The sequence below is a fragment of the Theropithecus gelada genome, chromosome 1, assembly GCF_003255815.1.
Source record: "Theropithecus gelada isolate Dixy chromosome 1, Tgel_1.0, whole genome shotgun sequence".
NCBI classification, from domain to species: domain Eukaryota; kingdom Metazoa; phylum Chordata; class Mammalia; order Primates; family Cercopithecidae; genus Theropithecus; species Theropithecus gelada.
The window spans coordinates 103,653,635-103,725,723 of record NC_037668.1 but is presented as its reverse complement, the minus strand read 5'-3'; the positions used below and the strand labels follow the sequence as shown (position 1 = coordinate 103,725,723).

Here is a 72,089-nt window from a genome sequence, read left to right as displayed (position 1 = left end):
AATTTAAGGTAAAACCTTTTCAAGGTCTCAGAGTAATTCTAGAGCTAAAGTGTTATTACACATCAGCAATAGATTCAGATAATACATGCCAAAACATCACTGACCTTGAAAGTATTACTTCTAACTACAAAAAGGGAAACCCGTTTTGTACCTCAAACCCTTATCTACTTTGTCTGGCAAGCCCTCTCAGTATAGGTGAATACTGCGATTCTAATAAGCCCACAATCTCAGACGTCCAAAGCACACTTAACTGAAGTTCAATGGCACAGGAAATCCTCAGTTCTCTGCATGGAGTTGGATGCCATTTTAAGACAAAATATAAATACTGTATCACCGCTTATAACTGTCACACTTCTTTAAAATAAACTTTCCAACATAAAATCATACATACATAATCATCTTTCTTTGAGCCATAGGATGCGATATAGTCTGCATGTTTCTCCAATAATAGGGTGTCTGGTGCATCTGACTTGATAATAACATCCTTCTGTGGAGTGCCCTTTCAAAATAAAAAAGCAGTAATCCATCAATGTTTACCTCTACAATGTTCTTCTGCCCCACAGCATAGATTCAACATACATCTCAATTTTCACTTCGTTTCATCTTGTAATAGGAAAATGTTCCATTTAAAAATTGTAACTAGGGAGGCTGAGGTAGAAGATCGCTTGAGGCCAGGAAATTAAGGCTGCAGTGAACTGAGGTTGTACCACTGCACTCCATCCTGGGCGACGGGAGACCCTGACTCAAAAACAAAACAAACAAACAAACAAAAATTCTATCTAACAAAAAAGAACTTAAGTCATTCGAGCTCCATCTTAGTCACGATTCAGGTAATTTTCAGGTCTCAGAGTAATTCTAGAGCTAAAGTATTAATAATCAACTTTAGATTCAGAATACATGCCAGCTCATCATTGACCCAAAAAATTACCACCAGCATTGCTTGTTGTTCACTTTTCATTCAAAAAGGTAAGTAAAAAATAAACACCATAGAATATCAAAGCTTATCATTTCGGGACAATTTACGGTTTACATGTGGCAGAGAGCATGTATACATATTTTTTTATCTAACTGGCCCTTAATTTGCAAGCGAATTTTTGCTATCAAATGCAGGTTTCAAAGCACCTTCTAAATACCCCAAAAGTTGTTCAAATGTATTAAATAAGTAGTTCTTTTAGCTCCATCTTCTCCACCTTTAATCCGAGTCTCTGTATTTGCAGAAGTCCCCATGTGATGTGGCTCTAGTTCTTTTCGTATCTTTATCTTCCTCATTGAGAGTACACAGTAGCCATAATAATAGGTCATGAAGATTACCGGAAGTGATTAAGTACCGAATTTTCCTCTGATCCCACTAAAAATCTTAAAGCGAGACCACATCACTAACGATTTTAAAGAAATTTTTGACATCCCCCCTCAAAAAAAAAAAAAAAAGCCACCAATCAGCCCCCGCTTTTTAGAGGGTTTAAGTAATCGGGCTGCTCAACTCTAACAGGCCCTCCCTACAGAAGGCCTGGATAAAATCAGAAGCGGCATTGCCCGCGAGGTCTGCAAAAAATGCTGAGTAATATTTCACACTCAAAAAATCTTCAAGGCCTGTGTCTTAATCATTCTCCAGCACCAGGAAACCAATCCTAAGGTGACCAGTGTGCTTAACCCTACTCAACCCTACCCTACCCTACCCTACCCTACCCTACCCTGTCTGCTACCAACCCAACAGGACAGCAGCGGTTGACTCACACTTACCATGTCTAACAGGGAAAAGAGAGAGCAGGGTCAGTTCCTGGGTATACTTAGGAGCCCGGCGCCTGCGCAGATGCGCCACTCAGGCCCCCATGGCGCTCCGATATAGCTGACCACACTTTCGCCTGCAAGGCAGAACAGTTCCACGGCTGCCGTAGGACCCCACTGATGGCTCATAGGTGTCTTCAGTGCCTGCGTTCAAAGTCTCGCGACCATATTCTTGTCCCAAAGTCCCTCCTATTTGTCCAGAAACAGTTTTAAATAATATTTAAATATTTGAGTTGCTTTTAAGAAATCATTTGTTCTAGTTGGACGTGGTGGCTCACGCCTGTAATCCCAGCACTTTGGGAAGCCGGACAGCAGGATTGCTTGAGCCTAGAAGTGTAACCACCCAATATTGGGGTTCACTCTGCCTGCTGCTGACGGAGAGCCCATTTATCAAGACAGGGGAATTGCAATGGAGAAAGAGTAATTCATGCAGAGCCGGCTGTGCAGGAGACTGGAGTTTTATTCTTACTCAGTCTTCCCTACTAGTCATCAGAGTTTTTAAAGATAATTTGGCGAGTAGGGGCTTGGGAAGTAGGGAGTGCTGATGGGTCAGGTTAAAGATGGACTCATAGTGGGTAGAAGTGAGTTTTTCTTGCTGTTTTCTGTTCCTGGGTAGGATGGCAGAACTGATTGGGCCAAATTACCAATCTGGGTGGTTTCAGCTGATCCATGGAAAGCAGGGTCTGCAAAATAGGTCAAGCACTTATCTTAGATTTTACAATAGTGATGTTATCCCCAGGACCAATTTGGGGAGATTCAGACACTTGGAGCCAGAGGCTGCAGGACCTCTAAACTGTAATTTCTAATCTTGTAGCTAATCTGTTAGTCCTGCAAAGGCAGACTGGTCCCCAGGCAAGCAAGCAGTTTTTTTGGGAAAGGGATATTATCAATTTTGTTTCAGAGTAAAACAATAAACTGAATTCCTTCCTAAGTTGGTTCAGCCTAGGCTCAGGAATGAACAAGGACAGCTTAAAAGTTAGAAGCAAAATGGAGTCGGTTAGGTCTGATTTCTTTCACTGCCATAGTTTCCTCAGCTATAATTTTGCAAAGGCAGTTTCAGGAGATCCAGACCAGCCCGGGCAATGTTGCAAGACCCCGGTCTCTACAATTAATAAAAATATGAGCCAGACTTGGTTGCCCAAGCCTGTGGTTTCAGCTACTGTGGAGGCTGAGGTGAGAGAATTACCTGAGCTCTGGAGTGGGGGGTGGAGGCTACAGTGAGCGGTGATCATGCCACTGCACTGCAGGGTGTGAGACAGAACAAGACCCTGTCTCAAAAAAATAAAAATAAATAATTTGTTCTTGAGGCCCTTTGCACTCTGAAAATCTGAAATGGCTGTTAATTAGTAGAGTGCCTGTTTGCACATAGTAAGTGTTCAATGAATCTTTTTAAAATGAATATTAATGAAATGTTCACATTTCCTTCCTGTTTGTCTTGTCCATCTCAAGGTCCAGCCCTATACCCGCCCCCCGCCACAAACACAGACCACCCTCCCCCCACCACCACGACCACCACAAACACTTCTTCAGAGAGTGCTAATAGTAAAAATATTGGAAGTTACTTTTTTTTTTTTAAATTGCATTTTAAGTTCTAAGGGTACATGTGCACACCGTGAAGGTTTGTTACATGGGGATACATGTGCCATGTTGCATTGCTGCACTCATTAACTCATCATTTACATTAGGTATTTCTCCTAATGCTATCCCTCCCCCTGCCCCCCACCCCATGACAGGCCCCAGTGTGTGATGTTCCCTGCCCTGTGTCCAAGTGTTCTCATTGTTCAATTCCCACCTATGAGTGAGAATATGTGGTGTTTGGTTTTCTATCCTTGTGATACGTTGCTCAGAATGATGGTTTACAGCTTCATCCATGCCCCTGCAAAGGACATGAACTCATCCTTTTTATGGCTGCATAGTATTCCATGGTGTATATGTGCCACATTTACTTAATCCAGTCTATCATTGGTGGACATTTGGGTTGGATCCAATTCTTTGCTATTGGGAATAGTGCCACAATAAACATATGTGTGCATGTGTCTTTATAGTAGCTTGATTTATAATCTATTGGGTATATGCCCTGTAATGGGATCACTGTGTCAAATGCCATTTCTAGTTCTAGATCCTTGAGGAATTGCCACACTGTCTTCCACAGTGGTTGAACTACTTTGCACTCCCACCAACAGTGTAAAAGTGTTCCTATTTCTCCACATCCTCTCCAGCATCTGTTGTTTCCTGACTTTTTAATGATTGGCATTCTAACTGGTGTCAGATGGTATCTCATTGTGGTTTTGATGTGCATTTCTCTAATGACCAGTGATGATGAGCATTTTTTCACGTGTCGGTTGGTTGCATAAATGTCTTCTTCTGAGAAGTGTCTGTACATATACTTTGCCCAATTTTTGATGGCATTTTTTTTTCTTGTAAATTTAAGTTCTTTGTAGATTCTGGATATTAGCCCTTTGTCAGATGGGTAGATTGCAAAAATTTTGTCCTATTCCGTAAGTTGCCTGTTCACTCTGATGGTAGTTTGTTTTTCTGTGCAGAAGCTCTTTAGTTTAATTAGATCCCATTTGTCTATTTTGGCTTTTGTTGCCATTGCTTTTGGTGTTTTAGTCATGAAGTCCTTGCCCATGCATATGTCCTGAATGGTATTGCCTAGGTTTTCTTCTAGTGTTTTTATGGGTTTAGGTCTAACATTTAAGTCTTTAATCCATCTTGAATTAATTTTTATGTAAGATATAAGGAAGATATCCAGTTTCAGCTTTCTACATATGGCTAGCCAGTTTTCCCAACACCATTTATTAAATAGGGAATCCTTTCCCCATGTCTTGTTTTTGTCAGGTTTGTCAAAGATCAGATGGTTGTAGATGTGTGGTGTTATTTCTGAAGCCTCTGTTCTGTTCCATTGGTCTGTATCTCTGTTTTGGTACTAGTACCATACTGTTTTGGTTACTGTAGGCTTGTAGTATAGTTTGAAGTCAGGTAGCGTGATGCCTCCAGCTTTGTTCTTTTGACTTAGGGTTGTCTTGGCAATGAGGGCTCTTTTTTAGTTCCATATGAACTTTACAGTATTTTTTTTTCCAATTCTGTGAAGAAAATCATTGGTAGCTTGATGGGGATGGCATTGAATCTATAAATTACCTTGGGCAGTATGGCCATTTTCACAATATTGATTCTTCCTATCCATGAGCATGGAATGTTCTTCTATTTGTTTGTGTCCTCTTTTATTTCGTTGAGCAGTCGTTGTAGTTCTCCTTGAAGAAGTCCTTCACATCCCTTGTAAGTTGGATTCCTAGGTATTTTATTCTCCTTGTAGCAATTGTGAATGGGATTTCACTCATGATTTGGCTCTCTGTATGTCTGTTATTGATGTATAGGAATGCTTGTGATTTTTGCACATTGATTTTGTATCCTGAGACTTTGCTGAAGTTGCTTATCAGTTTAGGGAGATTTTGGGCTGAGATGATGGGGTTTTCTAAATATACACTCATGTCATCTGCAAACAGGGACAATTTGACTTCCTCTTTTCCTAATTGAATACTCTTTATTTCTTTCTCTTGCCTGATTGCCCTGGCCAGAACTTCCAACACCATGTTGAATAGGAGTGGTGAGAGAGGGCATCCCTGTCTTGTGCCAGTTTTCAAAGGCAATGCTTCCAGCTTTTGCCCATTTAGTATGATATTGGCTGTGGGTTGGTCATAAATAGGTCTTATAATTTTGAGATGTGTTCCATCAATACCTAGTTTATTGACAGTTTTTAGCATGAAGGGCTGTTGAATTTTGTCAAAGGCCTTTTCTGCATCTATTGAGATAATCATGTGGTTTTTGTCTTTGGTTCTGTTTATATGCTGGATTACGTTTATTGATTTGCATATGTTGAACTAGCCTTGCATCCCAGGGATGAAGCCCACTTGATCATGGTGGATAAGCTTTTTGATGTGCTGCTGGATCTGGTTTGCCAGTATTTTATTGAGGATTTTTGCATCGATATTCATCAGGGATATTGGTCTAAAATTCTTTTTTGTTGTTGTTGTGTCTCTGCCAGGCTTTGGTATCAGGATGATTCTGGCCTCATAAAATGAGTTAAGGAGGATTCCTTCTTTTTGTATTGATTGGAATAGTTTCAGAAGGAATGATCCCAGCACTCTTTGTACCTCTGGAAGATGTCTATTAGGTCTGCTTGGTGCAGAGCTGAGTTCAAGTCCTGGATATCCTTGTTAACCTTCTGTCTCGTTGATCTGTCTAAATGTTGACAATGGGGTGTTAAAGTCTCCCATTTTTATAGTGTGGGAGTCTAAGTCTCTTTGTAGGTCTCTAAAGACTTGCTTTATGAATCTGGGTGTTCCTGTGTTGAGTGCATATATATTTAGGATAGTTAACTCTTCTTATTGAATTGATCCCTTTACCATTATGTAATGGCCTTCTTTGTCTCTCTTGATCTTTGTTGGTTTAAAGTCTGTTTTATCAGAGACTAGGATTGCAACCCCCCCCCACTTTTTTTCTTTCCATTTGCTTGGTAGATCTTCCTCCAGCCCTTTATTTTCAGCCTATGTGTGAGATGGATCTCCTGAATACAGCACACTGATGGGTTTTGACTGTATCCAATTTACCAGTCTGTGTCTTTTAATTGGGGCATTTAGCCCATTTACATTTAAGGTTAATATTGTTATGTGTGAATTTGATCCTGTCATTATGATGTTAGCTGGTTATTTTGCCCATTAGTTAATGCCACTTCTTCATACCATTGATGGTCTTTACAATTTGGCATGTTTTTGCAGTGGCTGGTACTGGTTGTTCCTTTCCATGTTTAGTGCTTCCTTCAGGAGCTCTTGTAAGGCAGGACTGGTGGTGACAGAATCTCTCAGCATTTGCTTTTCTGTAAAGGATTCTATTTCTACTTCACTTATGAAGCTTTTGGCTGGATATGAAATTCTGGGTTGAAAATTTTTAAGAATGTTGAATATTGGCTCCACTCTCTTCTGACTTGTAGTGTCTGCTGAGAGATCCTCTGTTAGTCTGATGGGCTTCCCTTTGTGGGTAACCTGACCTTTCCCTCTGGCTGTGCTTAACATTTTTTCCTTCATTTCAGGTGAATCTGACAATTATGTGTCTTGGGGTTTCTCTTCTTGAGGAATATATTTGTGGTGTTCTCTGTATTTTCTGAATTTGAATGTTGGCATGCCTGCTAGGTTGGGGAAGTTCTCCTGGATAATATCCTGAAGATTGTTTTCCAACTTGGTTCCCTTCTCCCCATCACTTTCAGGTACACCAATCAGACGTAGATTTGGTCTTTTCACCTAGTCCCATATTTCTTGGAGGCTTTGTTCATTTCTTTTTAATCTTTTTTCTCTAAACTTCTCTTCTCACTTTATTTCATTAATTTGATCTTCAATCACTGATACCCTTTCTTCCACTTGATCGAATAGGCTATTTAGGCTTGTGCATACGTCACGTAGTTCTCATGCCATGGTTTTCAGCTCCATTAGGTCATTTAAGGTCTTCTCTATACTGTTTATTTTGGTTAGTCATTCCTCTAATCTTTTTTCAAGGTTATTAGCTTCCTTTCGATGGGTTCAAACATCCTTTGTTAGCTCAGAGAAGTATGTTATTCCCGACCTTCTGAAGCCTACTTCTGTCAGCTTGTCAAAGTCATTCTCTGTCCAACTTTGTTCCCTTGCTGGCAAGGAGCTGTGATCCTTTGGAGAAGAGACACTCCAGTTTTTAGAATTTTCAGCTTTTCTGCTCTGGTTTCTCCCAATCTTTGTGGTTTTTATCTACCTTTGGTCTTTGATGTTGGTGACCTACAGATGGGGTTTTGGAATGGATGTCCTTTTTGTTGATGTTGATGCTATTCCTTTCTGTTTGTTAGTTTTCCTTCTAACAGGTCCCTCAGCTGCAGAATTGTTGGAGTTTGCTGGAGGTCCACTCCAGACCCTGTTTTCTTGGGTATTACCAGCAGAGGCTGCAGAACAGCAAACATTGCAGAACAGCAAATATTGCTGCCTGATCCTTCCTGGGGAAACTTTGTCCCAGACGGGTGCCTGCCTGTGTGAGGTGTCAGTCGGCCCCCACTGGGAGGTCTCTCCCAGTTAGGCAACGCGAGGGTCAGGGACCCACTTGAGGAGGCAGTCTGTCCGTTCTCAGAGCTCAAACTCCATGCTGGGAAAACCACTGCTCTCTTCAGAGCTGTCAGACAGGGATGTTTAAGTCTGCAGATGTTTCTGCTGCCTTTTGTTCAGCTATGCCCTGCCTCCAGAGATGGAGTCTACAAAGGCAATAGGTCTTGCTGAGCTGCGGTGGGCTTCACCCAGTTCGAGCTTTGCAGTCTGCTTTGTTTACCTACTCAAGCCTCAGCAATGGTGGATGCCCCTCCCCCTGCCAGGCTGCTGCTTTGCAGTTTGATCTCAGGCTGCTGCACTAGCAGTGAGCAAGGCTCCGTGGGCATGGGACCTGCTGAGCCAGGTGGAGGGTATAATCTCCTGGTATGCCATTTGCTAAGACCATTGGAAAAGCATAGTATTTGGGTGGAAGTGTCCCATTTACAGTCTGTCTCAGCTTCCCTTGGCTAGGAAATGGAAATCTCCTGACCCCTTGCACTTCCTTGGTGAGGCGATGCCCCATGCTACTTCAGCTCACCCACTGTGGGTTGCACCCACTGTTGAAGCAGTCCTAGTGAGATGAACCAGGTACCTCGGTTGGAAAGGCAGAAATCACTTATCTTCTGCATCGATCACGCTGGGAGCTGCAGACTGGAGTTATTCCTATTCAGCTATCTTGGAATGGCTGGAAGTTACTTTCAAAAAAGAAAGGCCTGTGTGCCTTTTATTAGCTTTCCACAGAATTAGGATTTGCTGTGTGTATTACAGCTATTTTGGTTTGTGCATTCTCGTCTTTTGCACTGAACAAGCATTTTTGAACACTCATTAGAAAATATTGGCACCTTGTCCTCTTAAAATTGACTGCTTTAAGTAAGGATTTGGAGAAGTATTCCTGACATACTGACATGTGTTGGCTATCAATAGTTGAGAGGGAGAAACAGTATTGAATGTACTATGATGATGGATTTCTTCATTTCTTCCTGTAATTCTGTTCATTTTTCCCATTTATAGTTTTGGATACTTTATTAAATGTGTGTAAGGTTGTTTTGCTTGTTTGTTTTTACTTTTTTCTTTTTTAGAGATGGGGTCTTTCTGTGTTGGCCAGGGTGGTCTCCAACACCTGGAGTCAAGCAGTCCTCCTGCCTTGGCCTCCCAAAGTATTGGGATTACAGGCCATTACCACACTGGCCTGCATGTAAATTTAAAATGATCTAGTTTTGTTGAGTTGAGCATTTTGTTTTGTTATTGTTCATTTGTAGGGAATTAAAAAAAAATAAAAAGGGAAAGGAAACAGGGTTTGCTCTGTCACTCAGGCTAGCAAGCAGTGGCTGGATCATAGCTCATTGTAACCTGGAACTCCTGGGCTCAAGTGATTCTCCCACGTCAGCCTCCTTAGTAGCTGGGACTACATCATGATGCACCACCATGCCTGGCCAATTTTTTTTTTTTTTTTTTAATGGGGTCTTGCTCTGTCACACAGGTTGGATCTCCACTCGCTGCAGGCTCAACTGCCTGGGCTCAAGAGATTCTCCCACCTCAGCCTCCAAGTAGCTGTGACCACAGGAGTGCACCACGACCCCCAGCTAATTTTTAAATTATTTACAGACACAAGGTCTCGCTATGTTGCCCAGGCTTCTCTTGAACTCCTGGGTTCAAGCGATCCTCCAACTTCAGCCTCCCAAAGTGCTGGGATTACAGGCAACAGACAGCTATTGTACAAGGCATACCCTTTTATCATTAAATGATGACCATATCTAGCCCTAATAAGATGTTTTATCTTGAAAAGTCTTTGTTAAATGTTAATTTCCACAGATTTCTTTTAGTTAATAGTTACCTCTAAGAGTTTTTTTTCAACTTTTTATCTTTAACCTTTCTGTGCCCTTATGTTTTAGTGTGTCTTGTAAATGAAATATGGCTGACTTTTTTGTCCATCATCAACCAGTAATCTCAGTTCATTTACATGTAATTATTTGTTTATTGTGCGCTTGTTCCTATTATCCAAATTTTTTCTTCCTATTTGTTCCACTTTTCCTATGGTTTTGTTTTGGTCTTTCTTGCCTTTAAGAAAAAAGTATCTTAATTTTTTCTTATTCTATTTTTTCTTTTCTTCTGGTTTAGAAGTTATGAATTCTAATAATTTAGTGGCTATTTTGAAATTTACCTTGCATAATTAAAAATGTGTATCGTTAATATCCTAACACTGTCTCCCAATAGTACAAGAACCTTAGGACATTTCCAATGTTTCAACCTCCTTGGACTTGTTCTCTAGTATTTTAGTTATGTTTTTTGTTAACTTCATAAATACTATCTTATCATCATCTAATATAGGCAATTTTTGTTTGTTTGTTTTAAGACAGAGTCTTACTCTGTCGCCCAGACTGGAGCGCAGTGGCACGATCTCGGCTCACTCAGGTGCAAGTTCCACCTCCCAGGTTCATGTCATTCTCCTGTCTCAGCCTCCAGAGTAGCTGGGACTACAGGCACATGCCACCACGCCTGGCTAATTTTTTTTTGTATTTTTAGTAGAAACGGGATTTCACCGTTTTAGCCAGGATGGTGTTGATCTCCTAACCTCTTAATCCGCCTGCCTCAGCCTCCCAAAGTGCTGGGATTACAGGCGTGAGCCACCGCGCACAGCCTAATATAGGCCAATTTTTTACCCACATAGTCACAATTCATTTAACTATTTCCTTTTGCATAGCACACTGTCCTTCTGGAGCGATCTTCTCTTCCTTTAATGATTTCACTTCACTAGATTTTCTGTTGGTAGAAAACTGTCAGTTTGTTTATCTGAAAATGGCTTTATTTCACACAGATGACTCTTCAAAGAATTTTGTGGGTTAAAGGTTCTATACTGGGTATGGTGGTTCACACCTGTAATCCCACCACTTTGGGAAGGAGGGCGGATCACTTGAGGTTAGGAGTTCAAGACCAGCCTGGCCAACATGGTGAAACCCTGTTTCTACTAAAAATACAAAAATTAGCCAGGCATGGTGGTGGGCGCCTGTAATCCCAGCTACCAGGGAGACTGAGGCAGGTGAATCGCTTGAACCCAGGAAGTAGAGGTTGCAGTGATCTGAGCTCACACCACTGCACTCCAGCCTGGGTGACAGAGTGAGACTCTGTCTCAAAACAAAAACAAAAACAAAACTTGAGACTGGGCAATTTATAAAAGAAATAAGTTCAATTGACTCACAGTTCTGCATGCCTAGGAGGCCTCAGGAAACTTACAATCATGGCAGAAGATGAAGGGGAAGTAGGCACTTTCTTCACAAGGCAGCAGGAGAGAGAAGAGTGTTGTGCAGGAGGAAATGTCAAACACATAAAATCATCAGATATCGTGAGAACTCACTATCAGGAGAACAACATGAAGAAAACCACCCCCTTAATCCAATCAGTTCCTACCAGGTCTCTCCCTGAACACCTGGATATTATAATTCAAGATGAGATTTGGGTGGGGACAGAAAGCCAAACCATTATCACAGCCCCCCTTGCCCATAAGGCAATGCTCATTTGTGTGGTCCCTGGTGCTAACCCAGACTTGGAGGAACTGCTTCTGGAGCAGAGCAGCTCACTTGATGTGATCTACTGAAAGTCAACCCTCCACACATGGGACTGTTAAATATATATATATTTAAAACATACATAAAAAGGAAAAAGATAAGATATCTGTTGATTTGTCAATCTAACTGTTACTTTGTGGGTAATTCTCTTTTGCTGCTTTTAAGATCTTTTCTTGGTCTTCTGTTTTGTGCAGTTTCATGAAGATGCCTCGAATTGTGGATTTACTTTTACCTCTTTTACCTGGTATTTGATGAACTTCCTGTATTTGAGAATGTATCACTCCTAAAAATTTTCTAACATGATCTGATACAATAACATGATCTGTTAGACACAGGTAAGGTGGATTGGTGGCCCATGTTTAGAGGGTGGGTCCTGCTCTGGTCCTCCTACAGCCACATACCTTTACATGCAGCAAGGAGTCCCTGGAATCAAGTGGACATGCCCACCCAGAATCAGCCTCTACACCACTAGATGGTATTTCAGGTCACCCTTCCCTGGATTTTTCTACCCAAATGGCCCCACAGACCACTTCCAAATTCAACTTGGGTATCTTCCCTGGGTTCTTGCCTTAAAGGGCAGATCATTTGCTGGCATGTGCACCACATGTCCCAAGGAGTTGCCAAGGCATTGATGTAACCAGGGTATGAAGGGAGCTTGGATGTCTAGGTTAGGATGTCCACATGCATAGGTACAAAACACACTGTGATGCAAGACCCTGAAGTGGCATAAGGAAAGGAACAGGCCAAGAGAGATCTTTTCCTAATTTTCTAGCACATGACTCTAAGTTCAAGCTGGCTAAATTTGAACCTGGCATTCTGGGTTGTCATCAAGGTATAATTATGAAAGCTGGAGGACAGAAAGATAGAGATAGATAGATAGATAGATAGATAGATAGATAGACAGACAGACAGACAGATAGATAGATTTTTGAGACATGGTCTCACTCTGTCCCCAGGCTGAGTACAGTGGCACGATCACCACTCAATGCATCCTGGACCTTTTGGGCCCAAGTGATCCTCCCACCTCAGCCTCTTAAGTAGCTGAGAATACAGGTGCATGCCAGCATGTCCAGCTAATTTTTTATTTTTTGTAGACACGGGTTTTACTATGTTGCTCAGGCTGATCTTGAACTCCTGGATGCAAGCAATCCTCTCTTCCTGGCCTCCCAAAGTGCTGGGATTACCGGCCTGAGTCACTGTGCCTTGCCAGAACTTTTTTTTTTTTTTTTTTTTTTTGAGATGAACTCTTGCTCTTGTCGCCCAGGCGGGACTGCAATGGCACTATCTTGGCTCACTGCAACCTCCCTCTCCCGGATTCAAGTGATTCTCCTGCCTCAGCCTCCTAAGTAGCTGGGATTACAGGTGCCCACCACCATGCCTGGCTAATTTTTGTTTTTTTAGTAGAGACAGGGTTTCACCATGTTGGCCAAGTTGATCTCGAACTCCTGACCTTCTGATTTGCCCACCTTGGCCTCCCAACCTGCTGGGATTACAGGCATGAGCCACCGCACCCAGCCCTTTTTTTAAAAAGACAGAGTCTTGCTCTGTTGCCTAAGCTGGAGTGCAGTGTTGTGATCACAGCTCACTGCATCCTCTACCTCACAGGCTCAAGTGATCCTCCCACCTCAGCCTCCCAAGTAGCTAGGACTACAGGTATGTGCCACCATGCCTAGCTAATTTGTGTGTGTGTTTTGTAGAGACAGGAGGTCTCAGTATGTTGCTCAGGCTGTTTTAGAATTCCTGGCCTCAAGCAATCCACCCACCTTGGCCTTCCAAAGTGTTGGGATTACATATGTGAGCCACCATGACCCGCCCAGAGCATATTTTATTTAACTGTGGATTAGGTTGGGTATTAACTTTTAACTGTTAAATGTATCTTATATGGTATGTGGGTGTGCACTTGTGATTTTGCTCCAGGCCCTGCAAATGTAAGGAGTGGGCTTTCTCTCTTTTAACATCTCCCTTTCTGGGACTTTAGTTGACATGTTAGACTTCCTTTTTTTTCTTTTTTTTTCTTTTTTTTTTTTTTTTTTGAGATGGAGTCTCTCTGTTGCCCAGGCTGGAATATAGTGGTGTGATCTCAGCTCACTGTAACCTCTACCTCATGGGTTCAAGTGATTCTCCTGCCTCAGTCTCCTGAATAGCTGGGATTACAGGCGTGTGCCACCACGCCTGGCTAATTTTTTGGTATTTTCAGTAGAGACAGGGTTTCACCATGTTGGCCAGGCTGGTCTCAAACTTCTGACCTGAAGTCATCCATCTACCTCAGCCTCCCAAAGTGATGGGATTACAGGAATGAGCCACTGAACTTGGCTGACATGTTACACTTTCTTGTTGCATCCTTCTCATTTCTTAACCTCTTGTATTTTTCACCTTTTTGTCTTTCTATGATGCATCCTGGGTAATTTATTCCAATCTATATGCTGGTGTTCTTTTCTTACTTAAAGTCCATGGGCTAGCAGCATCAAAATCACTCTGAGAGCTATTAGAAAGGCAGAGTCTGAGTCACATCCTAGACGTACCAAATCGCATTCTGCATTTTGGTAAGCTCCCCAAGGACTCCTATGCATGTTAAAACTTGACAAATACTATTTCAGATTCCAATTGATTATTTTTCAGATCTGCCTGTTTGTTTTGATAGATTTCTATTGTTTTCCATTGTGTGATTTTTCAAGTTTCTTTACATCTTTCACATTGAGTTATTTTACACAGTTTTCTCTTGTTATCTGCAGGGGTACTGGTACCAGGAACCCCTGGAGATATGAAACTCCAAGGATGCTCAAGTCCTTTCTATAAAACAGCATAGTATTTGAATATAACCTATGCACATCCTCCCATATACTTTAAATCATTTCTAGATTTCTTATAATATCTAATAAGATGCCTACATATCACTCTATTTGTGTGGATTTAAGGTAGTACTTGCATGTAGCAAATTCAAGTTTTGCTTTTTGGAACTTTGTGGAATTTTTTTTTCCCCTGAGTATTTCTCATCTGAGGTTGGTTGAATCCAGAGATAATGAACTCACAGAAACACAGTACGGCCAACTGTACTGTTTATCTGATCATTCTAATATCTGGAGTCTTGAGGTCTGTGTTAGTCTGTTCTCTCATTGATATAAAGAAATACCTTAGACTGGATAATTGATAAAGAAAATAGGTTTAATTGGCTCATGGTTCGGCAAGCTATATAGGAAGCACAGCTGGAAAGGCCTCAGAAAACTTACAATCATGGCAGAAGGTGAAGGGGAAGCAGGCAAGTCTTACATGGCCAGAGTAGGAGGAAAAGGTGCGGGGTAGAGGCATCACACAATTTTAAACAACCAGATCTCACGCGAAAACTCACTCATTATCACAAGGACAGTGTTCAGAGGGATGGCGTTAAACCATTAGAAACCATTCCCATGATCCAGTCACCTCCCACCAGCCACGTCTTCAACATTGGGATTACAGTTGAACATGAGATTTGGGTGGGGACACAGATCCAAACCATATCAAGGTCCTAAATGTGTTATTTTTAATTTTCAGTTGACTTTATTTCATGCTGATTGGTTCTTTATTTATTTTGAAGATTTTTCGTTGTCAGCTCATATTAGGGTCTAATTGGAAAGTGTTTTTGTTTTTCTGGAGAACATTTGCATTTGCTCTGACAAAAGCAACAGAGTGATAATCATCTAAATTTACATTATGTAAACATAAGCATTAAGTATTAAGCATGTGCTACATAGCTGGCCCTATAAGAAATGCTTCTACCCTGAAGGAGCCTAGTGGGAAAGATAGTTGGTAAATAATCTGTGTCAAATTCTCTGACAAAGGCAAGCTTAGTATGCTATGGAAAATGTGCCTGTAAATCAGATGGGAGAGAGTTGTGGTAGAGGGGAAAACAGAGGGACACAGGGATTGATAAGATATCCTGGGAAAGGCAATGCTTGATATAAGAATAATGTAAGCATTAGAGCCAAAAAGTAACATTATTCAGATTGTTAATAACTGCTGAAGGAATGAAAAATAAACCTCACTTCCTACTGTATAAATTCATTCAACTAATATGTATTGAATGCCTAGAATATGCTAATATTATTCTAAGTTCTGGGGGTACAGTGGTAAGCAAAATAGAAATATATGTAGGAAGCATACATTCTAACAATTCAGTTTTAAATTTTTTATTATTATTTTTGAGACAGGATCTCACTCTGTTCTCCAGGCTGGAATGCAGTGATGGGATCAGGACTCTCTGCAGACTCATCCTCCCGGGCTCAAGAGATCATCCTCGGTCTCCAGAGAACTGGGACCAAAGGTGTGCATCAACATACCGTGCATCAACAACAGCCCAGTTATTTTTATTTATTATTTTTTTTTAAGAAGTAGGGTCTTCCTGTGTTGCCCAGGCTGGTCTTAAACTCCTGGGCCCAAGCAATCCTCCATCCTCCCGCCTCAGCCTCCCAAAGTGCTGGAATTACAAATGTGAGCCACCGCCCCCAGCCCAATTCCTGAACTACATTTGAAAATTGTATTCCTAGGTATTTATCCTATGAATATACCTCCTTGGTTGTGAAGTGACTTATGTGCAAGAATAACCACAGGAGCGGTCTTTGTAATAGTAGAAGATTTAAAAAATTTAATTGGCCGGGCCCAGTGGCTCACACCTGTAATCCCAGCACTTTGGGAGGCTGAGGCAGGCAGATTACCTGAGGTCAGGAGTTTGAGACCAGTCTGGCCAACATGGCGAAACCCCGTCTCCACTAAAAAAAAACAAAAATTAGCTGGGCGTGGTGGCACACGCCTATAATCCCAGCTACTTGAGAGGCTCAGACAGGAGAATCGCTTGAACCCAGGAGGTAGAGGTTGCAGTGAGCTGAGATCCGAGATCACACCACTGTACTCCAGCCTAGGTGACAAAGCAAGACTGCATTTCAAAAATCAAACAAACAAACAAACAAAGTTAATTGACCATCAAAAGGTTAAATAAACTATGGTATATTCATTATACAGCTATTAAAGAGAATGAAGAAACTCTACATATATGGAAAGGTCTTTAAAATATACCAAGTGAAAACAGACATAAAATGAAAGCAACAAACCATACAGTACGCTATTTATGTGGGAAACAAAGGAAAAAAAATATATCTGTGAATGCACAGAATTACGAAAAGCAGCTGCCTAACAGGAAAATATTCAGTGAAAAGTAAATTCTGTCTACCACCCAATCCTTTAAGAAAGGATTACTTTTCACTGAATATTCTATTACATTTATTCAAATAAAAATGATCCCCCTCCAAAGAAATGTAGTAGCTATGCTATAATAAAGAATTGTATTCTTTCTTTCTGATATTGAATAATTAACACTGTATTAGTCCATTTTCACACAGCTATAAAGAAATACCTGCAACTGGGTAATATATAAAGGAAAGAGGCTTAATTGACTCACAGTTCCACGACTGGGGAGTCCTCAGGAGACTTTCAATGATGCTGGAAGATGAAGGGGAAAGAAGACCTTCTTCACATGGTGTCAGGAAAGAGGAGAGAGCGAAGGGGTAAGAGCCCCTTATAAAACTGTCAGATCTTGTGAGAACTCACTATCATGAGACTACTATGGGGGAAATCACCCCCAGGATTACAATTCAAGATGAGATTTGGGTGGGGACACAGAGCCAAACCTTATCAAACACCATTTAGCTTTGGCCATGTACACAGAATTTCTGTGCTACTCTGATGCTTGCTCAAGGGCTCTGCTATAAACTAGAAGCCAAATTTGTGTTTTCAAGAAAGGGCAGTCTTAGAGCCTCATGGAAAGAACCAGGTGCTTTGGACTACTGATAAATTCTTCAAAAAATAGATTCATGGGTACAGGCTTCTGAGCAGATATAGCTTAGACAACTTTCAAGCCATAGCAGTGAACTGAGTCTGCATTTCTAGGACTCTCTTCTGGAAACAGACTGATTCATAAAAGCAGTCCACCAACCCAATTTCCAGCAGAATAATTACACAGGACTGAATGAACTGATGAGAGAAATTTAATCATGGTTATTAATTTATTGGAATATTGTTGATGTAGTGTTCTATTTTTATGGTATATGAGGAAGCCCTTTAAAATTCTTCATAAGCTATTGATTTCAATTTCGTGTACTCCGCTTTTGTAAACTAAAATTTTCTTTTTTTTTTTTTTGCAACAGGGTCTTGCTCTGTCACCCAGGTTAGGGTGTAGTGGTGTGAACATGGATCATTGCAGCCTTGACTTCCTAGGTCCAAGGGATCTTCCTGACTCAGCCCCCTATGTAGCTGGGACCACAGGTGTGCATCTCCACATCTAGTTAATTTTCTAATTTTTTGTAGAGATGAGGTCTCAGTATCTTGCCCAGGCTAGTCTTGAACTCCTAGACTCAAGCAATCCTCCCACCTTAGCCTCCCAAAGTGCTGGGATTACAGGCATAAACCACTGTGCCCAGCCCTGACATTTTTAAATGGCATGTGATTCTAAGGCCTCAGAATTCAGGAATGTGCTGAATCTCCTTTTATTTCATAGCAATATTCAAAAGGAATCTGACCTCCTTTTTACCAGGATAATTGATTAGGTCATGAGGGCCATACCTAGAGTGTCCTTTTTGAAAATAATTCTAATTTAATCAGTTATGATAAGCCTGTTATTAGAAAACAAGTTGACTATATGTAGAATCAATGCCTACAAAGCTGTCTCAATAACACTGGCAAAGTGCCTGGCTTAAATGTTTGTCTTGTCAGTGGTAAGGAAGAGCAATGCTCAGCAGGTCAGGAACCCTAGCAAATTTTGAAGATGTTAAGGAGAGAGATTCACCCAAGTTCTTAGGTACTACAGGAGAAATCTAGTGGAGAGTTTCTTGGATTTGGTTCCCCAGCCTTGGGATGTCAAGCTATGGAGGCTTTTAAAAGTTCAATTTGAGGTTTCTGATGAAAAATTTCAGACAGAAGTTAATCCTGTGGCCTTAGTAATTTGTTCAGTACTGTATGGTTCTGGATTTTCAAAGTAAATTTGAGGAGATCTACGTGACTAATGAACACTCTTGCTGTACCTAGGCAAATAATCCAGATAAACCTAATGAAATTTGCTTTTTACTGATCAGGAATACTTGTGGCAAATTCATTTTGATGAAAAGGAAGAGACTGTTAAGAAACACTGTCAAAGCCTTGAAAAAGGATACAATAAATTATTGGGTATCCCTTTAGTGGTGTGCTAGGTATTATCTAATGGATCCTCTGCATATTATCTGATGGGCTATGTACCATTGTCTTTTTATTGGATAGACTGTTATACAATTGTAAATGTAGATGTTAAATTGTAAAAAAAATGGAAAGTAATGCAACTGAACCTGAACTACAACTAATTTCTGCTCTGTAAAAAAGATGGTCCCATTAGGTTTTATTGCCCTATACCAGTGGTCCCCAACCTTTTTGGCACCAGGGACTGGTTTTGTGGAAGATAATTTTTCCACAGACTCAGAAGGTGGGGGGGGGGGGGGGGGGGGGAGATGGTTTGGGGATAAAAATGTTCTCAATCATTAGGCATTAGATTCTCATAGAAGCACGAAACCTAGATCCCTCACGTGTGCAGTTCACAATAGGGTTCATGCTCCTATGAGAATCTAATGTTGCCACTGATTTGACAGGAGGTGGAGCTCAGGCAGTAATGCTCACTCGCCTAACACTCACCTCCTGCTGTGCAGCACAGTTCCTAATGGCCCAGAGACTGCTACTGGTTTGTGGTCTGGGAGTTGGGGACCCCTGCCCTATAGGATATGGTTAATCTACTAGCAAATTCTTTTTTTTTTAGACGGAGTTTTGCTCTTGTTGCCCAGGCTGGAGTGCAATGGCACAATCTCAGCTCACCACAACCTCCGCCTCCCAGGTTCAAGTGATTCTCCTGTCTCAGCCTCCCGAGTAGCCGGGATTGCAGGCATGCACCACCATGCCCAGCTAATTTTGTATTTTTAGTAGAGACAGGGTTTCTCCATGTTGGTCAGGCTGGTCTTGAACTCCCCATCTCAGGTGATCCGCCCACCTCAGCCTCCCAAAGTGCTGGAATTACAGGCATGAGCCACTGCACCCAGCCTAGCAAATTCTTTTAAGCATTTATTACTGCCTATTATCTGCTCTTCAAATTCTCCCTTATACCAGTTTTAACTTCGTACTAGTTCCCTTATCCATTGAGTTAAATATAGTCTTTCACATATTAAGAAAAAACACTGTTGCCAGTGGAATTTAATCTTTAATCTCCAAAGACCCTTTGTACTATTTGATAATGTATTCAAATTAATGGCTGTAATTCTAGAAGTCATATCAATGACGATTTTTTTTTTTTATCCAGAGGAGTCACTGAATAATTCTTCTCCCTCTGTGCAAATTGATGACTCTGGTAGATTCCTTAAACATTCATTAAAATTTGGTAAAACTACCAGATCACATGTAAAACTATGCTTTCTCTAGGAACCATCAATTCACTAATGGAGGCAGCTAACAGTCACGTTTGTAGTCCATGACTGTACCTACCCTCCTTCTTGTAATGGCCCTACTCAGCAAGCTTATAAATGTGGTGGTCAATCCAAAATAGAAATATGCTACAGTGAAGTCTGATTCTATCGTGGGATCAAAGAAGCAGAGACAGTTAGGCTATAGAGCAACAATGAATAAAATATGACAGAAGTGGAGAGTTAGCAAAAGACTACATATATTTCATGGATTCCTGAGGACTGACTATTCTGGTTTTAGTCTCTTCCTGAGACTGACTCCATTTCTGCCTTTCAGATCTATGAGTCATTTCCACATACTTAAAATACATATTTGCTTAAAGTAGCTTAAATTCATTTGTTACTTGTGACTAAAAAGGCTTAAATGGTACAAAATTACGTAAGTGCTTAATCTTTGTTAGCAAGGATACTGTAATCTCATCATAATGCTTTGGAGTACATTTATATCTTGTGTAGAAACCTTTTCTTTTTCCTCCCTCCCTCCCTCTCTCCCTTCCTTCCTTCCTTTTTTGATGGAGTTTCACTCTTGTTGCCCAGGCTAGAGTGCAATGGCATGATCTCAGCTCACTGCAACCTCGGCCTCCCAGGTTCAAGTGATTCTTCTGCCTCAGCCTCCTAAGTAGCTGGAAGTACAGGTGCCCACCACCATGCCCAGCTAATTTTTTGTATTTTTAGTAGAGACGGGGTTTCACTATGTTGGTCAGGCTGGTCTCAAACTCCTGACCTTGTGCTCCACCCACCTCAGCCTCCCAAAGTGCTGGCATTACAGGCATGAGCCATCGCATCTGGCCCTTTTTTTCTTTTTAGACAGGGTCTCACTCTGTCACCCAGGATAAAGTATAAATGGTGCCATCACAGTTCACTGAAGCCTCAAATTCCTGGCCTCAGTGATCCTCCCACCTCAGCCTCCCAAAATGTTGGGATTATAGGCACGAGCCACTACGCCCAGCCCATGTCTAGAAGCTTTATGTTTAGAAATGGTTGCGCCTCTGTATTGCAAATTCAAATGTGCATTTGAAATATATACATTCTATTTAATTTCTCATTTCTACATAATAGCAATTAAGAATTCTCTAAATTTCCTTACCAATCTCAAGTTGTATCATTTAAATAAAATTTCATCATTGAGCATGAAGGAAATGTCATTTAAATATTTTATATTTGTAAAAGATTAGATTTTTATTTTGGTAATTCAGTGTGGTATAAGAAATGTTTGGTCTTTGTCCCCAGTTCCTGGCACAGAACTCCTAAAACCCTTGGAATTTCTTGAGTGCTTGGAGTATCTTCTGTTATTCCTTAGAAACCTTTTCAATCATACCTGAATTTGGCATATGAGATGATTTAGGGTGGGGCTCCTAGATAATCTCAGGAAGAATCTGGTCACCAGAAGGACTAAGTCATTAGAGGGTAATGTTATGGACTGAATTGTGTCCTTCCAAAATTTCTGTGTTGAAACTTCACACATTTGTATGAAGTACAAATGTGATTGTACTTGAAGATAGGATCTTTTAGGGAGTTAATTAACGTCGCGAGCTTAGGGCTCTAATCTCACAGGGCTAGTGTCCTTAGAAGAGGAGAAAAAGACACAGGAGCTCCCCCTAACCCAACCCTTCATGATGCACAGAGAAGAGGATATGTAAGGACACAGAAGGTGGTAGTCTATAAGACAGGAAGAGAGGCCTCACTAGAAACAACCCAAATGGCACCTTGATCTTGAAATTCTAGCTTCCAGAACTGTGAGAAAATAAATTTATTTAAGACACCAAGTCTCTAGTTTTGTTATGACAGCCCTAGGAGACTAATACAGTTGGGAACTTCCAGCTTTCACCTTGGACCTCTAGGGAGAAGTGAAGGACTGGAGATTGAGCTCGATGGAAACTATTGAATGAGAGTTGGGGAGCTTCCAAGTTGAGGAATACAGAGACATGCAGGGAAGGTAATAAGTTGGAAGAAGGCATGGAAGCTCTGCATCTCCCCTCTCCCTCCATACCTTTCCGTATGTACCTCTTCATTAATTGTTCCTAGTTGTACCCTTTATGATATAAACAGGTAAATGTAAGTAAAGTGTTTTCCTGAGTTCTGTGAGCTATTCTGGCAAATTATCAAACCTGAGGGCAGGGTCATGGGAATACTTGAATTTCCAGCCATGTTGGACAGAGTATGGGTAGCTTGGGGACTCAGGACTTGTGACTGGCCTCTGAAGTGAGGGCAGTTTTATGGGATTGAGCCTAATTCAGCTGCATAGTGTCAGAACAGAATTAAAATGTAGGACACGGTTGATGTCAGAGAAATGGAGAATGAGATATGATGTCAGAAAGCACTCCATTTAGTATAACTTTAATAATACCAGTTTAGCAGTATTTGATATTGAGAATTAAAAACAAATATTAAATTCAGAGATTTGAGTTCTTATATTATTTCATATTTATATTTTCTGAGGTCTTTAAAAATATAATTAATAAAAAATGAACAGGTAACTTTATTCAATTCAAAATTAGAACTTCACTTTTTTTCATCATAGTAAATACACAAAATATAGACTATTACATGAAGTAATGAAATTTCCTGGAAAAAATACAGAAAGGTATGATAATAAGCACTGAACAATTTTATTAAGTTCTTTGCCAAAATGCAAACATATGAAATGAGATTGTGTACAATAGACCAAAGGCTACCTAGAGACCAACAGTCATATAAAAATAATTTAAGGCAAGCTTCATTGATTTATTTTAAATAAGGTAAGTGAAATATGGGTTCATAATTAAGATTTTCAAGAAAGTTCTTGTAGCTGTAAATTAGGAGAATATGAATGTCAAAATTTTAACTGTTTCTGTGCCAAACTGAAAGCAAATGCTTTCCAAACTGCAGTAAAAAGAACTTTAATAATATCATTAAGTCTGCAAAGTCACTGACAAGTTGATAGTATTCAAATACCAAAAAATTTTCTAAATGTAAATTTTGTAACATCTTGAATACTTTCTAAGCCCACTTTTCTGTCATTACAAAAATAAAATTCCAAGAAATTTCTGGGACATTAATCTTAAGAGATCAAAATAACAAAACATATGTACTTTTCTAAGTTAATGTAATTCAAGTAAAGTAGTACTAAAGAAAACACATCATTTTAATAAAAACCAAACCTGCTTAAGAGACATAACAGAGTTAAGCAAAAGTATAAACTACTAATAATAAGCAGTTGCTTAGATTTAATATAAGAGGATTTATTTTTATTTTCACTGGAAAAAATGTTAAAGCCCTTTCTCTTTTCTGGAGCTGAAACAGTGGATTATGTTCTAGTTATTCAATGTTTCTACAGTAATTTTTTTAATTTTTATACTTGCCAATGTGTTCACGGGCTATAATAAGTCTTTGAATTTGTGAAGTACCTTCATAAATCTGCAAAAAAATATAAGTGTAGGTTAAATATCTTTAGTACATACTTTGATTTATTCAACATTTTAGATAGTAGTATAAGCTGCATTGTAATATAAAACTGAATCAAAACACATATAGAGTCTGTAGCTATAGATTCCAAAATCTGATTTTGTGAAAGTCTGAAAATACGGAATTCTCTGAAGATTGGTTTATTATAAAAAGTCATGTATCAAAATTTTGGAGAAAAGTATTCAAAACATAGAAAAAAGAAAATATATTTACATTTCAGAAAATTTGGGAAAACTGAAGTTCATTATGGCCAAAATATTTGTCCAACTTTTCTGAACTGTACTTAGCTAGCTGTCTCCTTAAGTCTTTTATTCTTAAATTTTTTTTTCTCCCACTGCCTATGGAACAGAGTTGCTAAAGAAAAAGATGCTGGGAGGATTTCAAGAGTCAGACCTTATTTCCATTCTAAACTTCTAACTTTAGCCATTCATTAGTTCAGCTTCTCAGATGGCAGAGAAAATCTAAACGGTTGATGATAATAATAGTAATAATTATAATTAAAGGCTCTAGGAGAGGAAGAGTATCAACACATAAACCTGCCACTTTGGATAAGGCACAAATTCTGGACCTCAGGTTTTTCATGTCTACATGGAGAGGCCACACTATGTCTAACATTCCTTCTCACTCTAGCCTTCTGATTCGAACTCAATATTTCAAATGACCGGATGAGTCAAATAATTTGCTAGGTGTAGGGGGAGCAAGGGCAGAGACACCGAGGAGCAAGAATGTGATAATTATTAAGTAATTACTTAAGCCACATGTAGAGAACATGCACATTTATATTTCCTTTTACTAAATTCCTTCTAAGTTTTTTTGACTACTAATTTAATTTGGAATTCATCTACATCACTGTCTCCTCATGTTGGTTTTTGACTCCAAGTATAGTTACAATAAATTAAATAGTTGTCAGGCAAGATTCAAATCAAAATAATTAATTTTAAATGACATGCATACTTTTTGGAGAGAAAAGTTTGGGACACAATTAGCTAAGATGTTAAAACTCAAAGAAATCTAATCCAAACATAATATACATGTCTGCACCATTTGTTTTTTTAGCCTATTCTCTCTTCAGACTTATACTTAATCACAAATAACATTCTTCTTTCTATTAATTAATTCCAAAAACTGGCTCACAGCCATATATGACAGTCATTTATTGCTACTAGGGACATAAAATTTCTAAATAATCAGAAATCTACTTTGTCATTTATGAATATTCTCTCTCCCTTGCAAACCAAAAAAATCATCTTTAACCTTACCTGATAGATCTTGGCATCCCTCATTAGTTTTTCTACAGGATATTCTGTATTAAATCCATTGCCTCCAAATATCTGCACAGCATCAGTAGCTAACTGATTTGCAATATCTCCAGCAAATGCCTTTGCAATAGAAGCATAATAGGTATTTCGACGACCAGAATCAACCTCCCAAGCTGCTCTCTGGTAACTCATTCTAGCTAGTTCAACTTTCATTGCCATTTCAGCCAGCATAAATGATATCGCTTGGTGCTAGAATTAAAAAGAAAAAAGTTAAAGGATATTTATTGAGAAAAAGGTTTTTTCCTGGGGCTTTTTTATTTTTATAGTGACGAGGTCTTGCTATGTTGCCCAGGCTGGTCTGCAACTCCTAGCCTCAAGCAATCCTCCTACTTAGGCCTCCCAAAGTACTGAGATTATAGGTGTGAGTCACTGCGCCTGACCTTTCTTTTTTTTTTAAAAAAAAAACAAAAACAAAAACAAAAAAAAAAACCTTTTCATTAACTAATTTTAGGTTTATAGAAGTTACACCCAGCTTCCTCTAATGTTAACATATTACCAAACCATAGTGCCATGATTGAGAACAGGACATTAACACTGGTATAGTATTAACTAAACTATAAGCCTTACTCAAATCTGGTCAAGTTTTCTAACATTCTTTTTCTTTTCATCATTACACATTGAATTTAGTTATTTCTTTTGAAATACTGGTATAGTATTAACAACTAAACTATAAGCCTTAAATCTGGTCAAGTTTTCTACTAATGTTCTTTTTCCACCAGTATACATTGAATTTAGTTATTTCTTCTTATTCTTTCCCAGGCTATTACAATTCCTCAATCCTTTCTTACCTTTTATGTCTTTGCACTTCTGAAGAATGTTGATTGGTTATTTTATGTAAAATGTCCTTCAATTTCAGTTTGCCTATTTTTTTTTTTTTTTTTTGAGACAGGGTCTCACTTTGTCATCCAGGCTGGAATGCAATGGCATGATCTAAGATCACTGCAGCCTCAACGACCCTCCCGCCTCAGCCCCCAGAGTAGCTGGGACTTTTTAGCTGGCACTTTTTTTTTTTTTTCTTCCCAAGACTGAGTTTCACTCTGTCGCTCAGGCTGGAGTGAAGTGGTGCGATATCGGCACACTGCAACCTCCGACCCCCAGGTTCAAGCGATTTTCCTGCCTCAGCCTCCCGAGTAGCTGGGCATGTGCCACCACGCCCGGCTAATTTTTTTTTTTTTTTTTTGTATTTTTAGTAGAGACAGGGTTTCACCATGTTGGCCAGGCTGGTCTCAAACTCCTGATCACAGGTGATCCACCCGCCTCAGCCTCCCAAAGCGCTAGGATTACAGGCCTGAGCCACCACAACCGGCCTTTTTTTTTTTTTTTTTTTTTTTTAAATAGACACCTGGTCTCCCTATGTTGCCCACACTGTTCTCAAACTCCTGGGCTCAAGGGATCCACCCACTTCGGCCCCCCAAAATGCTAGGATTACAGGTGTGAGTCACCATGCCCGGCCTCTGCTAGGACTTTTTAAAAGAAATTTGCTGGCTGGGTGCGGTGGCTCACACCTGTAATCACAGCACTTTGAGAGGCTGAGGTGGGCGGATCACCTGAGGTTGGGAGTTTGAGATCAGCCTGATCAATATGGAGAAACCCCGTCTCTACTAAAAATACAAAATTAGCCAGGCATGGTGGCGCATGCCTGTAATACCAGCTACTCAGGAGGCTGAGGCAGAAGAATTGCTTAAACCTGGGAGGTGGAGGTTGTGGTGAGCCGAGATCACACCATTGCACTCCAGCTTGGGCAACAAAAGTGAAACTCCATCTCAAAAAAAAAAAAAAAAAAAAAGTTGCTACAGATAGAGCAAAATCATGTGGCATTGTATCAGATACCAAGACAGAGGAAAGGACAACTAAAAGATGCTTCTTAGACTCTACAGGCTCAGAATTGAATAGAAGACATAAAATAAATACTTTCAATAAGGGATAGTAAGTGCTCTATGAGTTAGTTATATGGTCAAGATACGTTATAGGATGGAAATATGTTCCCGTTTCCTGGCATACAACTCCTAAATTCCTTGGGATCTCCAAAGTGCTGTCTATTGTCTGATAGGTTCAGCATGGTGCTGGTCACTGCAAAGACGATGGCAGGATTAGAGGGTTAGGACCTTCAGCCCCACCCCCACAACCTCCAGGGAGGGGAGAGGGGCTAAAGGTCAAGTTAAATCATCAATGACCAATGGTTTAATTGATCATGACTATGTAATGAAGCCTCCATGAACACCCAAGAATGTGTCCAGAGTTGGTTCCTTCCAGTGGGTTCTTGGTCTCGCTGACTTCAAGAATGAAGCTGCAGACCTTCACGGTGAGTGTTACAGCTCTTAAAGATGGTGTGTCTGGAGTTTGTTCCTTCAGATGTGTCCAGAGTTTCTTTCTTCCAGTGGGTTCGTGGTCTTGCTGACTTCAAGAATGAAGCCGCGGACCTTCGTGGCAAGTGTTACAGCTCTTAAAGGTGGTGCAGACTCAAAGGGTAAGCAGCAGCAAGATTTATTGTGAAGAGTGAAAGAACAAAGCTTCCACAGCATGGAAGAGGACTGGAGCAGGTTGCCACTGCTGGCTGGGGTGGCCAGCTTTTATTCCCTTATTTGTCCCAGCCGACATCCTGCTGACTGGTCCATTTTACAGAGTGCTGACTGGTGAATTTATAATCCTTTACCTAGACACAGAGCGCTGATTGGTGCATTTTTACAGAGTGCTGATTGGTGTGTTTACAATCCTTTAGCTAGACACAGAGTGCTGACTGGGGCATTTACAATCCTTTAGCTAGACACAGAGCACTGATTGGTGCATTTTTATAGAGTGCTGATTGGTGTGTTTACAATCCTTTAGCTAGACACAGAGTGCTGATTGGTGCATTTTTACAGAGTGTTGATTGGTGTGTTTATAATCCTCTAGCTAGACAAAAAAGTCCTCTAAGTCTCCATTGGACCCAGGAAGTCCAGCTGGCTTCACCTCTCAAGAGGACATGGTTTGGAGAACTTCCAGAGGTTCCTATAGGGTGAGATTCCCAGGGAGGGCATGGAAGCCATATGCATCTTCCTTCATCTGTATCCTTTAAAATATCCTTCCTGGCTGAGTGTGGTAGCTCACACCTGTAATCCCAGCACTTTGGGGGGCCAAGGTGGGCAGATCACCTGAGGTCAGGAGTTTGAGACCAGCCTGGCCAACATGGTGAAACCCTGTCTCTACTAAAAATAAAAATAAAAAATTGGCCAGGCATGGTGGCAGGTGCCTGTAATGCCAGCTACTTGGGAGGCTGAGGCAGAAGAATCAATTGAACCCAGGAGGCAGAGACTGCAGTGAGCTGAGATCATGCCATTGCACTCTAGCCTGGGCAACAAGAGTGAGACTCTGTCTGAAAAAAAAATTAAAAATAAAATAAAATTAAAATAAAAAAATTAGATATCCTTCCTAATAAACTGGTAAATGTGTTTCCCTGAGTTCTGTGAGCTGCTTTAGCAAATTACTGGAATTCACAGACGGGGTCATGGGAACCCCAACTTGAAGCCAGTCAGCCAGAAGTTCTGGAGGCCAGGACTTGCAACTGGGGGAAAAGAAGGGGCAGTCTTGTGAGATTAAGCCTGTGGGATCTGATGCTATCTCTGGGTACATAGTGTTGGAACTAAGTCAGAGGATACCCAGCTAGTGTCTGTTGCTTGGTGTGTGTGGGATATCCTCCCACATCTTTGGTCATAGAAGTCTTCTTCTGTGTTGATCATTTTTGTGGTGTTGAGAACAGAAGAAAAACATGGTTTGAGAGAGTTTTTCCTGATACAAGTGACTACTTTGGTTCAAATCTTAGTTCCATAATTTATTAGATGGGCCTAATCATTTTGCATGCGATAAATGGAAATAACAGTACCTATTCCAGAGTATTATGAAGATTAGAGTTAATACATGTTAAGCACCCGGAATAGTGCCTGGAACAGGGAAATCATCTGATTATTAGTATTTAATAGAGTAGGTATTCAATCACTGTTTGTTTTATGAATAAAATAGAAGTTCACAGCATAAGACATCTAAGTGCTAGGAGTAGAAAGGTTTCTAAAAACATACATTTCCTGCTCATATGGAGCTTACATTCTAGTGAGACTGTGAGGGGAGACAATAAACAAATACTGATATGACAGAATGTTGGGTAGTGATAATAACTTTGAAAAAGAAGGGCAGGATCAGTGTTAGAGGTCATATTTTACATACCCTCATGTCATCTGGAAACAGGGACAATTTGACTTCCTCTTTTCCTAATTGAATACCCTTTATTTCTTTCTCCTGCCTGATTGCCCCGGTCAGAACTTCCAACACTATGTTGAATAGGAGTGGTGAGAGAGGGCATCCCTGTCTTGTGCCAGTTTTCAAAGGGAATGCTTCCAGTTTTTGCCCATTCAGTATGATTTTGGCTGTGGGTCTGTCATAAATAGCTCTTATTATTTTGAGATACATCACATCAATACCTAGTTTATTGAGAGTTTTTAGTATGAAGGGCTGTTGAATTTTTTCGAAGACCTTTTCGGTATCTATTGAGATAATCATGTGATTTTTGTCTTTGGTTCTGTTTATAGGATGGATTACCTTTATTGATTTGCGTATGTTGAACCAGCCTGCATCCCAGGGATGAAGCAAACTTGATCATGGTGGATAAGCTTTTTGATGTGCTGCTGGATTTGGTTTGCCAGTATTTTATTGAGGATTTTTGCATCGATGTTCATCAGGGATTGGTCTAAAATTCTTTTTTTTTTGTTGTGTCTCTGCCAGACTTTGCTATGAGGATGACGCTGGCCTCATAAAATGAGTGAGGGAGGATTCTCTCTTTTTCTGTTGATTGGAATAGTTTCAGAAGGAATGGTACCAGCTCCTCTTTGTACCTCTGGTAGAATTCGGCTGTGAATCCGTCTGGTCCTGGACTTTTTGTGGTTGGTAGGCTCTTAATTATTGCCTCAATTTCACAGCCGGTTATTTGTCTATTCAGGGATTCAACTTCTTCCTGGTTTCGTTTTGGGAGGGTGTATGTGTCCAGGAATTTATCAATTTCTTGTAGATTTTCTAGTTTATTTGCATAGAGGTGTTTGTGGTGTTCTCTGATGGTAGTTTGTATTTATGTGGGATTGGTGGTGATCTTTATCTTTTTTTATTGATTTTTGATTCTTCTCTATTTGATTCTTCTCTCTTTTCTTCTGTATTAGTCTTGCTAGCGGTCTATCAATTTTGCTGATCTTTAAAAAAACAGCTCTTGGATTCATTGATTTTTTGAAGGGTTTTTTGTGTCTCTATCTCCTTTAGTTCTGCTCTGATCTTAGTTATTTCTTGCCTTCTGCTAGTTTTTGAATGTGTCTGCTCTTGCTTCTCTAATTCTTTTAATTGTGATGTTAGAGTGTCAATTTTAGATCTTTCCTCCTTTCTCTTGTGGGCATTTAGTGCTATATATTTCCCTCTACACACTGCTTTAAATGTGTCCCAGAGATTCTGGTATGTTGTGTCTTTGTTCTCATTGGTTTCAAAGAACACCTTTATTTCTGCCTTCATTTCATTATGTACCCAGTAGTCATTCAGGAGCAGGTTGTTCAGTTTCCTTGTAGTTGAGCGGTTTTGAGTGAGTTTCTTAATCTTGAGTTCTAGTTTGCTTGCGCTGTGGTCTGAGAGACAGTTTGTTATAATTTCTGTTGTTTTACATTTGCTGAGGAGTGCTTTACTTCCAACTACGTGCTCAATTTTGGAATAAGTGTGATGTGGTGCTGAGAAGAATGTATATTCTGTTGATTTGGCATGGAGAGTTCTGTAGATGTCTATTACGTCCTCTTGTTGCAGAGCTGAGTTCAATTCCTGGATATCTTTGTTAACTTTCTGTCTTGTTGATCTAATGTTGACAATGGGGTGTTAAAATCTCCCATTATTATAGTGTGGGAGTCTAAGTCTCTTTGTAGGTCTCTAAGGACTTGCTTTATGAATCTGGGTGCTCCTGTATTGGGTGCATATATATTTAGGATAGTTAGCTCTTATTGAATTGATCCCCTTACCATTATGTAATGGCCTTGCCTCTTTTGATCTTTGTTGGTTTAAAGTCTGTTTTATCAGAGACTAGGATTGCAGCCTCTGCTTTTTTTGTTTGTTTTCCATTTGATTGGTAGATATTCCTCCATCCCTTTATTTTGAGCCTATGTGTGTCTCTGCACGTGAGATGGGTCTTCTGAATACAGCACACTGATGGTTCTTGACTCTTTATCCAATTTGCCAGTGTGTGTCTTTTAACTGGAATATTTATCCCATTTACATTTAAGGTTAATATTGTTATGTGTGAATTTGATCCCGTCATTATGATGTTAGTTGGTTATTTTGCCCACTAGTTGATGCAGTTTATTCCTAGCATCGATGGTCTTTAAAATTTGGCATGCTTTTGCAATGGCTGGTGCGTTTGTTCCTTTCCATGTTTAGTTCTCCCTTCAGGAGCTCTTGTAAGGCAGGCCTGGTGGTGACAAAATCTCTTAGCATTTGCTTGTCTGTAAAGAATTTTATTTCTCCTTCACTTATGAAGCTTAGTTTGGCTGGCTATGAAATTCTGGGTTGAAAAATTCTTTAAGAATGTTGACTACTGGCCCCCACTCTCTTCTAGCTTATAGGGTTTCTGCTGAGAGACCCACTGTTAGTCTGATGGGCTTCCCTTTGTGGGCAACCCGACCTTTCTCTCTGGCTGCACTTAACATTTTTTCCTTCATTTCAACTTTGGCGAATCTGACAATTATGTGTCTTGGGGCTGCTCTTCTCGAGGAGTATCTTTGTGACATTCTCTGAATTTTCTGAATTTGAATGTTGGCCTGCCTTGCTAGGTTGGGGAAGTTCTCCTGGATAATATCTTGAAGAGTGTTTTCCAACTTGGTTCCATTCTCCCCATCACTTTCAGGTACACCAACCAGACGTAGATTTGGTCTTTTTACATAGTCTTACATTTCTTGGAGGCTTTGTTCATTTCTTTTTACTCTTTTTCTCTAAACTTCTCTTCTTGCTTCATTTCATTCATTTGATCTTCAATCACTGATACCCTTTCTTTCACTTGATCAAATCGGCTACTGAAGCTTATGCATGCATCACGTACTTCTCGTGCCATGGTTTTCAGCTCCATCAGATCATTTAAGGTCTTTTCTACGTTGTTTATTCTAGTTAGCCATTCATCTAATCTTTTTTCAAGGTTTTTAGCTTCTTTGCGATGGGTTCGAACATCCTCCTTTAGCTTGGAGAAGTCTGTTATTACCGATTGTCTGAAGCTTTCTTCTCTCAATTCGTCTAAGTCATTCTCTGTCCAGCTTTGTTCTGTTGCTGGTGAGGAGCCGCGTTCCATTGGAGAAGAGGTGCTCTGATTTTTACTTTTCAGCTTTTCTGCTCTGGTTTCTCCCCATCTTTGGGCTTTTATCTAACTTTGGTCTTTGATGATGGTGACATACAGATGGGGTTTTGGTGTGGATGTCCTTTTTGTTTGTTAGTTTTCCTTCTAACAGTCAGGACCCTCAGTTGCAGGTCTGTTGGAGTTTGCTGGAGGTCCACTCCAGACCCTGTTTGCCTGGGTATCACCAGCGGAGGCTGCAGAACTGCAAATACTGCAGAACGGCAAATGTTGCTGCCTCATCATTCATGTGGAAGCTTCGTCTTGGAGGGGCACCCGGCTGTATGAGGTGTCAGTTGGCGGAGGTCTCTCCCAGTTGGGCTACTCGGGGGTCAGGGACCCACTTGAGGAGGCCATTTGTCTGTTCTCAGATCTCAAACTCCATGCTGGGAGGACCACTACTCTCTTCCAAGCTGTCAGACAGGGACATTAAAGTCTGCAGAAGTTTCTGCTGCCTTTTTTTCAGCTATGCCCTGCCCCCAGAGGGGAGTCGACAGAGACAGGCAGGCCTCCCAAAGCTGCAGTGGGCTCAACCCAGTTCACACTTCTTGGCCACTTTTTTACCTACTCAAGCCTCAGCAATGGCGGATTCCCCTTCCCCAGCCTTGCTGCCACCTTGCAGTTCGATCTCAGACTGCTGGGCTAGCAGTAAGCGAGGCTCTGTGGGTGTGGGACCCTCCGAGCTAGGTGTGGTGTATAATCTCCTGGTGTGTTATTTGCTAAGCCTGTTGGTACAGCACAGTATTAGGGTGGGAGTGTCCCGATTTTCCAGGTCCCGTCTGTTACAGTGTCCTTTAGCTAGGAAAGGGAATTCTCCAACCCCTTGTACTTCTCTTGCCCAGGAGGGTTAAAAAAATAACAAGAAAAAAAAGGTCTTTTGTTACTGTTGTTGTTTTGAGACAGGGTCTCACGCTGTTGCCCAGACTGGAATGTAGGGAGTTTCTCAATGTGTGGGATCAATGTACATGGCCTCTGTGATACAGGAGTCCCCAAGTCGAGAAATGAATGTAAAATAACAGCTCTTAGAATGGTGAAATCTCTGGAGTACCTAATAAAAGTGCCAAAAAAGTGCCAAAAAAGTACAAAAGCCAGTTTCTAATATGCTTCTATAATGCTCTGAGAAATACAGTACTTCCTGCAGATAAGTTGTTTACAAATAAAAAATAAAAGCAAAATAACTGACCATAAAAGAGTTAGGAGACACAATACACCTTGAAAGAGTAGCACCTTAAGAATTGAAGATAACAAAAAAATCTGAAATTGATTATAAATGAAGAATTTTTACATGATTAATGACAAAAAAGGAACAGGTGGTACCATGTTGAAAAGAAGGTATAATGGAAAAAAACAAATATAACATCTGGAAATGAAAAGTAGTCATTAATAAAAAAATCAATAGATAGATTAAATAGATTAGGCACAAGATAAGAGAACTAGAAAGCAGATCTGAAAAAATTACCTAGAATATAGTGCAGAAAGATAAATTACGAAACTAAGGTTAAGGGACACAGAGCAGTGCTAATACAAGTTTGTCCACAGTGCCGATTCACAAACTGTTACTGGTTGATGGTACAGAAGATGAGAATAAGCATTTAGAAACTTTTACAGCAATTTAATATTGTTGTGACATTCTTATATTTTACAAAAATAATGGTCCATATTAACTGGAAATTAAAACAAACTGGTCTTTCACGACAGATAGTTAGAGAACCACTGACAAATGGAGATAGGAATAGGAGGCTCATGAGGGGCCGAGGTGGAAGGATTGCTTGAGCTCAGGTGTTTGAGACCAGCCTGGGCAACACAGTGAGACCCCATCTCTACAAAAATAAAAAGATTAGGCAGGCATGATGGTGTGCCCCTATAGTTCCAGTTATTTAGGAGGCTGAAGTGAGAGGATTGCTTGATCCTGAGAAGCTGCAATGAGCCATGACTGTACCATTGCACTCACATTTGGGCAACCAAGACACTGTCTCAAAAAAAAACAACAACAAAACAAAACAAAACAAAACAAAAAACAGAGAAAGAAATAGGAGGTTCACTATACAACTCATAGTGAGTTGCAGGAGAGAATACAGATAATGGGGGGGCATCAATATTTGAAGGGATAAGACTTAAGAATTACCCTGGAAATTCATGGAAGACACAACTCTTTATAGTACTAAAATTATCTGACACTCGAGAAGAGATGGGAAGTAACAGAATTAAGAGTATAACATAGGACAGGTGTAGGGGTTCAGGCCTGTAATCCTAGCACTTTGGGAGGCCGAGGCAGGCAGATCACTTGAGGCCAGGAGTTCAACACCAGTCCGGCCAACATAAGGGAACCCTGTCTCTACTAAAAATACCAAAATTAGCTGGGTGTGGTGGTGTGTGTCTGTAGTCCCAGCAATTCGGGGGTTGAGGCAGTTGAGAATTAGAAAATGTATTTAAAATGCATAGCACAAGGCCGGGCCTGGTGGCTCATTCCTGTAATCCCAGCACTTTGGGAGGCTGAGGTGGGTGGATCGAGACCAGCCTGGTCAACATAGTGAAACCCCATCTCTACTAAAAATACAAAAATTAGCCAGGCATAGTGGTGCACACCTGTAGTTCCCGCTACTCGAGAGGCTGAGGCAGGAGAATTGCTTGAACTCGGGAGGCGGAGGTTGTGGTGAACTGATATTGTGCCACTGCACTCCAGCCTGAGCAACAGAGCGAGACTCCATCTCAAAACAAACAAACAAACAAACAAAACACATAGCACAGTGTCAGATACAGAAGTAACCAATAGTTAGTGGCACAATCTAAAAAGAAATTTGTCTTTGAAACTCATCTTGATAAAACCACATTATCTTCCTGCTATCAAAGTAGAAATTGATTAGTTTGTGGTTTAAAAATAATTTCTAAATATTAAATGATAATGAGTGTCTTTACATTTGAACAAAGCAAGCAGTATTAAAATTACCTCTATAAGTAACTTTCCAAAAGTTTTCCTTTCCAGGGCATACTTGGTAGCTTCATCCAAAGCTCTTTGTGCTAATCCAACAGCACCAGAAGATACCTAGCATTTTAACATATTACAAAGCAAAAGTTCATGTTATCTTTAAAACACATAATATCTACCTAAGTGTCTAAGTTAGGGAATGTACAAAGAGAAGGTGATGTACAGCAACAAGAAACTGGTGGGAAGCGGGGAATAGGCATGTAAGTTTATATTGTTTGTTAATTAAAGGTAGTAAGAGGCATTTGTTAGGCATAATATCATACTCTAGAAGAAAATCATTCCTTTTGTTTAACAAGAGAAACATTACTAGGGGAAATATTCTTAATGAGTGAAAACAGAAAGTGAGTACATATTAACAGGATGATCACATTTAGGGTGGACTGCCTCTCCAAATCTAGCACCAACTACAGTAATTTTGCAGTTGCTAAAATAATTTCTATAATGGATAGTAAGAAAAGTTGAAGAATTATTTAAAAAATTAAGAAAAGTAACAATATGGTCAGGCGCAGTGACTCCCACCTGTAATTCCAGCACTTTGGGAGGCCGAGGTCAAGAGATCGAGACCATCCTGGCCAATATGATGAAACCCTATCTCTACTAAAAATACAAAAATTAGCTGGGCAGTGTGGCAGGTGCCTATAGTCCCAGCTACTCATGAGGCTGAGGCAGGAGAATCTCTTGAACCCAGGACGCAAAGGTTGCAATGAGCTGAGATTGCACCACTGCACTCCAGCCTGGTTACAGAGTGTGACTCTGTCTCAAAAAAAAAAAAAAAAAAAAAAGAAAAGTAACAGTATTTCTCCTATACCCTTAAAAAAATAAGCAGATATTAAAAAGAGAAACACACTAAACATACAATTTTAAAGTAAAACTACTTATTTAATGTAATAAATAAAAGATCCTATAAGGATTGTCAACTTATATTACTTACTATAGGTCTGGTTTTATCAAAAGCTCCCATTGCAATTTTGAAACCAGCTCCGTCACCAATTAAAACATTTTCTTTAGGCACTTTCACATCTTCAAAGACAATTCCTCTAGTATCTGAACATCGCTGGCCCATGTTTAATTCCTAATAAGAAAATTGGTATATTTTAAGGAATTTTTTTTGAGCCAGTATCAATTTTTGCTTTAATCACTGTTTCATGACTTTCTGCAATTACCTAAAACAGGGATCAACAAAGTATAGTCTGCAATACCTGTTTTACAAAGAAAGCCTTATTGGAATATAGTCACACCTATTTGTTTACATATCATCTACAGTTACTTTCTTGCTACAATGGCAGAACTGAGTAGTTGTGACAGTGATACGGCCTGCAAAGCCTGAAATATTTATAATTTGGATCTTTACAAAAAAATTTGCCAACCATAATCTCAAACAACGTTTCACAAATTTTGAAACCAACACTAGTCTAAAGGTCTACAAGTACATCTTATCAACAAAGACAAATCTCATTTTATGTTTGAAAGCTCTCTATTTTACCATGTCAGAAAAAACATTTAGTAAACACAATCTGATTTGAGACCTTTAATCTTAATAGAGCTAGTAAAATAATCTACTGAATAAAAATTGTTTTCCTTTGACTCTTTGTTAAAATTAGGTTTACTGAGGTATAATTTACATGTAGAAAAGTCATCATTTTTATGTATACATTTCTAATAACTCTGACAAATGTATGTGTGTGTAACCACCACCATGCTCAAAATATAGAGTATTTTAGAACCCCAAAAAGTTACCTTGTTCTCCCTTTATAGTCAATTTCCTTATTCTACACCTATCCCCTGGCAACCACTGTGTGATTTTTCTCCATGTAGTTTTTCCTTTTCCAGAACGTCATTTAAGTGAAATAATAAAGTCTGCTTTCTGTGTCTGACTTTTCACTTAGTATAGTGCTTCTGAGATTCACCCATGTTGCTGCACAATCAATAATTCATTTATTTTACTGCTGAGTAGTATCCCACTGTATGGATGTACCATATATCCATTATCTTTTCACTAGTTGATGGATACCCCCGTCCTCATTTTTAGCAGTCATTAATAAAATTGCAATAAACATTTGTATATAGGTCCTATTTTCATTTCTCTTGGGTATTTATCTAAGAGCACTGGTTATGTGATAAGTGTATGTTTGACTTTATAAGAAACTACTAAACTAGCTACATTCCCTCAACTTTTTGTTTTAAAAATTTTCAAACCAATGGAGGAGTTGTAATAGGCATATAAGTACTTATATACCCTACACCTGTAATAGATTCACCAGTTGTTAACATTTTGATACATTTGCTTTATTTTTTCTCTTTCTCTTTGTATATAACTGTTAGTGTTATGCTGAATCATGAGAGGAAGTTGCAGACATAACTCTTAATAAGGAAAAAAATTTGATCTCATTTTTAATAAGCAGAATGAGAAACAGGAGCATTGGAAACAAAGAGCTATAAACTAATCCTTTAATTTGCTGGTTTTAATAGTCTGCTTCTGAGTTTGAAGAAATGATAACAATAGTTTGACCTAGAAAGAAACCAACATCCCTTTATTTTGTCTTTAAAAGTTGATAAACTAGAATCTTGGACCACCATTCAGATATAATGAGAAAACACCTTACCAGATTCATCCCAAACCCCACAACATTTAAAACCAAAATGCTTCCTGGGCTCATCTCAAACCATGTAATTTCTAAAACAGAAAACATTTGAAAACATTAGGTCTCACTCTGTCATCCAGGCTGTAGTGCAGCAACACGAGCATGGCTCACTGCAGCCTTGACTTCCTGGGCTTAGGTGATCCTGCCACTTCAGTCTTCCAAGTACCTGGGACTACAGGTGTATGTCACTACAACTGGCTAATTAATTTTTTTTTTTTTTTTTTTTTGTAGAGGTAAAGTCTCAATATGTTGCCTAGGCTGGTTCTGAACTCCTGGGTTCAAGCAGTTCTCCCAGATCAGCCTCCCAAAGTGCTAGGATTACAATCATGAACCACCAAACCTGGCCTGAAAACATCAAATTTCACAAATTTGTAAATATCCGTTTGTTTCAATAAAGATTTAAGGAGGCTTAAATATACACAACATAATTATCTATATCCCTCACTAGAAAGTAATTTACCTAAGGCCAGGGATTTTTGTCTATTTTGATCCATACTGTATCCCTAATAGCTAGAATACTGTATATAGTATGCACTACATAAATATTTATTGAAGTAGAGATTTTTTTTTTTTAAGTGAGAACATTAGGCAAAAAGAAAAAAAAAACTAGAAATAGCAAGATAAAATCAGGAGTGAGTTTACTACTAAAAAAAATATAAGCTGTTAGATCCTTTATACTTTCTAAAGATGGGCCATACATTTGGCCAAGTTTGCTAGCAACTACTCCTAAGACAGAAACATGATCTGTTACATAAATAAAAAACAATTTCTTGGGAAAAGCACAACAATTTTTAGTTCTTTTATTTTGTTACATACAACAGTATCATCAGTTTTGTCAGGTGCAGTCTACCTTTAATATCTGATTGAAAATATAGCACAATATAGTATCATAAACTACACTGAGTAAGGTCCTAGGATACCTTCATATTGATTTCAATTCTGCCTCTCACTTTGTGACCTTGGTTGGGTGCAGTGGCTCGTGCCTGTAATCCCAGCACTTTAGGGGGCCAAGGTGGGAGGATCACTTGAGCCCAGGAGTCTGAGACCAGGCTGGGCAACACAGCACAACCCTGTCTCTACAAAAAATACAAAAATTAGCCATGTGTGGTGGTGCATGCCAGTAATCCTAGCCACTCAGGAGGCTGAGATGGGATGATTGTCTGAGCCCAGGAGGCAGAGGTTGCAGTGAGCTGAGATCCTGCCACTGCACTCAAGCCTGGGCAACAGAGCAAGATGCTGTCTCAAAAAAAAAAAAAAAAAGAAAGAAAGAAAATTACTTTATTGACTTCATTTCTTTCCTTCTTTATAAAATTTATAATTTTAAACTCTGAGTTATAAAATTTTAAACTCTTTTCTCTTTAGTCTACTTTAAACGCCAAATTTATCTCCACATATTCAGAATACAAACCTTTTCAAATATGTTAAATTACCTTTTCTTATTTAAATAAGATTTTCTTGCCTTTCCACATTCAAGGCTATTTGCTATTTTCTACACTCTTTTCAGGCATAGACGTTTTTCTTAGTGTTATATGACCTAGTATAATCTCAATTATGTCACATTGTTTTTATCTGTAAAATGGGCATAATGCCATTTATCCTACCAAAAGGTTGCTGTGAGGATCCAATGGAGAAAAGTGTGGGAAAGTCCTTTGAAATATCCAAAATTCTTATTATTGGTCAGGTAATATAAATGGTAGCTTGATTTTACTTCATTATTCCTCACAGCTGTTATTAGCCTTCTCCACAGGTTAGTACTACTCTTTCAAAATGACTTGAAATGACTGCTCACAAAATCTTCAGTAGTATATAGACTATTTGATCTAATATCATCAAAACACAGCTTTATTTTTACTCCAACTTACTACAAACAAATGTTTTCATTAAAGGAAAGTTAAGTAATTTGCAATTTATAATTAAAATAATATTTGGGGCCCTAATCATTGATAAACACTTTACCTTTCTCCCAATCTGAATTCCTGGGGTATCTGCTTCCACAATGAATCCAGTAAAGGCTTTATTAGCAGGAGCTTTAGGATCTGGATCAGAACGTGCCAATAAAAAATACCTAAGAGATACACACAACCAATAATGGTGATAATATCAGCAAATAACACATGGTGACTGCTCTCTCAGTTAATCCTCTTAACAATCCCAATTATTATTACCTACATTTTACAAATGAGGAAATAAATAATCAGGTTTAAAAGAGCTATGGAAGAGATAGTATTTGAGGTCTATGTCTAATAACACAGTAGGCCCTCCCCCATTACATGGGGTTTCACTTTCTGTGGTTTCAGTTACCCGCAGTACAGTACATATAAGATATTTTGAAAGACAAAGGGGACATTTACATAACTCTTTTTTTTTTTTTTTTTTGGACAAGATCTCACTCTGTTGCCCAGGCTGGAGTACAGTGGCATGATCTTGGCTCACTGCAGCCTCGACCTCCCCAGCTCAGGTGATTCTTCCACCTCTTCTGAGTCACTGGTACTATGGGCACGTGCCACCATGCCCAGCTAATTTTATTTTTTGTAGGGATGAAGTTCCATTACCTTGCCCAGGCTGGTCTCAAACTCCTAGACTCAAGGGATCCTCCCACATGGGCCTTCTAAAGTGCTGTGATTACAGGTGTGAGCCACCATGCCTGGCCTAACATTTACATAACTTATTACAATATATTGTTATAGTTCTATTTCATTAGTAGTTGTTGTTAATCTCTTGCCGGGCCCACTTTATCAATTAAACTTTATCGTAAGTATATATGTGTAGAAATATAGTATATATAGGCTTTGGTACTTCTGAAGCTTCGGGTATCCACTAGGGGTCCTGGAATGTATCCTGCAAAGATAAGGAGCGACTACAGTATGCTATTTAACTTTGTTTTAGTAGTATGAGTTGTAAGTAAAAATCCCTGGTATAATAATAATGTAATATAACAAGACAGTCTGTGTATGTTGAAACTGGCACTTTTTCTCTCCCAAATCTAATTTTATTCTTTAAGGGGCATGCTATCTTGAAAAGGAGGACAAATAGAGCTGCCTGTGAAAAGGAATAATATAAAACAGAGACCCATATGTTCCAACTACTGTTTCTTTATGCAGCAAGTCAGTATTTTTGTTATAGCTGAGTTATTAGGAATATTTGCTGATTTTTTCCTACAGAAGAATTTCTCAGAAAGATTTTGAAGTGAAACATAAGAAAAAAAATGCAAATATCCAAGCATCTAATTCATGTTCCACATACCCTGGTACATGAAAAATTCTTTTAAAAAGGTATATTCTTCCCTTAACAACACAAACTTATTTTCTTTGCTTAAAACCAATACATTACCACTCATTCTATAGTTTTATTTAATATTAATAGTAACAAAATCATAAAAATTGCTATCTGGTTTCATATGTTACCTAATTTGCCTTACTATATGAACAATGAACAGTTGTAATCAGTTATTTCATTCAATTTTGTAAAGATGGGGTCTCGTTATGTTGCCCAAGCTGGTCTTGAACTCCTGGGCTCAAGCAATCTTCCTGCCTCAGCCTCCAAAAGTGCTGGGATTGCAGATGTGAGTCACTGCACCTGACTAATCCGTTTTTAAAATTACAAAAACTTCAAACTGCATTGTTCGATTTCTCGCAACTTGTTAAATTTTAAGTTTCTTCATTCTTTATTAGTTGCTGGTATTATCAGGAATTGCTTTAAGGTAAAGATATAGCACTCCATAATACTGAACATATTTAGGATGCTCATAAGGAATTGATTGATATGTTTAAACTAAATAACTTTTTAGTAGGTTCATTCTGAAAAAATGATGTTTTATTTGCTAGAAAACTGTACTATATGGCACACAAATATATTGAATCAGAATTTTTACAAAAAGAGACAGGCCATTTAGTACATTATTCTAATCAATAAAAAGTTATTCTAGAAACTCTCTATATACTTGTAGTGATGGGTAAATACAGTATTTCCCATGACAACTTAACAGCACTGCTGCTGGAAAACTTGTCCTTAGATTAAGCTAAATTCTACATTTTTCTTTTCTTTTTTATTATTATACTTTATGTTCTAGGGTACATGTGCACAACGTGCAGGTTTGTGACATATGTATACATGTGCCATGTTTGTGTGCTGCACCCATTAACTCGTCATTTACATTAGGTATATCTCCTAAGGCTATCCCTCCCCCTTCCCAATTCTACATTTTTCTAACTTTCACCCATCAATTCTAAGCTGGCATCCTGAAGTAAACACATAAGCCTGATCATCTTTCTGTGTAATAACATTTGAAAAACTTCAAGATTCTTCCAAAATAACCAAGGCTCTGCTTTTCAGAACATGTTTAGTAGGCTCCTCCCAATGTAAGACACTTACCTGCTTCTAGATTTAGTCAATTTTTTCAATATATGTTTAATGTGTTGCCCAGAACTGTCACCATTTTTTTTTCTCCTATTTGATGTTGTACTTCTATTACTTTGGCTTAAAATTACATTAGTTTTTTAAAGGCTCATACTATTGATTCCTATTGAACTTAAGAGTTACTTATTGAATTTTCCTCATCTTTTATCAACAAATAATCAAGTGTTTTTCTTTAATATTTTATATTTATACAAATTATGTTTGATCCTTTGCTGACCTCCATATTATTTTTTGACCATATATTAGAAATTTCCAGATTTTATTAAAGTCAAATTCTGCCTTCTCTAATGGATAACCTGTTTTAAGACTGCTTCTGTTTATTTCTGACAATTGCAGACAGGCACTATACCAAAGGTTTTCCTTTTTCCTTAGAGTCTTAGGATTCCAAGGAATGGCTGGTATAGGAGATGAGGAGTGGAGATAATAAGCCAAGTAGATACAGTGCTAGCCTTCCTAATCAGATTCAAACAGAGCATGCATTTGTATTTTATTTTACACATTAAACTTCTGAGAGTTAATTTGAAAAAACAGTGCAGGGGCTTAAAAATAGTTTTTGAAAATCACCTAACTGTTTATCATCTCCTATAGACCTTCCAGTTCCACAAACATACCTTAACTGTAGTGGTTTAAAAATATACAGAAAGAAGAAAGAGAGATTTGAAGATAAAACAATTAAGAAAAAATATACAAAGATGTTTTGAACAACATACCAACTAGCTTTTCCTCCATTGGTTATCCACATCTTCTGACCATTAATAATATACTCATCTCCTTTCTTTTCTGCTTTGGTCTTTATACCAGCTACATCAGAGCCTGCTCCAGGTTCTGTTACACAATAAGCCTTGAATATATAAAAACAAGAGAAATGAAATTAAATGTTAGTGATTAAATTCTGAATGTTTGGAAACATGATTGTTTTATTTTTTTAAGCTGTATTTTAAATATTTTTAAATATCTAAACTTAAAATGTTCTTAGAAAATCAAATAAACCACTCAAATGTCAAAACTTTTCTGTTTTGTTTGTAAGAGGCAGGGTCTCGCTCTGTTGCCCAGGCTGGAACACAGAGGCTCAATGCAGTTTCAGCTTCCTGGACTCAGGAAATTCTCCCACCTCAGCCTCCTGTGTATAATAGCTGGGACTGCAGGCACACACCACCATGCCTGGCTAATTTTAAATTTTTGGTAGAGATATAGTCTCACTATATTGCCTAGGCTGGTCTCAACTTCCTGGGCTCAAGCAATCCTCTGTGTCAGCCTCCCAAAGTGCTGGGACTACAGGCACAAGTCACAGTGCCTGGCCTAAAAACATTTAATATATAATTAAAATTAGGCAGAAGTATATCAACAAATCATATATTTAACAAAAAAGTGAAAATGTTAGATAGCTTTAAACAAGTTCATTAAATTCAATTTCACATGTATTCATTCATACAAACATTTATTGAGTATCTACTATGTACCACGATATAAACTAGGATATGGGGAAACCAGAGGTAAAGGACATTCAGTCCTAGAGATTTTCACAATGTAACAGTGGAGATAAATAACTATACTGCAACTCTATGTGTGAAAGTCACAGATAAGGGGCTTGAGAAACTAGCTTCCCAGAGGAGAGGATGTTTAAATTAAGTCTCAAAAAGGAAAATGGCTTCTTTGGGAGGAGGGATAAAGAGGAGGAATATGCATTCCAGGTACAAGTAATGGGATATGCTATGATACTAAGATAAGAAACAGAGTTACCCAGTGTTTGTAATGCTGAAAATACCAGAGCTCTACAGTATGTAAATTCTGTGCATGTAAGGGAATGGTAAGACATAAGTCTGGAAAGAAAGGAATGAAATGGTTGACAAGAATCTTTTATATCACATTAGAAATTTAAAATTTTACTGAGGGGAGCCTCTTAAGGCTCTTAAACAGAGGAATGACAAGACACAAGCAGTAATGGATAAAAGGGGGTGGTAGAAGGCAAGTGTTAGTGCAAGTTAATTCAAGAGTGGCAGGTACTGTGGATACTAAAGAAACAAGTTCCTTGCCCTTAAGGTACTTACAGTCCAAAGAAGAAAGAAATTGGGCCGAACATAGTGGCCCCTGCCTGTAATCCTAGCATTCTGTGAGGCTGAGATGGGAGGATCACTTGAGACCAGGAGTTGAAGACCAGCCTGATCAACATAGCGAGAACCCACGTCGATTTACTTTTTAAAAATATACAACAAAAAAGAAACTATAAACATTGTATTTTAATTCAAAATAGTAAGTGTATATAGGCGCATTGTAAATGATTACTTAGGGCCAGGCATGGTGGATCAGGCTTCAGGCTTGTAATTCCAGCACTTTGGGAAGCCGAGGCAGATGGATCACTTGAGGTCAGGAGTTCGAGACCAGCCTGGCCAACATGGTAAAACCCTGTCTCTACTAAAAATACAAAACCTTAGCTAGGCGTGGTGGCGGGTGCCTGGCTAATCCCAGCTTCTTGGGTGGCTGAGGAAGAAGAATTACTTGAACCTGGGAAGTGAGCCGAGATGGTGCCACTGCACTCCAGCTCCATTTCAGAAAAAAATAAATAAATAAATAAATAATAATAACTACACTCGGCTGGGCTTGGTGGCTCACACTTGTAATCCCAGCACTTTGGGAGGCCAAGGTGGGCAGATCATAAGGTCAGGAGATATAGACCATCCTGGCTAACACAGTGAAATCTCATCTCTACTAAAAATACAAAAAATTAGCCAGGCGTGGTGGCACGCACCTGTAGTCCCAGCTACTTGGGAGGCTGAGGCAGGAGAATCGCTTGAACCCAGGAGGCAGAGGTTGCAGTGAGCCAAGATTGCACCACTGCACTCCAACCTGGGGAACAGAGCAAGACTCCATCTCAAAAAGTAAATAAATAAAAATAACTTACTCAAACATCTGAAAGCCAATATAGCCAAGAGAAAACTACAGTGAAATCACTCTAACATTTATTGAACACCTATTATAGTATGAACTGGTAAAATTATTTAAAAAAATGACAGGTTCTGTGCTTCAGCATCACGTAATCTAAAATATTTGTCTAATGATAACAGATGCTCGCAAATGATGCTGCTTCAGAAGGTATTGATTCCCAGGCACCTGAGGTATAAAAACATGTCAGCTAGATGGCTTTTGACAGGGATTCTGTAGAAGGGATTCAGGTGTCACTCAAGTTAACTGAACTAGATTACTCCACTACCTGGAGATTTGATGATGTATTCAGCATCATAACAAAATAAAGAGTTGTCCATAAAAGATGCCCCTTTTAAGTACCAACATTTTGTTTTAAACAACTTTAAGGTATTTTTTTCCCTGAAATATGATATTAGACATCTTTCTGTTTCACAATACAGTGAAGTTTTTAAAGTTTGTGAAGTAAATGGGCCTGTTTTTTCCTATACAAAATGGCTTGTCACTACTGGTTCTTCGGAGTTGTTGTCTTCTTTTTCTTTTTCTTTTTTGTTTTTTATATATATATTTTTTATATATTGTTATATATAATATATAATTATACATAATATAGTATATTCCATAGTAATATACATATATAGTATATTATATAGTATATATACTACATATAGTATACATATTATACATACAATTTATACAATGTATAAATTATATATTGTGTATATGTATAATATAACATTATATATTTATAATTATATAATTACATATAACTACAATATATAAAATATGTAATTATATATAATATATAGTTTATTATATATTGTATATATAGTGTATTATATTATACATAGTATATCTTATACAAGATAAGATATTGTATTTATAACACTATATAATACTATATATTACATATACAATATATAGCATTAATATATAATGTATACTAATACTATATATTATAGTATTACTATATAACATATATTATACAATATGTTATATATTATACAATATATTATATAATGTATATTTTTTATATATAATATATAGTATATGTTATATATACTATATATTATATATATACTGGTGGCAGAGTCTCTCAACGTTGTCCAGGCTGGTCTTGAACTCCTGGCCACAAGCAGTCTTCCTGCCTTGGCTTCCCAAAGTGTTAGGATTACAGACATGAGCCACCATGCCTGGCCTGTTCTTGGCTTCTTATTTGAGCATTTTTTTAAAAAATTTTTTTCTGTATTATTTTTTACCATAACATTATTTTCTAAAGTAAAAACCCAAGGAGTTTAAACATTCAACAGTATAGAACAGTGAAATAATTTATAGCATATCCATTAGATAGCAAATTATGCAGTACTGTTACAGCATGTAAAAAGAAGGAAGGCATAAGAAAATGTTCACGTTGTTAAATAAAGTAGTACATAAAACTACATGTATATAATAGGGCGCTAACTGTTACAAACACAATTACATATCTAAAAATCTGGTAGGCACTACAATAAGGAAGTAATAATAATTAACTCCATATCTGAGGGATAACAGATACTTTTGTTCTGCTTTAAACATTTCTAAATTTCTATACTCAGTATTTTATAATCAGAAAAGTTATAAAATTTTAATTTTTTAAAAGTTTGCCTTTGGCATCCACGAGTTTTGGAATTCAACCAACTGTGGATCAAAACCCACAGATACGAAGGGCTAACTGTACATTTTGTATAAGGGACTTGGCAACCAAAAATATTGATGTGGAGTACAACAGGTCCTAAACTATTCCCTCATGGATATGGAGAGCTGACTATACTCTACAGGAGAACAATCTAGATGTTTCACACAGTTCTTATAGACAATAGTGAGAATGTTTAGCTAAACTCTCAATTGTTTAAAAATATTGCAGATTTCCTAGCAAATATGTACAAATGCCTTTATTAAACAGTTTGCTTGAAATTTAGGTATCTGAAATAAAAATCATTTATTTTCAAGTATTATTTTCTGTTAAGATGAATTCTCATTATTTGCTCAAAACGAATAAATCTACTGTATTTCAGTATAACAACCACACCTTAGATTGAAATATGTTTGAGTAAACAAGAAGTAAAAATTCTTAGGTAAACAACAGTTTAAGAATAGAGCCTATGTGTGTGTGTGCGTGTGTGTGTGTGTGTAACCTTTTTAAAAAAATCTAATTTAAAAATTTGTTGAGTTGTTTTCAGAGGTTTAAATAAACTCTACAACTATTCTTCCCAAGTCATTCAGTCATTCAACAAATACGTTGCTCTTTCTTCAGTTGCAGGTTCACATTAATTTTATTTATTTATTTATTTATTTAGAGACAGAGTCTCACTGTGTTGCCCAGGTTGGTCTTGAACTCCTGGGCTCAAGCAGTTCTGCCTTAGCCTCTCAAAGTGTTCAGATTACAGGTGTGAGCCACTATGCCCAGCCCACATTAACTGCTTTTTTTTTTTGAGACAGAGTCTCACTCTGTTGCCCAGGCTGGAGTGCAGTGTCACCATCTTTACTTAGCAACCTCTGCCTCCTGGGTTCAAGAGATTCTCATGCCTCAGCCTCCCGAGTAGCTGACAAGCGCCACCTCATCCAGCTAAGTTTTGTATTTTTAGTAGAGATGGGGTTTCTCCATTTTGGCTACGCTGGTCTCAAACTCCTGACCTCAGGTGATCCACCTGCCTCCCACTCTCAAAGTGCTGGGATTACAGGCGTGAGCCCCCACGACCAACCAACATTAATTTTTTACTAATTCAAAACACTACTAGTTCAAACACACATTGCCCTACATTCAATCTGAACTTCCTGACACAATGACTCAGTTCTTGAAGTGTAGAATGCTCCATTAAATAGATCTCTCTCTCCTGAAGTAAGGGATTATTATGACACTTTTTGACATCCCAAAGACATCACAAGTAGATCTCTCTTCTCCTGGAAATAAGCAAGGAAATTATGATGACACTTTTTTTTTTTTTTTTTTTGAGATAGTCTCACTCACTCTGTCGCCCAGGCAGCAGTGCAGTGGTGTGATCTCTGCTCACTGCAACCTCCATCTTCCAGGTTCAAGTGATTCTCATGCCTCAGCCTCCTGAGTAGCTGGGATTATAGGCAAGCACTGCCATGCCTGGTTAATTTTTGTATTTTCAGTAGAGACAGGGTTTCACCATGTTAGCCAGGCTGAACTCCTATCCTCAAGTAATCTGCCCCCCTCAGCCTCCCAAAGTGCTGGGATTACAGGTATGAGCCACAGCCCTCGGCCTGTTATGACAGTTTCTTGGCATCCTCGAAACATCATTGCAATAATACGTCGCTAACATTTGTTTCAATGGTATATCTCCCAGTATATACATATAGACTGAAAAGGAGAAATAGCACCTTTGTTCCCTTAAGTGTGAAATAAAGTAGCAGCTACACATACTCACACACATCAACGGCTCCTCAGTCATTCTCCCCAAATACTTCTTCTTTTGTTGCTCATTTCCAGCAATAATAATAGGCATTTCCTACCGAAAAAAATTGACATTAAAAAATCAAGTCATTTTTATTGGATATGTAAATTCAGAGACGTTATAATTCAAAATGAAAAAAGAACTACTTTTCACCTAAGAGGTAAGTCCAAAGAACTGGCCTATACCTTGCCTCTAAGTTAGAATGAGGAAATAAATATGCTAATCTAAGTATTTTAATAAAATTAGGTTATATGTAGGACCTGTGGCATTATAATCTGTGAAAATCTACTACACTAAAATGCACAAATAAAAAATTATATTTAGAATATATGACACGGTATATATGATCAGGCCTAAGAACTACTTGTTAGGCTGGATGCAATGGCTCACGCCTGTAATCACAGCACTTTGGGAGGCCAAGGCGGGTGAATTATGAGATCAAGAGATGGAGACCATTCTGACCAACATGGTGACACCCCATCTCTACTAGAATTACAAAAAAAAAAAAAAAAAAAATTGCCAGGCATGGTGGTGGGCGCCTGTAGTCCCAGCTACTCAAGAGGCTGAGACAGGAGAATGGCGTGAACCCGGGAGGTGGAGCTTCCAGTGAGCCAAGATCGCGCCACTGCACTCCAGCCTGGGCAACACAGCGAGACTCTGTCTCAAACAAAACAAAACAAAACAAAACAAAACAAAACAAAACAAAACAAGGGGAGGTTCCAAGATGGTCAAATAGGAACAGCTCCAGTCTACAGCTCTCAGTGTGAGTGATGCAGAAGATGGGTGATTTCTGGATTTCCAACTGAGGTACTGGGTTCATCTCACTGGGGCTTGTCGGACAGTGGGTATAGCCCATGGACTGTGAGCCAAAGCAGGGTGAGGTATTACCTCAACCAGGAAGTGCAAAGGGTCAGGGAATTCCCTTTCCTAGCCAAGGGAAGCCGTGACAGACTGAACCTGGAAAATTGGGTCACTCTCACCCTAATACTGTTCTTTCTCAAAGGTCTTAGCTAACAGCATGCCAGGAGATTATATCCCGAACCTGGCTTGGAGGGTCCCATGCCCACGGAGCCTTGCTAACTGCTAGCACAGCAGTCTGAGATCAAACTGCAATGCAGCAGCGAGGCTGGGGGAGGGGCGCCCGCCATTGCTGAGGCTTGAGTAGGTAAACAAAGAGGCCGGGAAAGGGAAGCTGGATCTCAGTGGAACCCGTCGCAGTTCAAGAAGGCCTGCCTGCCTCTGTAGACTCCACCTCTGGGGGCAGGGCATAGCTGAACAAAAGGCAGCAGAAATTTCTGCAGACTTAAACGTCCTTGTCTGACAGCTTTCAACAGAATAGTGGTCCTACCAGCATGGATTTTGAGATCTGAGAACTGACTGACTGCCTCCTCAAGTGGGTCCCTGACCCCCAAGTAGCCCAACTGGAAGGCACCTCCCAGTAGGGGCCGACTGACACCTCATATGGCTGGGTGCCCCTCTGAGATGAAGCTTCCAGAGGAATGATCAGGCAGCAACATTTGCCGTTCTACAATATTTGTGGTTCTGCAGCCTCCGCTGGTGATACCGAGGCAAACAGGGTCTGGAGTGGACTTCCAGCAAATTCCAACAGACCTGCAGCTGAGGGTCCAGACCAATAGAAGGAAAGCTAACAAACAGAGAGGACATCCACACCAAAACCCCATCTGTATGTCACCATCATCAAAGACCAAAGTTAGATAAAAGCCCAAAGATGGGGAGAAACCAGAGCAGAAAAGCTGAAAACTCTAAAACTCAGAGTGCCTCTTCTCCTCCAAAGGAATGCAGCTCCTCACCAAAAACGGAACAAAGCTAGATGGAGAATTACTTTGACAAGTTGAGAGAAGAAGGCTTCAGAAGATTGGTAATAACAAACTACTCTGAGCTAAAGAAGGATGTTTGAACCCATCACAAAGAAGCTAAAAATCTTGAAAAAAGATTAGATGAATGGTTAACTAGAATAAACAGCATAGAGAAGACTTTAAATGACCTGATGGAGTTGAAAACCATGGCATGAGAAGTACGTGATGCACACACAAGCTTCAGTAGCTGATTTGATCAAATGGAAGAAAAGGTATCAGTGATTGAAGATCAAATGAATGAAATGAAGTGAGAAGAGAAGTTTAGAGAAAAAGAGTAAAAAGAAACGAACAAAGCCTCCAAGAAATATGGGACTATGTGAAAAGACCAAATCTACATCTGATTGGTGTACCTGAAAGTGATGGGGAGAACAGAATGGAACCAAGTTGGAAAATACTCTTCAGGATATTATCCAGGAGAACGTCCCCAACCTAGCAAGGCAGGAAAACATTCAAATGCAGGAAATACAGAGAACACCACAAATATATTCCTCAAGAAGAGCAACTCTAAGACACATAATTGTCAGATTCACCAAGGTTGAAATGAAGGAAAAAATGTTAAGTGCAGCCAGAGAGAAAGGTCGGGTTACCCACAAAGGGAAGCCCATCAGACTAACAGTGGATCTCTCAGCAGAAACCCTACAAGCCAGAAGAGATTGGGGGCCAATATTCAACATTCTTAAAGAAAAGAATTTTCAACCCACAATTTCATATCCAGCCAAACTAAGCTTCATAAGTGAAGGAGAAATAAAATCCTTTACAGACAAGCAAATGCTGAGAGATTCTGTCACTACCAGGCCTGCCTTACAAGAGCTCCTTAAGGAAGCACTAAACACAAACCCTTCAAAAAATCAATGAATACAGGAGCTGATTTTTTGAAAAGATCAACAAAATTGATAGACTGCTAGTAAGACCAATAAAGAAGAAAAGAGAGAAGAATCAAATAGATGCAATAAAAAATGATGAAGGGGATATCACCACCGACCCTACAGAGATACAAACTACCATCGGAGAATACTATAAACACCTCTTCCCAAATAAACTAGAAAATCTAGAAGAAATGGATAAATTCCTGAACACATACACCCTCCCAAAACTAAACCAGGAAGAAGTTGAATCCCTGAATATACCAACAACAGGCTCTGAAATTGAGGCAATAATTAATAGCCTGCCAACCAAAAAAGTCCAGGACCAGATGGATTCACAGCCAAATTCTACCAGAGGTACAAAGAGGAGCTGGTACTATTCCTTCTGAAACTATTCCAATCAATACAAAAAGAGGAAACCCTCTCTAACTCATTTTATGAGGCCAGTATCATCCTGATAGTAAAGACTGGCAGAGACACAACAAAAAAACAGAATTTTAGACCAATACCCCTGATGAACATTGATGCAAAAATCCTCAAGAAAATACTGGCCAACCAAATCCAGCAGCACATCAAAAAGCTTATCCACCATGATTAAGTCGGCTTCATCCCTGGGATGCAAGGCTGGTTTAACATACACGAATCAATAAATGTAATCCATCCTATAAACAGAAAGACAAAAACCACATGATTATCTCAATAGATGCAGAAAAGGCCTTCAACAAAATTCAACAGCCCTTCATGCCAAAAAGTCTCGATAAATTAGGTATTGATGGAACGTATCTCAAAATAATAAGAGGTATTTATGACAAACCCACAGCCAATATCATACCGAATCGGCAAAAACTGGAAGCATTCCCTTTGAAAACTGGCACAAGACAGGGATGCCCTCTCTCACCACTCCTATTCAACACAGTGTTGGAAGTTCTGGCCAAAGCAATAAGGCAGGAGAAAGAAATAAAGGGTATTCAATTAGGAAAAGAGGAAGTCAAATTGTCCCTGTTTGCAGATGACATGGTTGTATATTTAGAAAACCCCATCATCTCAGCCCCAATCCCCTTAAGCTGATAAGCAACTTCAGCAAAGTCTCAGGATACAAAATCAATGTGCAAATGTCACAAGCATTCCTATACACCAATAACAGACAGAGAGCCAAATCATTAATGAACTCCCATTCCCAATTGCTAAAAAGAGAATAAAATACCTAGGAATCCAACTCACAAGGGATGTGAAGGACCTCTTCAAGGGAAACTAGAAACAACTGCTCAACGAAATAAAAGAGGACACAAAGAAATGTAAGAACATTCCATGCTTATGGATAGGAAGAATCAATATTGTGAAAATGGCCATACTGCCCAAGGTAATTTATAGATTCAATGCCATCCCCATCAAGCTACCAATGACTTTCTTCACAGAATTGAAAAAACTACTTTAAAGTTCATATGGAACCAAATAGAGCCCGCATTGCCAAGACAATCCTAAGCCAAAAGAACAAAACTGCAGGCATCACGCTACCTGACTTCAACCTATACTACAAGGCTACAGTAACCAAAACAGCATGGTACTGGTACCAAAACAGAGATATAGACCAATGGGACAGAATACAGCCCTCGGAAGTAATACCACACATCTACAACCATCTGATCTTTGACAAACCTGACATAAACAAGAAACAGGAAACCTGACAAAAGCAAGAAACCTGACAAAAACAGGAAACAACAGGTGCTGGAGAGGATGTGGAGAAATAGTAATACTTTTACACTGTTGGTGGGACTGTAAACAAGAAATGGGGGAAGGATTCCCTATTTAATAAATGATGTTGGGAAAACTGGGTAACCATATGTAGAAAGCTGAAATTGGATCCCTTCCTTACACCTTATACAAAAATTAATTCAAGATAGATTAAAGACTTTAATGTCAGACCTAAAACCATAAAAACCCCAGAAGAAAACCTAGGCGATACCATACAGGACATAGGCATGGGCAAGGACTTCATGACTAAAATACCAAAAGCAATGGCAACAAAAGCCAAAATTGACAAATGGGATCTAATTAAACTAAAGAGCTTCTGCACACCAAAAGAAACTATCATCAGAGTGAACAGGCAACCTACAGAATGGGAGAAAATTTTTGCAATCTACTCATCTGACAAAGGGCTAATATCCCGAATCTACAAAGAACTTAAACAAATTTACAAGAAAAAAAACAACGCCATCAAAAATTGGGCAAAGTATAAATACAGACACTTCTCAGAAGAAGATATTTATGCAGTCAACAGACACGTGAAAAAATGCTCATCATCACTGGTCGTTAGAGAAATGAAAATCAAAACCACAATGAGATACCATCTCACAGCAGTTAAAATGGCAATCATCAAAAAGTCAGGAAACAACAGGTGCTGGAGAGGATGTGGAGAAATAGGAACACTTTTACACTGTTGGTGGGACTGTAAACTAGTTCAACCATCGTGGAAGACAGTGTGGCGATTCTTCAAGGATCTAGAACTAGAAATACCATTTGACCCAGACATTCCATTTCTGGGTATATACCCAAAGGATTATAAATCATGCTACTATAAAGACACATGCACACATAGGTTTATCTCGACACTAATCACAATAGCAAAGACTTGGAACCAACCCAAATGTCCATCAATGATAGACTGGATTAAGAAAATGTGGCACATATACACCATGGAATACTATGCAGCCATAAAAAAGGATGAGTTCGTGTCCTTTGCAGGGACATGGATGAAGCTGGAAACCATCACTCTGAGCAAACTATCGCAAGGACAGAACACCAAACACTGCATGTTCTCACTTGTAGGTGGGAATTGAACAATGAGAACACTTGGACACAGGGTGGGGAACATCACACACCAGGGCCTGTCGTGGGGTGGTGGTAGGAGGGACGGATAGCATTAGGATATATACCTAACGTAAATGACGAGTTAATGGGTGCAGCACACAAACATGGCACATATATACATACATATGTAATAAAACTGCATGTTGTGCACATGTACCCTAGAACTTAAAGTATAATAATAATAAAAAAAAATTGCTTGCTAAATTTCAGTACTGCCAGTAGTGGCAGCAAGCCATCCCAATCCTGTTCCTGAAAGCTGAATTTAGCCCTTGGCTTTACCTAAGAATTGCCACTGACGCTGCAGCTAAAGTATACAGTTTCCCCAGAAGGACTGTCAGAAGTCCAAGTACTAGAGACAACAAGCAGAGTGATCAAGCCTTGAAATCAGAACTCCAGGCTTCAATGCTGAATCTTGTGCTCCTCTTTAAAGAAAACTGTGTTTACCCACTAACCTTACCTAGTAGTAACTGACTCTGCTTTTTTTCTTCTAAAAATCCAGCTTCTTCAGGAGTAACTATCTCATTAACAAGAGCTCACAGTTAGGTAGTTAATTTTCTAAGTCACTTACCCCCAAAGAATTTCCTTCAATAGCAGTCTGAACCCCTGTACATCCATAAGCCAATTCTTCACTTATTAAACAAGCATCAAAAGTTCCAAGTCCAAGACCTCCTACAGTATCAAAATGTTTTAACACATTATAATATGTAGTACATCACAATAGAAATAAAGGTAAACTATTTTAATTGCTTTCAGTATGACCAAAATTTGTTTTAAAAGGAAATTTGCAATATAATATCTACACGTGTTCTGGCTGGCACAAGAAGAAATTATACTTTTCTAAAGTAAGTTCTAAAATTTTCAAAAAATTATTTTACTATTTGTAATTTGAACCTATATTCCTGTTCTAACTTGATTGTGTTAAAACTCAATTCAACTCAAACTGGGTCTGAGGAAAAGAATGATAGTTCACAAAAAAAGACTCAATAAAATGTAATATAGAAGATAGGAATAAAATGCAACAAATTGATCAACTCTAGAAACAGAAGTTACTGAGGTTTAGGTGCAAATTAAGGTTGGAACCATTTAGAAGAAGGAAAAATGCATCTAAGTATAGAGTACAAGCTTCCAAAAGTGGGCAAACACTGTAGTCTGAGCAGGATGACAAAGCTAGAAAGTCATTTAATGGCAAGAAATATTTGAAAACAATGACTGAGTAGAGTTCCACAATTTTTCTTACTCATATGCATTCTAGTATTAAAAATATAAAAAAGCTCACCATAATTCTCTGGAATGTGCAGATTCATTAAACCAAGTTCCCAGGCTCTTCTAATTAGGGGGACCGGATACTAGAAGAAAAAGAAAAGAACTGAATTAAAATATATTTTGATATCCAAACAGTTTGATTACATAATCTTGTAAAAAATGTAAAAGATTTTTCCCTCTTTAAAATGTATACACCTACTTCACCAGTTTTATCATATTCTGCAGCCACTGGGATGATTTCCTCTCTGGCAAATTTACGAGCAGTAGCTTGAAATTCTTTCTGCTGTTCAGTGAACTCTAAGGGAAAGTTATTTAGAAAAGGTTAAAACTGGATAACAAGTTAAGGAAAAATGTCCCATGAAGTCAGTATGTAGAAATGTGTATTTACTGTGGGGACTTAAATCCTTGATTAATCAGAAAAGTCAGACTACAGTGCATTTTTTGACTAATCAAGAGTTCACTACACAATATAAATAAACCTATGTCAACACAAATGCTAAAGGAAATAGGTGAGATTTCTAACTTTTACAAATGAGTAACAGATATTAACCTGTAGAACTCAAGTGAGTTTTTCTTTTCCAATTGGTGATATAAAAAATGTTTAACTTATTATTAGTTCCTAAGCCAATTTATCAAATGTTTACTGACACTGAAGGGAAACTAATATGCAAGACATCTCCCTGATGACAAGAATCAATCTAACGAAATAAATGAAACACATTCAGTGACATAAAGCAATACAACTTATTTCAAAGTGTCATATAAGAATATCATCGTCGTGATTTTAATTTTACCTTTTTTTTTCTTTTTGAGACAGTCTCATTTTGTCACTCAGGCTGGAGTGCAGTGGTACAATTATGACTCACTGTAGCCTCGACCTCCTGGCCTCAAATGATCTTCCCAGCACAGCTTCTCAACCAGCTGGGACCACAGGCACATGCCACCATATCTGGCTAATTTTTATAATTTTTATAGAGACAGGGTTTTGCCATGTTGTCCAAGCTGGTCTGGAACTCCTAGGCTCAAGTGATTCTCCCATCTCGGCCTCCCAAAGTGCTGGGAGCCACCTCACCCTATCTATTTCATTTTTTCTTTTTATTTTTTTTTTCATAGAGACGGGGTCTCACTATGATGCCAGGCTGGTCTTGAACTCCTGGCCTCAAGCAATCCTCCTGCCTTGGTCTCCTAAAGTGCTGGGATTACAAGCATGAGACACCAAGCCTAGGCTTACTGCTCCTTTAAACTCAAAGTTTATAAATTAGCACAAAGCAACTGGTAAAAGTGGTAGAAAGGTTTTTCAAAAGATAATAACAAAATCCTGCTGCAATGCTAATAAACGGTGTCCAACAATTTGTTTACATAAAATAAGGGATTATTGTTTTAAAATTAATGAAATTAGTATGGTGGCTTGATTGAGGAGAGTAGCCAATTGCTAACTGCATCTTTTCAAATCCATGGTATCCTTGTGTTTTAATGTGGTTACATCTAACGTCAAAGATTAGGTAAAATTTAAAAGAGATAACAGGGTATTTCAAGCAAGAAAAATGAGAGCAAATGCACAAAAGAATGTTTAAGACTATAGTAATCATTGTATGGGGAGTGAGAAATAATACATAAAAATAGAATTTTGGTGCTGAATTGAAGAGCATAAGATCAAATCCTTTTATAGATAAACTAATGCAGAGTAAGGAAATTCTAATATCAGTCTTACAATGAATTAGCAGAAGTATAGCGTTTCAGTCCAGTGTTCTCTATATCACAGCTTTACTTCTAAGATTGGTGCCAGTTGATATCAATCTTGTAGGTAGAGAGAGGGTAGAGAAAGTCTGAGCATGGTGGCTCACACCTATAATCCCAGAATTTTGGGAGGCTGAGGAAGGCGAACCATTTGAGGCCAGGAGTTTGGGGTCAGCCTGGGTGACATAGTAAAATCCTGTCTCTACAAATCATTTAAAAATTTCAAAAATCAGCTGGGTGTGGTGACATGGACCTGTTGTCCTAACTGCTCAGGAGGCTGAGGCCGAAGAATCCATGGAGCCCCAGAAGTCAAGGTTGCAGTGAGCTATATCACTGCACTCCAACTTGGGTGACAGAGTGAAACCCTCTTTAAAAAAAAAAAAAGTAGAAATGACAAGGATGTATTATGTATTATTTATTGAGAAACTACTTTGATCCAGTCACTATGTGCTAGGGGCTTTAAATACAGCATATAACTTAATCTTCATAGAAATTCTGTGTTATAGATATTTTCATTTTACAGATAAAGAACCAGATGCAACTGGTTCAAGGAATAGACCCGTATTGAACTTCAAAATCTCCCTCCCAAACAATTATATCTATCTCATCCTGTCACTCAGTGAACCACCATAGATTTCTCCTGCAAGGCTCTTACCAGTGAGCGTCAAATTGTAAGTGACAAGCAATCATACCAAATTAATGCTAATTATCTCAGTAAGATCCACTGCCCTGGCTGGGCATGGTGGCTCATGCCCATATCCCACTTTGGGAGGCCAAGACGGGTGGATCACTTGAGGCCAGGAGTTCGAGACTAGCATTGCCAACATGGCGAAACATCATCTCTACTAATAATATAAAAATTAGCCAGGTGTGGTGGCCTACACCTGTAATCTCAGCTACTTGGGTGGCTGAGGTAAGAGAATCGCTTGAACCCAGGAGGCAGAGGTTGCAATAAGCCCAGATGGAGCCACTGCAATCCAGCCTGAGCGACAGAGGAAGACCATCCCAAACAGCTATCCTCATACTGCTTGAAAACTTTCATTTAGTCTTGGGTTACATAAAAAGAAAAAAGAAAAAGAAAAAAAAAAGAAAATTTTCATTCAGGCTGGGCAGAGTGGTTCATGCCTGCAATCCCAGAACTTTGGGAGGCAGAGGAGGGTGGATCACTTGTCATCAGGAGTTCGAGACCAGCCTGGCCAACATGGCACAAACCCCATCCCTACTAAAAATATAGAAATTAGCCAGGCAAGGTGACCCACACCTGTAGTCCCAGCTACTCAGGAGGTTAAGGCAGGAGAATCACTTGAACCTGGGAGGCAGAGGTTGCAGTGAGCCACTGCACAGCAGTGTGGGTGACAAAGTGAGACTCTGTCTCAAAAAAAAAAAAAAAAAAGGAAAGAAAGAAAAGAAAAGAAAATTTTCAGTCTTTGGCTAGAAGTCACAGAAAGAAAAAAATAAAACACAGCAAATTTTCATTTGGTCTGGGTGCAGTGGCTCATGCCTATAATCCCGGCACTTTGGAAGGCTGAAATAAGAGAACTGCTTGAGCCCAGGAGTTCAAGATCGGCCTGGGCAACATAATGAGTCAATGAAACCTCATCTTTTCTAAAAGAAAAAGAAAAAGAAAAACTTCATTAAATTCTGGTTAAAAAACGAAAAAAACCTTATAAAGAAAAGGGAAAAATCTTTAAAAACATAATAATAAAAACAAACAATAACTCTGGAGAGCTTTGAGATTGTCATTTGTACCTAGCTGTGAGTTATCTCAGCTGCCTTTAACTATTTTCTGAGACCAAATGAATTGAGTAAATGGTTTTTAACTAGAGAAAAAATAAAAATTTTGAAGAAGCACTTTAGATGGCCAAGAATGCCCAAGATAGATATTATTATTTCAAATTTTTTGACTGTGGTTTTCATTTTATAGAGGACAGAGGAAGAAAAATCATATTCCTTTTCCTTACAACAACTACATGGCTCCCTGGTGCCATGAGTGAGAACTTCACCTAATAGTACCAAAATTGCAATTTGGATATATTATAGCAAAAACAAGCTTTAGCTTATTACCAGGCACGTAGCATTGTAATCCAACAAGTGTTTTAAAATGTATTTGTGGCATTCAGATATGTAAGTTGAAGACTATTCATATATATCAGTAAATCTCATTGATTTTGGGCTAAACACTTAGAAAAAAAGGAAGGAATATAAATGTATATATGCTACTAACACAGATCTAATGTATAGTATAGTATACTGAGGAAGAAAATGAGATCAGGAAAAATGGGTGTGAGTTACTGTGAACGATCTGTGGATGGTGGACTGGTCCTACTCATTGAAAGACATTAATAAGTTTATTTACAAACATACTCCAAACAAATACATAGACAGAGCTTCATATGTGTAAGTTTAAAGTCAAAAGATAGAACAGAACATATACCAAAACTAAATCCTAATCCTGGTTCACGCTGTCGATCGGCTTTTGTATGCTGTGATCTCCAATGAAATCGAGAAATACTTCTCAGGACCTGTAAAGAACACTTTTATTAAAATAAATTTGATAAGTTAAACATTAATCAGATAAGAGACTACTCATAATTGTAAGTGAGTACAACAACTTGTTTGACCATACTCATAGTTTTTAAAGTCACTATTTAAATGCCTTCAATCATAATTTAAATAAGTCAATTACCAGTTATATAAACTCCTATGACAGAGGAGATGTTTTTAAAAAGTAATGAAAATACAGTCAGTGGTATTTACACTACTGAAGTGGAGGATTTAGGACAAACAACAGTCAAGGGTACTAGTAGACGTAGGACCACTATTCTGGGTATCTTATAAGCTCCTAGGACTTTGATGGTTGGAGAGTTGGGGTGGGGAGAACGATAGGTGGAAAGTGAACATACTGTGTTCAAGAGTTGCCTAGTCCATCAACTTTGATACCCTGTCCCTGTGAGCCTCCCATGCATGCCTCTGGGAACCTTCCCCTCAGAGGATCTCATTTTTTAGGATACCCCACTCTAACAAAACAAATTAGCATAAAACCATGTTCTGTATTTTCTGCTGTCTACAGGCATTCTTACAATGTTCTGAGCAAGGAGTCACCAAACTATGGCAGCCACATCATGCTGTCTATTGCTGCTTTCACAGCAGATCTAAGTAGTTACCACAGAGACCATATGGTTCACAAAGCCAAAAACATGTACTATCCGCTCCTTTTCAAAAAACGTTTGCCATCCCTGTTCTAAACTACTAATACATTTCTTGTCTTAGGATGTGAAATATACTCATATTTCTTCAAAGGAACATATAAAGAAACAAACAATCAAATATACATATATTATTGTTTTGCAACCCATTTTTATATTCATGACAGCTTAATGGATACAAAAGTAAAAATTTGCATTTATTAAAGCCACCAAACTGGGAACCACAATGATGTTCCCGTATAAAGGTGTCAGGACGGCCAAAATTACACAATTTTCACTGTAAAAGAGTTTAATTGAACTATCTGGCAATTTTAACAAGCTGAAATACTAAGAGAAAAGAGAAGCTGAAGAATATACTAAAGTTTCTACATTTAAATTCTTATGTTTTTCAAAATCCGTAAAAAGAAACTGTCTTTGTAGATGACAATTTCAACTTATACAGAGGATTTCCTACATGGAAGGTGACAATATAATTAAGAGTATCAAATATTTGTAACTGAAACAGCGCTTTCAAACTAACATAACTCATACTACAATTATAAAAAACACACACACACAGAGTATGAAAACTCGCATTTTCTTTGCAACTTCATTCATTTTATTTTGAAAGTGAAACGGTGCCAGGCGGGGTGGCTCATGCGTGTAATCCCAGCACTTTGGGAGGCTGAGGTGGGTGGATCACAAGGTCAGGGGTTTCAGACCAGTCTGACCAACATGGTGAAACCCCATTTCTACTAAAAATACAAAAGTAAGCCAGGTGTGGTGGTATGTAGTCCCAGCTACTCTGGAGGCTGAGGCAGGAGAATCACTTGAACCCAGGAGGCGGAGGTTGCAGTGAGCCTAAACTGCACCATTGCATTCCAGCCTGGGTGACAGAGCAAGACTCCGTCTCAAAAAAAAAAAAAGGGAAACAGTTTCTCTGGTCCTTATTGTCCAGCAGTCACAGACCAAATCTACTCTGATTTACAGTCACATTACACAGGTTAATTCACTGAATCCTAGGTCAAGTCTAGGATTAAGTTATTACTTTTATTCCATTTTCGCATGTGAAGAAACGAAGGCTCAGAAAGTCAACTAAATTAGGCAAAGTCACTCTACTATTAGTGCAACTAGGATTCTAACATTTACTATCAAGAGCCCATGCTATTAACCACCTTGCTATACTCATCTTTCTGTTAGTATCCTAATTGGTCACTAGGTTCCATAACAAAGGAAAACATTCCGCAAAAATCAGAACAATAAAACTGACTATCATAAATGCGTTTTTAAATCCCATGGACAAAAGTCAGAACTCAAACCAGGTTAAATGGTCTACTGAGAGACTTTTTTTTGACAGTCTCCCTCTGTCACCCAGGCTGGAATGCAGTGGGGAGATCTCTGCTCATTGCAAACTCAGTCTCCTGGGATTACAGGCGTATGCTACCATGCCCAGATAATTTTTCGTATTTTCAGTAAAGACAGGGTTTCCCTACCTTGGCCAGGCTGGTCTTGAACTTCTGGCCTTAAATGATCCACCCGCCTAGTCCTCCCAAGGTGCTAGGATTACAGGCGTGAGCCACCGCGTCCGGCCAACCGAGAGACTTTAAATAGGGAAAAAGTCACTTCACATGTGACTGTTCAGGAAAATATGTTACATAGAACAAAGTGCAAAGGTTGCTATTACCAGAATACAATGTCCATCAACCTGTTAATTACACAACAAAGTTAGCCAGTTAGAGAGGTGGTTTACAAATAGAAAACAGAAATAGGAAGGGATCTGGAGTTACAATTGCTGAATTTGAATCTAGGTTCCACAACTATATTTATGGCCGTAGACAGGTTACAAACTGCTTATAGCTTCCGTTCAAAACCGAAAAATGGTGCTAATCTCACTGCGTATTTTTGAACGATTAAAGTAAGATAATGTTTTGAAAGCCTAATGCTATACCAATATTGGTTTTATTACCTCGGGCTCTCTGTCTAGAACAATGAAATTCCAAATATCGAAATAGCACCACTAGAATTGAACACTTTTGTGCATTTCTTGGGAATATAAAAGTGTTAGTTTTATGGGTTAAAGAAGAGAAAAAGGGTATACGTTTTCTCTATCAGGTTTTTTTTTTAGATCCTTCCTTGGAAGGTTTAGAAATCTGCTTTTCTGGTGTTGGAGTTAAAAATAGCTGAAATCCCACAATTTCTGCCTTCACTGCACATTAACTTGAATAACAGCAGTAAAATATGGGCAGCAATTCTTTAGGATTATTCTAAAACCTCAGCTTTTTTGGTCAAAGACATAACTTTAACTTAATTTTAAGTGACATCTAAATGGCAGTCGTGTGAACATGTCAAGAACATTTAAGATACCAAAGTGCATCTAATGACAAACTTATTTAGAATCTGTTAAGACCCAATACTAGAATATACAGACAAGTTCACATAAAATCCTGCGGTAGGTTTTTTCTTTTACTTTTTTTTCCCCGTAAGCAACGTGGAAGCGTCCTCCACCATATTACACAACGAAAAGCTTACTAAACATATTAAGTATCTCAAGGAGTAGCTGCTCCATTTTCCTTTTTCCCGTGGTTCTGACACAGAGACCGGGTCACTTCGGAAAAAGGTGGGATTCCCGGGGTAAATATTTGGAGGGTTCACCAGAGAAAGAAAAACGATATTCTAAAGAGAGGATGCCGGCTATAACGGGGTCGGCTGACGGGAGGATACGGAAAATGAAACTGCCAGGCTACATTCCGTCCGGTGGTAGGAGGCGTGAAAGCAGGTGGGGACCCCTACGCAGGCAGGCTCCTTCCTCAACCCGACTTCCCACTCCTCCCGGCCGCACCTATCTTTGGCCCAGGGCCCCGTGTTCCCACACAATATCCATGTCCCTGCCCCTACCGCACCGCTGGGCTCTCTCTCACCCTGCAGCATCGCCCGAAACCCGCTGCCATGTTGGCTCCCGTTCGGCCACTAGGACAATATTACACGGGTCACGGCCTTGACAGACTCCCCCAGCGCCGGACTCCTCTGGTCCCGCCCACTGGGGCCCGTGGGCGGGATGGGGCGGGGCGAGGTGGGGCGGAGCGGGAAGAGGCGGCTGGGCAGCAGAAGGAGGGGTTACTGCGCCAGGCCGGGAGAGAGCCGTCGGGGTGCCAGCGGTTGCCGGCCGGGGTATTCAACGCATGCTCCGTGACCCTTGCCTGCGTCGTGGGTGCGACCTGGGGAGGGGTTGCATCCCCTCTCCCGGCAATCCCTGATAAGCCTGGTCTGGTTCTCTGCTTTCCCACGTCTTGCCTTCTCTGTGGGACGCCGAGGCTGATACTAGTGCGGAAAGAGAGCCAGGGCGGAGGAGAAGGACGGCGGCGGGGCTAGGAGGGCCGGGTGGCGCTGAGTGGTGGGGGACGTGCGGCGCGGTGCAGGATGGGAAACTGGGTGAGAGGGCGCGGCTGGGACTTGGAAGGAGAGCGGCCCCCGTGCTCAGCCTTCACCTTCACCCGCAGAGAACGGTCAAACCCAGATTGTGTCTGCTTGGCGGATTCAAAGTATTAATACATTTTGCTCTCAAATGCCTTACCTAAAGCAAAGGCTTATTTGTGTTTCCTTAAAATTTAAAAGAGAATTTAATTGCTTACGTAAATTTGACCTTTCCAAGTATTTCCAAGGCTATGATATGTCGGCTGATGTGGATGTGGTGTTCTTGGTATGCGGGTGCAGTAGAGGCTGTCTAAAGCTGGTGGTCAGCCAATGATGGAAGTGAATGTCTCCCTGAGGAATTCTACTTGGAGTCACTTTCTCTTCCAGTGAGACCCTGAGTTTTGAGAGAGTTTTGAGATGGTAGCTGGAATGTTTTAAAATGGGTGTTTGTGAAACTGTCCAGGTTTAGGATACCTCGTTGTTAAAGCTAATAAAAGCCCAAATGCAAGCCTTCAGTGTCAGGCCTCTGAACCCAAGCTAAGCCATCATATCCCCAGTGACCTGCATGTATACATCCAGATGGCCTGAAGCAACTGAAGATCCACAGAAGTGAAAATAACTGATGACATTCCACCATTGTGATTTGTTTCTGCTCCCCTAACTGATCGATGCACTTTGTAATCTACCCAACTCTTAAGCAGTTTCTTTGTAATTCTCCCCACCCTTGAGAATGTACTTGTTGAGCTTCACCCCCTGTCCCCAAAACATTGCCCTTAACTTCACCGCCTGTCCCAAAACCTGTAAGAACCAATGATAATCCCACTACCCTTTGCTGACTCCTTTTTCGGACTCAGCCCGCCTGCACCCGGGTGAAATAAACAGCCATGTTGCTCACACAAAGCCTGTTTGGTGATCTCTTCACACAGACATGTGAAACATGCAGTGTAAATGTTTCCCATGTTACTCGGGACTCTTCCCTTTCATTGCTGCTATCCTAGTTTACGCCTTGGTCACTACACCCCTAAATCTTACACTAACAACATTTTCTTTTGCCCAGTAAAGGTCACCCATAAATTCATTCTAACTTGGCTGTTAAAATTTTATATCCTGTTATTGTATTCTACTTTGTCTTCTGGGAATTTAGAGTGTTAGTCCTAGGTACAAGGCAGTGTGTTAATTAAGCGGTATATTCAGAGTAAAAGTACCAGGAAAATTCAGAAAAGAGATAAAGAACTGAGTTTGTCCTGGTAGAGGCAAGAAAGCCTTCAAAGTGGTGTCATGCACGTCTGTGTGAAGAGACCACCAAACAGGCTTTGTGTGAGCAATAAAGCTTTTTAATCACCTGGGTGCAGGTGGGCTGAGTCTGAAAAGAGAGTGAAGTGTGGCCGTTTTATAGGATTTGGGTAGGTAAAGGAAAATTACAGTCAAAGGGGGGTTCTCTGGAGGGCAGGAGTGGGGGGGTCACAAGGTGCTCAGTGGTAGAGCTTTTGAGCCAGGATGAGCCAGGAAAAGGAATTTCACAAGGTAATGTCATCACTTAAGGCAAGGACCGGCCATTTTCACTTCTTCTGTGGTGGAATGTCATCAGTTAAGGCGGGCAGGGCATTTTCACTTCTTTTGTGATTCTTTGGTTACTTCAGGCCATCTGGGCATATATGTGCAAGTCTCAGGGAATGCGATGGCTTGGCTTGGGCTCAGAGGCCTGACATTCCTGCCTTCTTATATTAAGAAAAATAAGACAAAATAGTGTTGAAGTGTTGGAGCAGCAAAAGTTTTTGGGGGGTGGTATGGAGAGAGAGAATGGGAGATGTTTCTCAGGGCTGCTTCAAGTGGGATTGGGGCGGCGTGGGAACCTAGAGTGGGAGAGATTAAGCTGAAGGGAGATCTTGTGGTAAAAGGTGATATTGTGGGGTTGTTAGAAGGAGCATTTGTCACATAGAATGATTGATGATGGCCTGGATGCGGTTTTGTATGAATTGAAAAACTAAACGGAAGACACAAGGTCTGTATAAGAAAAGGAGAAAAAACAGGTATTAAAGGACTAAGAATTGGGAGGACATAGGACATCTAATTAGAGAGAGCCTAAGGGGGTTCAGCGTAATTACTTGCTTGGTTGGTGAGTTTTTAGGCTCTAAGTTTTTGGGGTGCAGTTCAAGGTGGGCTGGTGTCTGGAATGAGACTGGGACCTAATAAAAAGGAGTGCCTATACAGGAGCTTAAATGGGCTGTCCCCTCTAGCATTCCAAGGACAGGCCTGAATTCTGAGAAGGGAAAGTGGTAGAAGTATTGTCTAGTCCTTTTTACGTTGGTGACTGAGCTTGGTGAGGTGTGTTTTTAAAAGACCATTAGTCCGTTCTACATTTCCTGAAGATTGAGGATGCTAAAGGATATGAAGGTTTCACTGAATCCCAAGAGCCTGAGAAACTGCTTGGGTGATTTCACTATTAAAGGCTGGTCCATTATCAGACTGTATAGAGGTATGAAGGTCAAACCAAGACAGAAGGAAAGAAATGACCGCAGTGGCCTTCTCAGACCCTGTGGGAAAGGCCTCTACCCATTCAGTGAAAGTGTCTACCTAGACTAAGAGATATTTTAGTTTTCTGACTCAGGGCGTGTGAGTAAAGTCAATTTGCCAGTCCTGGGCAGGGGTAAATCCCTGAGCTTGATGTGTAGGAAAGGGAGGGGGCCTGAGAAATTCCTGAGGAGTAGTAGAATAGCAGACGAAACATTGAGAAGTCATTTCTTTGAGAATAGATTTCTAGGATGGAAAGCAAATGAGAGGTTCTAAGGGACAGGCTAGCAGCTTATAACCTAGATGGAAGAGGTTATGAAATGATGACAGAATAGAATGGGCCTGTGAGGCTAGAAGGAGACATTTTCCTTGGTTAAGAACCATTTACCTTGTGTGGGAAGAGATTGATAGGTGGAAGTTTTAGTGGGGAAGTAGGTGAGAGTGAGAAGGAGGAAAACTGCTGTGAGGGGTAGAAGTTGGAACGCTAGCTGCTTTTTTAGCTAACTTATCAGCATAAGCATTGTCCTGAACGATGGAATCTGATGCTTTTTGATGGCTGCTTTTTAGTTACTTTATCAGCATAAGTGTTGTCTTGAGTGATGTTTGGGGGAAGAAAATAGATTTGGAAGTTATGAGAACTGTAGAGAGTTGAGCATAGTTTGTGATTTTTAGGGCCACTAACAGTATTAAAGCAGTGGCAGCCGCTGCATGCAGACATGAGGGCTAGGCTAAAACAATAAGGTCAAGTTGCTTGGACAGAAAGACTGCAGGACACGGTCCCAACTCTTGTGTACGAATTCTGAGCGCACTAACCATGCCTAGGAAGGAAAGGAGTTGTTTTGTAGAAGGGATTGGGCTTTGGGAGATTAGCCAGACATGATCAGCAGGGAGAGTGTCAGGCTTCTGAGCCCAAACCAAGCCATCACATCCCCTGTGACTTGCACGAATACGCCCAGATGGCCTGAAGTAACTGAAGAATCACAAAAGAAGTGAAAATGCCCTGCCCCGCCATAACCAATGACATTCCACCACAAAAGAAGTGAAAATGGCCGGTCCTTGCCTTAACTGATGACATTTCACTAAGGGAGGAGACCACCCCTCATATTGTCTTATGCCCAATTTCTGCCTCCAAAGAAAGAAGAAGTAAAAATGAAAAGGCAGAAATGAAATCCACGGCAGACAGGCCTGCACCACACCCTGGGCCTGGTAGTTAAAGATCGACCCCTGACCTAATTGGTTCTGTTATCTATAGATTACAGACATTGTATAGAAATGCACTGTGAAAATCCCTATCTTGTTTTGTTCTGATCTAATTACTGGTGCACACAGCCACCAGTCACATACCCCCTGCATGCTCAATCAATCACGACCGTCTCACATGCACGCCCTTAGAGTTGTGAGCCCTTAAAAGGGACAGGAATTGCTCACTCGGGGAGCTTGGCTCTTGAGACTAAAGTCTTGCCGATGTCCCCGGCTGAATACACCCCTTCCTTCTGTAACTCAGTGTCTGAGGAGTTTTGTCTGTGCTCATCCTGCTACATTTCTTGGTTCCCTGACCGGGAAGCAAGGTGAATGGTGGATGGTCAAGGCAGCTCCTTAGGCGGCTTAAGCCTGCCCTGTGGAACATCCCTTCAGGGGACTCTGACCAGCCCGAGCAACGCGGATCCTGAGAGCACTCCCGGGTAGGCATTTGCCCCGGTGGGACGCTTCGCCAGAGCAGTGTGTGGCAGGCCCCTGTGGAGGATCAAAGCAGTGGCTGAACACCTGGAAGGAACGGGCACTTGGAGTCTGGACATCTAAAACTTGGTAAGACTAGTCTTTGAAACTTGCCCACACCATTTGAGTGGAAGCGTGGCCTGAGCCCCCATGGTGTGCCTTTATTGGCACTTTGGTTTTGGTTTTAATTTGGTTTGAATTGCTTGACAGGAGCAGTCTTGGGAACTTGCCCACTCCGTTTGAGTGGAAGCGTGGCCTGATCATCGCCGGTGTGCCTTTATCGGCACTTTGGTTTTGGTTTTGACTTGGTTTGAATTGCTTGACAGGATTGGTCTTGGGAACTTGCCCACTCCATTTGAGTGGAAGTGTGGCCTGATCACCCACGGTGTGCCTTTATCAGCACTTTGGTTTTGGTTTTGGTTTTGACTTGGTTTGAATTGCTTGATAGGATTGGTTTTGGGAACTTGCCTACTCCATTTGAGTGGAAGTGTGGCCTGATCACCCACTGTGTGCCTGTACCGGCACTTTGGTTTTTGTTTTTGACTTGACTTGGATTGCTTGATACTTTGGTTTTGGTTTTGCCCTGGCTTGGATTTCTGGATACTCTGATTTTGGTTTTGATTTTGGTTTGGTGTAAACTACAAAAGTGTGTGTGTGCCCTTTTTACCCATTCTTTGTTTTGTGGTGTGCGTGTGGTGTGAGCGTGGTGTTTTGTCTAGAGGAAACATGGGTGAGGCACAAAGTAAGCCCACCGCACTAGGAGCTATGTTGAAAAATTTCAAAAAAAGTATTTAAGGGAGACTATGGAGTACTATGACACCAGGAAAACTTAAAACTTTGTGTAAGATAGACTGGCCAGCATTAGAGGTAGGTTGGCCGTTAGAAGGAAGCGTCGACAGATTCCTTGTTTCAAAAGTATGGCACAAGGTAACTTGTAAGCCAGGGAACCCAGACCGGCTTGTTTTAGATCCCCCTCCCCCAACACACAGTGGTTGAGAGAACAGCAGCATAAGCAGCTGGCAGAGGCAAGGAAAGACCAGCAGAGAGAGAGAAAAGAAAAAGACGGAGAGGAAAAGAGGCAAAGAGAGAGAGTGGAAGAGACAGAGAAGAAGAAACAGACAAAGAGGGAGTCAAAGAGAGAGAGAGAGAGAGAGAAAGAGGCGGGGAGAGAGAGAGAGAGAGAAAGACAGAGGCGGAGAGAGAGAGAGAAAGACAGAGGCAGAGAGAGAGAGAAAGACAGAGGCAGAGAGAGAGGAGTAGACAGAGGCAAAAGGGAAGTCAAAGAGAGAAAGAAAGAAAGAGAGAAATATATAAGTAGTTAAGAAAAAAAAAAAAGTGTCCCCTGTTCCTTTAAAAGCCATCATACCAATTCTAATTTGGACAAAACAAGGTCTTATTAATAGCAAAGGATAGTTAAAATCCCAAACTTACAAGGTTTTCAACAAAAGTAAAGTTTGCTAAAAGTTAACAGTGTGACATGTATTATAGTAACTTTTAATCTTGTGGCCTTAGACAGTCTAGTCCACAGACATGAAAAAAAAAGGTTTGCTTTGGAAAAGAATGGTTATCATCTTCGGAGAGGAAAAAAAGGGCGGGGGGCGGAATTTATATAAAAAGAGTGTTTTATGGTAAATTCTTGTCCTGAAATAAATTAACTGGTTGTTTAAAGAAAGAAATGTTTGTAATAAGACAGAAAGTTAAGGCATGTCAAAAAATTGCCTGTAAAAGTTGTGAAAGAAAAAAAAAAAAGGTTATTAAAAAATGTGTGTTAAAAAAATAACTTATGCAAAAAATGGTGCATAATTTAAAAGTAACTAGGCCTCCTGAATGTAAAACTATTGGGAAAAAAACCAAAACAAAACAGTTTATGTGCAAGGTGTATAAGAAAAGCAAAATATATCTTTGGTAAAAAGATTATAAGGAGGCATAAGAATGTAAATTTTTACCTACATTAAAAAGTTAAAAATTACTGTTTTGAAGGTTTAAGCAAGATTTAAAACGTTAACTGTAAAGAACATTCTGTGTGTAAACATATTAGCTAAAGTTAAAGAAGTATCATCCAGTTTTTCTGTGAACTGGACATTAAAGTAAAAGCATAACACGTTTTTCTTAAAGCACCAACCTGCTCTTTAGCAAAAATTATATAAGGTTAAGAAGAATCTATAAAATCTTACCTTATGGCCAAACATTAAAAATTAAATAAATATGTCTACAAGGTTTTATTAAAATTAGGTTTAACATTAATAACACACTAATATAAAGATAAAATTTAGCTTATCTGGTATAAAAATCATACAAGAAGCACTGTTAAATGTAAAATGGTATTTGACTTTCTTTGGCTTAAAAACTAATAAAGATAGGTGCTAAAGGAAATTTCTTGGTAAAAAGGGACTAAGGACTATAAAGTCCACTGCCAAGGTCCCCACATTTAAAACAAAAGGTCAATTTCTTAAAAATTATATACTTGGTTTATCTTACACTTTCCTTTCTCACAAAATAAATAAATAAATAAATAAAAAATAAAAGTCTTTCAGCACGTGTACTACCCCTAGAATTTCCAGTAAACCAGCACCAGCCTGAAGATCATGTTCTCATCGAAAGGTGGAAAGAAGAAAAACTCGAGCCAGCCTGGAAAGGACCCTACCTTGTGCTGCTAACCACCAAGACTGCTATTTGTACAGCAAAAAATGGATGGACTCATCACACCTGAGTCAGGAAAGCGCCACCCCCTCCAGAGTCGTGGGCCATAGTCCCAGGGGAAAACCCTACCAAACTAAAGCTGAGAAAAATTTAACTCTTTTAATCTATTCTGTTACTCTTTCTTCTTTCCTCGTTCTATTGCTGACCATCTGGTTATTAGTATAACCAAGTCAATTTCGCCTCAAACTATTGAATTTAATGCTTGCCTTGTTATACCCTGTGGAGACTTGCCAAGTCAAAGACAGCTTTCTACTTCAGAAAAGTACTTGTGTCCCTCTTGACTCTCCTCAAACTAGGCATTAGTAAACTAGGACCATTTAATCCGGGGAGATTTCGATAAAGACCTCAGTGCCAACCAGGAGTGTTGCCCCCCGATGTAGAGCATTCATGCCATAGTTAGTCCAACGTTCTGTGGACCACTAAAGAGAAAGGATGGACTGCCCCAGCTGGTTTTGTAATTTCTCTAAAACCATACATTCATTTTACTAGAGGATCATAGAAGTTAAAGACTTAAAACAAACTTTAGCAATTAAGACAGGATACCAAGATGCAAATGCCTGGTTAAAATGGATCAAATATTCCATCTGCACATTAAACAAAAGCAATTGTTATGCTTGTGCACATGGCAGGCCAGAGGCCCAGATTGTCCCCCTTCCACTAAGGTGGTCCTCCAGTTGACCAGGTGTAGGCTGCGTGATAGCTGCTTTCCAGGATTCTACAGCCTGGAATAATACGTCATGCTAGGCTCTATCTGCTATATCCCAAAGTCTGTGCGATTCAGCCCCCGAGGGCCATCCAGCTTCCATCTCCCAACACTAAGTTCACTTCCTGTCTCTCACAGCAGGGAGGAAACTTAGCATTCCTTGGAGACCTGAAAGGATGCAGTGAGCTTAAGAATTTTCAAGAGCTTATCAATCAGCCAGCCCTTGTTCATCCCTGAGTGGATGTGTGGTGGTTATTGTGGTGGACCTTTACTGGGCACTCTGCTGAATAACTGGAGTGGCACTTATACTTTAGTCCAATTGGCTATCCCTTTCACCCTGGCATTACATCAACCAGAAGGAAAAAAAATAATAAGACATCATAAAACGAGAGAAGCTCCTTATGGGTCTTTCGACTCTCGTGTCTGTTTAGATGCAACTGGAGTCCCACAAGGAATACCAGATCAATTTAAAGCTTGAAATCAAATAGCTGCAGGATTTGAGTCAATATTTTAGTAGGTGACAGTTAATAAAAATGTGTATTAGATAAACTACATCTATTACAACCAACAGCAATGAGCTTTTCATGAGTTAAAAGAAAAACTCATGTCGGCCCCAGCCCTGAGGCTACCTGACCCGACAAAACTCTTTACACTCTATGTGTCAGCAAGAGAAAAAATGGCAATTGGAGTTTTAACCCAGACTGGGGTCTGGCCAAGGCCAGTGGCCTATCTCTCAAAACAGCTAGACAGAGTTTCCA

General features: G+C 39.5%; 2 protein-coding genes and 2 non-coding genes across 10 annotated transcripts in view; all 4 read right to left on the bottom strand.

The window, feature by feature from the left end:
* Positions 1-1,821, bottom strand: part of RABGGTB (Rab geranylgeranyltransferase subunit beta) — a 9,073-nt gene extending 7,252 nt beyond the window's left edge. Inside the window, exons 1-2 of the mRNA XM_025404720.1 lie at positions 1,741-1,821; positions 392-499 (exon numbers count right to left, since the gene is read on the bottom strand). Of these exons, the coding sequence (XP_025260505.1) occupies positions 392-499; positions 1,741-1,743 (111 nt within the window). The 5' untranslated portion in view covers positions 1,744-1,821. The remainder of the gene's footprint in view (positions 1-391; positions 500-1,740) is intronic.
* Positions 22-105, bottom strand: LOC112616013. Its single transcript, XR_003117532.1, has one exon. It is a non-coding gene; the product is annotated as a small nucleolar RNA SNORD45 (small nucleolar RNA).
* LOC112616019 lies at positions 839-917 on the bottom strand. Its single transcript, XR_003117534.1, has one exon. It is a non-coding gene; the product is annotated as a small nucleolar RNA SNORD45 (small nucleolar RNA).
* Positions 1,822-22,529: 20,708 nt separating the features above from the next.
* ACADM (acyl-CoA dehydrogenase medium chain) lies at positions 22,530-63,706 on the bottom strand. 7 transcript variants are annotated; one of them, XM_025385075.1, is made up of 13 exons: positions 63,209-63,706; positions 59,540-59,627; positions 55,568-55,665; positions 55,382-55,451; positions 55,156-55,254; positions 54,674-54,774; positions 48,471-48,551; positions 42,831-42,961; positions 39,661-39,769; positions 35,994-36,134; positions 35,024-35,119; positions 24,648-24,896; positions 22,530-23,340 (listed from the first exon to the last, which is right to left on the bottom strand). In XM_025385075.1, exons 1-13 carry the CDS (start codon positions 63,236-63,238, stop codon positions 23,269-23,271), a joined length of 1,365 nt encoding a protein of 454 aa, XP_025240860.1. In that variant the 5' UTR covers positions 63,239-63,706; the 3' UTR covers positions 22,530-23,268. The 7 variants fall into 7 exon arrangements, with proteins under 7 accessions (XP_025240860.1, XP_025240867.1, XP_025240877.1 ...); XM_025385082.1 differs by lacking the exon at positions 55,156-55,254 and having other exon boundaries at positions 59,540-59,639; XM_025385092.1 differs by lacking the exon at positions 55,156-55,254.
* Positions 63,707-72,089: the final 8,383 nt, after the last annotated feature.

Bases quoted from the DNA above. Each gene is read 5' to 3' on its own strand.
- ACADM (XM_025385075.1), bottom strand. From the start codon at position 63,238: ATGGCAGCGGGTTTCGGGCGATGCTGCAGG. The intron at 55,452-55,567 runs GTAGGTGTATAC...TTTTTCTTCTAG, and splicing joins AATATGATAAAACTGGTGAA to TATCCGGTCCCCCTAATTAG. The intron at 48,552-54,673 runs GTAAGTGACTTA...TTTTTTCGGTAG, and splicing joins TTGAAGGAAATTCTTTGGGG to GAAATGCCTATTATTATTGC.